Source organism: Protopterus annectens, chromosome 8.part1 (genome assembly GCF_019279795.1).
Source record: "Protopterus annectens isolate FY-2018-M chromosome 8.part1, PAN1.0, whole genome shotgun sequence".
NCBI classification, from domain to species: Eukaryota; Metazoa; Chordata; order Ceratodontiformes; family Protopteridae; genus Protopterus; species Protopterus annectens.
In genome coordinates this window covers 331635733-331707821 of record NC_056742.1, presented here as the reverse complement: position 1 = coordinate 331707821, position 72089 = coordinate 331635733, and positions in this window count along the sequence as shown.

Sequence of the window (72089 nt, the reverse complement as noted above, 5' to 3'; positions counted from 1 at the left end):
GTAGTGTAATAAAGTAGTTAGGTCGGTGTTCTAGTCCCACAATTGCCGTGTGTGTGTGTTTGTGTGTGTCACCTCGTTTGCCTGAGGAGTGAGTAATACCTTTATACTCCTCACACTCCATACATTTCTTATACCCACCGTTAGCAAGGCTGATGATGTCACCCATCTACAAATACACCTCTGGGAGTGCTGTGTCCCAGTAATCTTGGTAGCGCATTCTGTAACTGCATAATGCTGTAGTGTAATAAAGTAGTTAGGTCGGTGTTCTAGTCCCACAATTGCCGTGTGTGTGTGTCTCCCTGAGGACTGAGTAATACCTTTATACTGCTCACACTCCATACATTTTTTATACCCACTGTTAGCAAGGCCGATGATGTCACCCATCTACAAATACACCTCTGGGAGTGCTGTGTTCCAGTAATCTCAGTAGTGCATTCTGTAACTGTGTAATGCTGCAGTGTAATAAAATAGTTAGGTCGGTGTTCTAGTCCCATACTTGCTCTGTGTGTGTGTGTGTGTGTGTGTGTGTGTGTGTGTGTGTGTGTCTCCCCATTTGCCTGAGGACTGAGTAATATCTTTATACTGCTCACACTCCATACATTTCTTATACTCACCGTTAGCAAGGCCAATGATGTCACCCATCTACAAATACACCTCTGGGAGTGCTGTGTTCCAGTAATCTCAGTAGTGCATTCTGTAACTGTGTAATGCTGCAGTGTAATAAAATAGTTAGGTCGGTGTTCTAGTCCTACACTTGCCGTGTGTGTGTGTCTCCCCGTTTGCCTGAGGACTGAGTAATACCTTTATACTGGTCACACTCCATACATTTCTTATACCCACCATTAGCAAGGCTGATGATGTCACCCATCTACAAATGCATCTCTGGGAGTGCTGTGTTTCAGTAATCTTGGTAGTGCATTCTGTAACTGTGTAATGCTGTAGTGTAATAAAGTAGTTAGGTCGGTGTTCTAGTCCCATACTTGCTCTGTGTGTGTGTGTGTGTGTGTGTGTGTGTGTGTGTGTGTGTGTGTGTGTGTGTGTGTGTATATGTCTCCCCATTTGCCTGAGGAGTGAGTAATACCTTTATACTGCTCACACTCCATTAATTTCTTATACCCACCGTTAGCAAGGCCGATGATGTCACCCATCTACAAATACACCTCTGGGAGTGCTGTGTCCCAGTAATCTCGGTAGCGTGTTCTGTAACTGAGTAATGCTGTAGTGTAGTAAAGTAGTTAGGTCTGTGTTCTAATCCCAGACATGCCAAGTGTGTGTGTTTCTGTGTGTCTGCCTGCATTAGGCAAGTACAGTGCTTTGTAGTATTCGCTGTAGCACGTGCCCTAAACGCATGTTGCTGCAGTGTGATACGGTAGGGGTTTGTATACAGGACATGGCAAGTGTGTGTTTGTCTGTCAGAGCCTGTGTAGAGGTGGCCATGATTGTCTTACCACTGGACATGTTTGGGACCGGTTTTGTAGTTTTCCTATATAGTATCCGTCTTATGACACATTGGCCACCTCACAAGGAGTACAGCTGTCAGTCAGCCATGGCACTGTGTTGGCAAGCCATACCCATACATCTGGCAAAAGGGCTGGTGAACTAAGTATGCAGCCCTGCTAGTACCCGGTATATGTCCCGCACCCATGTGCCATGCACATAAAACCTTGCCTAGGATATCCCTCTATGTTGCTAGTAACATGCACATTGAGGACACATAGTAGGCATGGTGTGACCGCAGTGGTCTGCAGAGGACGTGACACCCTGTACAACGGTACAATAGGCACATATATGTGGACATTGTGCCTTCACTATGTTCCACACTGAATGGCTGCAACATATGTGGTGCCATCACATGTGATCCACTAAGGCCAGACAATGCTGTACACATGTGCCCTGTATGGACCCATGCCACTGACACCACGGAATACCTGTCCATTCTATACATGCAGGAGCAGGGCCAACCTGCTCACTGTAAGCAGGTTTTGCCACACCAGGCCAGTATTGGCATATCGGGGTATAACAGGCTGTGTACACTACATGTGTCTGCCAAACCAGGTACACCCTTACATGTCACTGTACAGTATTGTGGGACATGCACATCCCAGGCAATGTCCATGTGAAGGACTATCAAACACAGACATGGCATGCATTGCAAAGCTATGGCCCTACACATTGGTAACCAGGATGTCAGGCCAGATATTGCAGTACCCATCTGTGTGGGACATTGCAGACACTACACCCCTGCACTGCACACCATTGTCGGGTGACGCAATGGCAAGGATTACCCCTCACCCGGCCTTGTACAGCCATCTTGCACAGCCAAACACTACACACCCATGGAGCAATGCATACCTGCATGACAGTACTGGCAACCTGTGTCTGCATGTGGGTTGTGATGCTCCCAACCACAGTCACTCCCAGTATAAACCTCATTGGCATACCAACAGTTGTCAAGCACTTTCACATAGCCTAGCCCATTGAACCTCCAGATATCTCCTGTGGTGCATGTGGTCCTGTGCATTACTGCGGTGTGGCAAACTAAGTAGTTACATTGTGTATTTGCCGCTCTAGCAAAGGTGTCAATGCGTGTCCATTAGAGTGTGGTTGTGGTGACAATGGCATCCATTCACATGGACTGACCTGTGTGCCACACCTAATATATGTCTACTATATCTGTTGCAGATGGCACTCACTCACCTACCCACATGTTCTTACAGCACTGCTACATGCCGCCTTTGTGGCACATGTAGTAACGTCATGTACATGTAATATTAATGAGTTATTCAGCGTGTGGCAGATTATGGTGAAGTCTCCAAGCCCTTCCCTGGTGTACATTGCCTGTCCAGCACACACATTCTCTGGTGGATGTGAAGGTGTACACCTGCACAGCAGCAGCATGTGTATTGCCGTCCTCCTCTAGCTGATTGCATGTGGTACAGCTGTGATGGTGTTCCCATAGCCATCCGCATGATAAACACAGTACACTATCTTATCTGGCCATGACAGTCACTGTGAGTGGTACCTGGATGTGGTGTTCTGACACGGCATTGCAGATGATATCTGGATGTACCTCAATCATTTTCAACAGTGGGAAATAGCCTAATGACAGGTGGGTGATTTGCCACACAACTACAGCATGTAAATGTAGCTATGCTGCATTGAGACTACTGCCTGTTTAACATGTGTGTGGTAATGGCTATTCTGCATGTTAAAATACGGACATGACAGTACTCTATTCATGAGGGAACCCCATCTGTAGGGCCATATGTGAACAGGTCAGTGTGTACAACCATTTGTTTCCTGTGTTACACACTGAAACACTTCTGTGCACAGCAGAAGCATGGTGTGGGGATTGCAGACAGTACATGATGATAGTGATGTGTTACTGCCATTGCATCCCTGACTGGACATGTGTCACATGAGACAGTGGAATGACTGACACTGTGTGGGATTCCCAGTGACAAGCCAATGATGGGCAACTGTTCATAGCTTCGGTCACATATCTACTACACATTGTACAGTTGCCATGCGGTATATATGCATGTGTTGTGCTCCCTCTGCAAATGTATGCCATCTGTTGGGTTGCTGGTGATATCTATGCATACTGTCATAGGTAATCCTGTATGCTGTTGTCTATCACTAAGCCATATGTGGGTTTAAAATGCAACACCATAGGCTGAATGGGTTGGTAGGTCCCAGCAGATCCTCCTGTCCCACTTCAGCTTACCATGGCACCGGGCACTAGCACATCTGGGGCCCAGACATTAACATCAACCTCTGTTGGCTCTGCACCACCTTATGGTGGTACCACCACTGAGGATGGAGCATGTCCCCCTTGGGAGTGGAACCAGACAGGTACATATGTGCTGTTGTGCGGTCTAGGGCATGTTTCGTAGTTGGCTCCCTAAGGGGTTACGAAGCCAGATAAGCCATTTCAAGGGCAGAGTGTCACATTTACAGGGTGATGCTGCCTCTCCTGGACAGCCCCCAGCACTGCTTCCTTTGCAGCTGTGTAGGTGCAGTGGCAGTTGCTCATGGCTGGAGACCTCCATCCCACTGTTCCCATGGGCTTTTGAATGCCAAAGACTCATCCCCATCAAGGGTGTATCCCCCCCATATGTGTCATATACCAACCCTGTATGCTGCCATTTCTGTGCTCCTACCTATCCCTCCATGGCCATACCTGCACTCCTTCCCCAGCATCTGATCCTCACCTATGGACACATAAGGCCATTCGGCTCCTAGGACACCATCTGCCCTATACATAGCTGTCCATTACACACACATGCCCACTGGACACATGAAACCCTTGTAATATGCATCATAACATACTAGTGTTATCCTCACCACTATCCCTCAGGCACGCGGTCCTGGTATGCACATCACTCCTACATGGTTCAGGTACAAGTGAGGAGGACGACCTCATTGTACACAAAACACTACCGGTCCCACTATGGTTACCCCATTTACCTTTATCATGATGATGATGTTGCACACAGCACATTGCAGGAGTACTGTTCACACATAATGATTGGACAGGTACTGTTGTGTTAATGTACATTACATGCACAGAGTGATGTATACGGCCAATGTACAACTATTGTCTGTCTGAGGGAGTCTTGTGATCACATAGAGCAACACCACTACATAATACAGGCATCGCTGGTGTTTCCAGTTTCATTCATTTGTAATGCTTTGTTGCCACATGACATGTCCCTGATATATCTCTATATATGTATGTACCTATATGCTGGACATAAGCACTCACATGTACTTCTACATGATGGGATACATTCCTATACTGTTGAATGACCGCTCTGTATGATATCCTCTGGTTACAGCCTCTTACACTCGATTAGCCTCTACAGTGCTTAACCAATGCAATACTCGCATACTGGTAGCCAAACACGCTTACACCCGCTCGTTCCCACACTTGCTAATGCACCGGCATTGGTGCTTGCATTTGTCACTCACACCCCTGGGTGTGAGCGAGGACCACAATATTACCTTGTGATGCCTATTACACCGTACTACATGACTCCAGTATCGGGATTGGCCACCCATTAGGCGACGGCATCGCGTTCGACTGTACGGAATCTGCGGCCTGTCCAGTGATGCAATCATATTTGTGTGTACCTCATACAATGTGCTCCCACCTTGTGATGCCTATTACATCGGACTATATGAATACAGTATTGGAAACGGCTGCCTATTAGGCGACAGCATGGCATTCGTCTGTATGGAATCAGCGGCCTGTCCGCAGAATCATTCATATTTGTGTGTTCCTCTTAGGCATACCTTGTGATGCCTATCACATTGGACTACATGACTTCAGTCATAGCTGGCCTTAGGCATAGGCCAACTAAGCGGCTGCCTAGTGCACTGCTTTAGTGGGTGCACTTTACCAGTATTTATTTGGTGTAGGTAGACCAGGATGGGGGCACTGGGTGGTGTGGTGGGGGGGTGCCATTGTGCCCTCTGCCTAGGGCACCAGTTGACCTAAGGCCACTCCTGACTACAGTATCAGAAATGGCTGCCCATTAGGTGAACACATGGCATTCGAATGTATGGAATCAGCGGCCTGTCCGGTGAATCATTCATAATTGTCTGCTCCTCTTACAATCTGCTCCCACCTTGTAATGCCTATCACGTCTGACTACATGACTACAGTATCGGGAATAGCTGCCCATTAGGCGACGGCATGGCATTCGACTGTATGGAATCAGTGGCCTGTCCAGTGAATTAATCATATTTGTGTGTTCCGCATACACTCTGCTCCCATCTGGCTGATACATGGGAACCGAGACCCTGCATTACAAACGTGTAGTTGGGTTGTGGTAGCCACATCCGTCGGACGGGTCATGCTACCGCATACCTATTATAGGTTTGCCACCTTCTCAATTGGCCAAGGTAGGACGTTAGGGTTACCACCTGTCCCACTTTGGGAGGGACAGTGTGAAAATAATCAAGACATAGCACATGTCCAGATTACAGGACATTATTATATTCTACGTTTCATTGATAATTGCATACAACAGTTATTTTATATATGACACTTCTATATGTTATGTGAAGTAGCATAAGCAATTCAAATGCAACTAGATTAAGCTTTTATTTGTGCAAATAAGTGTAGTCCTGTACTATGCACAGTTGTAGGTGTGTTTAGTCCTGAAATGTCTGACATTTCTACAGAATATGTCCCACTCTGGCCATTTGGAAAGGTGGCATCCCTATAGGACCTGTATGTACAGACGTCAGACTTTTGCAGGGGAACACACCCGCAGTCAGTAGAAAGGGGTGTACTTCACTGTTTCGCCTAAATAAAAGGTTACTCTTGTAGCATTATAGTTGCTTATACTGTTACCTATAACATTAGGTGTTTCAGAGGAACATAATTGTTTTATGCTACTACTACAGACAATATAGGTAGTCTTTGCCATAAATCACAGGACATTTACCTTAATTAGTTATTATGCAGGACACAACTGCCCACAGGGGAGTTTCCATCGCAAAGGTGGACAGGTGGTAACCCCAAACCTTTTATTCTATCAATCTTCTAAGGTAGTTGGCGGAACATGCACTTTCTCTCACTATTAGACCTCTCATACGAATGGGGAAGAATAAACACTGAATCAGGGACACTGCATAACGACCTCAGGGACACATTTAGAAGGTTGGTGCTATTAACCTGACACATTGACAGACACAGAGCACATATGTATTCATACACATTGTCTGAGGTGCATGCAGTTTATGACTCTTACATGTTGCCATTATTCATTACATGTATTCCGCCACCTTTCCTCCTAATATCACTAGTTCTAGGATGGTTTAGTTGAGACTGTGTTAAGATTCTGATTCGTAATCACGGACGTCCCCGGTAATCGGGGACAGTTCAATGATATGGTACCTATGTATTCCCCATTTACGGACTGTCCAGTAGATGTGCTCTAATAGTTTGGGAGGTATGGGTGTCCTGGTCATAATGGTGTTCCTCCATTGGTTGAAGGTACCAAATTATTGGTATCCCACAAGGGACGTCACTATACATGTTTAAAGTGTAGACCTTGTAGATCTCTCCCACTGGTAGTTTCCTGCCGGTGGTCTGGGAAGCAGTGTTGTATTTACCTTTATTGCATGTCTGTATGTCTCACTGGCCTAGCTGGGGTGGGTGATATGTAGATGTTTGTTGAGTGGACCTCCCACCAACATATGCCCGGTCGAAACATGTTACCCGTAACTGCTGTAACATAACCTAGGTATATACATGTGTATATGTACTGTAACATATATATATATATATATATATATATATATATATATATATATATATATATATATAATATTTACATTAATATATACAGACATATCTGCATATGTATTCATACATGTATATTCATATCTTGCTGTCATATATATATATATATATATATATATATATATATATATATATATATATATGTGTGTGTGTGTATATGTATATATATATATATATATATATATATATATATATATATATATATATATATATATATATATATATATATATATATATGCGTGTGTGTTCAATGTTTAACACTGGAAGTATACCCCTCACTGGTGAGATCAGATCATAAACTAATCTCGCTGGAGGTCCTCATCCCGCCCCCACCTGAAACAAAAAGACCACAGTGAAAAACTTCTCAAAAGCCGATTTCACACTTCTAAAAACTAGTGTGGTCTCCTTTAAGGCCCCTGAGCCAGTGGTAAACATTACTCAAACCGCTGAATCACTTACAAATGCCTTCTACCAGCACCTACAGGACTGCATGGATCAGGCAATCCCAAACAAAACTAAGACTCTCTGTACCAAAGGCAAGCGTCCAGTCTGGTGGACCCCAGCCATAAACAAGCTCTACAACAAAAGGAGGAAGCTACTACAAGATAGAGCAAAATCCTTGAAAGGCAAGACACCTTTGATCATTATAAGTAAAAACTAAGAGCTCATAAAATCATCCAAGGCAAATTTTGAGAGAAAAATCGCCAAGGACTCTAAAGAGAATCATAAGGCCTTCTTTAGCTATGTTAGAAACCTAGGAGGAAACTCCCAGATATGCTCAGAATTAGTTCAAAATGATGTGAAAATTACTGAACCTACACACATTGCCAACATACTGGCTGACAGGTTCAGTGCAAACTTCTCACCCTCCCCAAAAGGAGAGATATCTATTCCAGAGGATTGTAGCCCCCAAACATCTCAAACGCCCAGGTGAGAACTGCCCTCACTAAGGCAAAAACACAGCATCCATGGGACGGATGGTGTCCCCGGCTGTGTGCTTCACGAACTCAACGAGGAATTAAACCCACAGTTAGGACAGCTGTTTAATCTTAGCCTCACCTCAGGATACATCAAGGAGTGGCGCCGGCGACTGTGGTCCCACTTCATAAGGCGGTGCCTCCACAGACCCTGGAAATTACCACCCCATTAGCTTCACAAGCCTTATCTGCAAAGCCATGGAGAGGATCATAATGGAACTCATAAATAAAGACATAGGGAACTTGCAGACTTTGGATCCAACCCAGTTTGGCTTTGTCAAAGGCAGATCCTGCCTCTTAAACTTGGTTGACTTTTCGAGACAGTCACCAAGGCCATTGATGAGGGAAAGGCAGTCCATACAGCCTACCTCGACCTGGCAAAGGCCTTCGACACAATACCCCACTCAGGTATCATCGAAAAACTCATCAGCTTGAATGTAAACCCATACATCACAAGATGGGTTGCAAACTGGCTAAGTGACAGAACCCACAGGGTCAGAGTTGCTGGAGCCATGTCAGACTCAAAGCCTGTCACAAGTGGTGTCCCACAGGGCTCAGTCCTGGGTCCACTCTTGTTCGGCATCTACTTTTATGAAGTACAAGCAAACACAGGAGGGTTATGGCTGACAAAGTTTGCAGATGACTGCAAACTGGCCATAGTCGAAAACACATCTGACACAGATATCCTCCAGAAGGGCCTCACAGAAACGGATAAATGGTGCCAGAGCCATGGCCTGAAGTTAAACACCAAAAATGCATAGTCATACCCTTGGAAAAACAAGGTTACCCTAGCTGCCATATAGGTGGCAATCCACTGAACACAGAAAAGTCATCAGGGATCTGGGGACCCAGGTTGACAGTAGCCTTCGTTTGACACTCATGTTGCTAAAGTAGTTAGGAAAACCTTCTATATCGCCCACCTGATCATGAAGGGATTCACATCTAGATCAAGGGAGGTCATCGTCCCCCTGTACTCATCACTCATTAGACCTATGATTGAGTACAATGCCCCGTTCGGAATGTATCTGACCAGACACCTGCTGCAGCTTGAAAGGCCCCAAAGTTCCTCACCAAAAGGATAAAGGGTCTCAAAAATTTGTCTTATGCTGCCCGACTGAAAGAACTCCAGCTCTATTCAGTCTCATACCACTTGCTCAGAGGTGACCTGTGCCTGACATATAAGGCCAAGTCAAACCCAGATTTGATTAATATGCTTCACCTCAAAAAAATCTAGATCCTCAGAACCACAAGGCGGGAGACTTAAACCTTGACACGGTTATAAATAGAACGTGCTGGAGGGACAGATTCATCACCCAGAGACTCCCTATGCTGTGGAACAAAATCCCGGTACATGTGAGGCAGAGCACCTCTCTGGCCTTGTTCAAGAGGAATCTTGACCAATGGATGGGAGATTGCAGATATACCCCAGGGATTACTTCAGTGTCACTGCTTGACAGAGGCACAGCAAAATGATAGGCATAGTTTTTATTCAAACTAAAGGGGTGGCAAAAGCCACATAACTATGGGCTAGGCTTATAAATGCCCTTGGGCAGATAGCCTAGTATGAACCTATGAACCTATGTGTGTATATGTATATATATATATATATATATATATATATATATATATATATATATATATATATATATATATGGGTCTACCTGAGATGGTCGACAGGTTATATGATCGAAACTCATTTGGTCGACAGGCAGATGTGCCCCCTCCCCAATATTGTGTGACCCTGGAGTTGATATATATACTTAGGGGGTGTGCTAAGCCCCCACATAACATGCTTGTCGACCAAATGAACTGTCGACCAAATGAGTTTCAGTCATATGGCCTGTCGACCATCTCAGGTAGATCCATATATATATATATATATATATATATATATATATATATATATATATATATATATATATATATGTACATCAGTGTATCAATACATTCCCCACTCATATGCACTTACACATGCGTAATGGTGTTTATAAGCTTCACCAGCATACTAGTGCCTTATTCATTATAACGCCGACATACTCCACTTATCTTGTAATCGGTATGTAGCACATTATACAGCGGGCAGATATCGCTATATGTTCATGTAGGGATTACCGATGGTAATTGGAATGTGATAGTGTGATTCCACCCGTCCCTCTTCTGCACAGCCTATTATTCCATGTACTGTCGATGTTTGTATGGGCACATTCCTATTATTTATGTCAACAAATGGAATGCATGTGTTACAGAATTTGTACTTCAACATATATTGTTGTCTGCATGTGAGTATGCATATATACCTATTATGACCTAGCTGACATCCACAGGGCGGTCCATTAGAACTGGCCCATCCAACCCTGGCACGCCTGGATCCATAATTGCATACCTATAGTTCCCCCACCTGCCACTACTCTACAGCACTCATCCTTACTGTGGATGCAGGTGGGATATGAACACACCCCTGCACACTGGCCACTCTCCCCGTGTCGGGACACATGTCGTACGTTGTGTCAATCCATGTGTTATCAGGCTTGCACAACCTACTGTTCCGTGTACAGCTACATCCTGGTCGTAATTGTGTTGCCCCATTGGCTGGAAGTACCAAATTTTTGGTGTCCCGCACAGGACGTCGCTGTCCATGTTTAAAGTGTAGACCTTATAGATCTCTCCCACTGATAGTTTCCTGCCGGTGGTCTGGGAACTGTATTTACCTTTATTGCTTGTCTGTATGTGTCACCAGCCTAGCTGGGGGGTGGTAAGTAGATGTTTGTTAAGACCTCCCACCAACATATGCCTGGTCTAAACATGTTACCCATAACTGCTTCAAGATAACCTAGGTATGTACATGTGTATGTCACTGTAACATATACATATCTATTTACATTAATATATACAGACATCTGCATATGTATTCATACATATATATTCATATCTTGCTGATATATATATATATATATATATATATATATATATACGTACATCAGTGTGTCAATACATTCCCCGCTCATACACACTTACACATGCGTAATGCTATTTATAAGCTTCAACATCATACTAGTGCCTTATTCATTATATCACTGACGCACTCCAGTCATCTTGTAATCGGTATGTTGCACGTTATACAGTGGACAGATGTTGCTACATGTTCATGTACAGATTTCCTATGGTAACTGGAATGTGATAGTGTGATTTGTCCTGTCCCTCTTCTGCACAGACTATTATTCCATGTACTCTCGATGTTTGTATGGGCACATTCCTATTATATATGTCAATAAATGGAATGCATGTGTTACAGAATTTGTACGTCAACATATATTGTTTGCATGTGAGTATGCATATATACCTATTACGACCTAGCTGACCTCCATGGGGCAGTCCATTAGAACCGGCCCATCCAACCCTGGTACGCCTGGATCCATAATTGCATGCCCATACTTCCCCCACCTGCCACTACTCTACAGCATTCATCCTTACTGTAGATGCAGGTGGGATATGAACACACCCCTACACACTGCCCACTTTCTCCGTGTCAGGACACATGTCATACGTTGTGTCAGTCCATGTGTTACCAGGCTTGCACAACCTACTGTTCTGTGTACAGCTACATCCTGGTCCTAACTGTGTTACTCCCATCAACTGAAGGCACCGTATTTTTGGTGTCCCGCAAGGGATGTCGCTGTCCATGTTTAAAGTGTAGACCTTGTAGATCTCTCCCACTGGTAGTTTCCTGCCAGTGGTCTGGGAACCAGTGTTGTATTTACCTTTATTGCATGTCTGTATGTCTCACCAGCCTAGCTGGGGGGGTGGTAAGTAGACGTTTGTTGAGTGGACCTCCCACCAACATATGCCTGGTCTAAACATGTTACCCGTAACTGCTGTAACATAACCTAGGTATATACATGTGTATTTCACTGTAACATATATATATATATATATATATATATATATATATATATATATATATATCTTTACATTAATATATACAGACATATCTGCATATGTATTTATACATGTATATTCATATCTTGTCATATATATATATATATATATATATATATATATATATATATATATATATATATATATATATATATATATATATATATATATATATATATATATATATATCTACATCAGTATGTCAATACATTCCACGCTCATACGCACTTACACATGCGTAATAATATTTATAAGATTCACCAGCATACTAGTGCCTTATTCATTATAACACCGACACACTCCAGTCATCTTGTAATCGGTATGTAGCACATTATACAGCAGACAGATGTCGCTATAAATTCATGTAGGGATTACCGATGGTAGTTTGAATGTGATAGTGTGATTCGACCCGTCCCTCTTCTGCACAGCCCATTATTCCATGTACTGTCGATGTTTGTATGCGCACATTCCTATTATTTATGTCAACAAATGGAATGCATGTGTTACAGAATTTGTATGTCAACATATATTGTTGTCTGCATGTGAGTATGCATATATACTTATTACGACCTAGCTGACCTCCACGGGGCTGTCCCTTACAACCGGTCCATCCAACCCTGGCACGCCTGGATCAATAATTGCATACCCATAGTTACTCCACCCCACCCGTGTTAAATTTACATGTGTAACATCCATTATCCACTTGTTATTGCAGCCATGACACACCTTTACACATTTCCCTCTCCAGAGTTTTTGGGGCACTACACACATTCTGTCCTGCCTCGTGTATTCACAGGGTCTCCTGCCATGTATATTTGCACATATGTGCCTTTCCTGGTGTTACTGAATACGGAGATTTGCGCTTTCCAATTTTTGGAGGTCCCAGCATGGGACTACATTCTGCCTGTGTGTAAAGTAGACCTAGCATTTCAACAATGTTACTCCCACTGGTAATACCCTGCCTGTGGTGTGAGTAGCGGTGCTCTGCTCACTCCTGGGCAGCTTTTTATGACATATATATATATATATATATATATTTCTCATGTATGTAGATATATATCTATACACACATATATGTGTGTGTGTATATATATATATATATATATATATATATATATATATATGTGTGTGTGTGTGTATATATATTACATCTGTACATACAAACATACATTTCCTATGCTGGGAGCTGCTTACACCCGTGCAGGTGCACTCGCCTATGCTTACTGTGCATTACATATGTTTACTGTTGCTTATTTATGCTTATTTGTGCCTTATACATTATGACAATACCAGTTTGATTGAAAGGAACTGGTTAATAGTCTCGTGGAATACACACGTTCACCTTTACATGTTTAAATGTCGGCTTTACAGCAGAGCAACGTTAATTCCACAAGAAAAATGATATGTGCTATTGTCGACCTTGAACAGTGAATGCCGTTTCGTTAGGCAGATGCTCTAACCACTACAGTATTGGTGTTCTGCCTCATTTATATGTATACCCATGGTGCATAATTACCCGAACACACGCATCACTTCACTTACACAGCAGGCATCCATTTACCTGTTGGGATAAATGCACTACTACACATGTGTCATTCCCTATTCCCTACTGCTCTGGACTCGTGCCACATGTTGACTCACTCTGAGGATATTCAGACCTCTACAGCCTATAGTCCTGGCACATACATGTGTTCGATTGTCAGAGTGTTCATATGGTCTTCCGGGTTTAGGCTTGTCTGACTGGGGACCAGGACTGCCCTGTACCTAGATGAAAGTCAGACTTAGCAAGGGGAGATTGGTGCTTCCACTTTTAGCATTCTACCTGTGGTTGGGGATGCAGAGGTGTGCTCACCGATGGCCATCCTGATATATAACAGCACTAATTATTATGGGGATTTCCTACATTGTGACCATGTTCATTCTTCATATCTACATATATTTATATACATATATATATATATATACATATATATATATATATATATATATATATATATATACATATATATATATATATATATATATATATATATATATTTATATATATATATATATATATATATATATATATATATATATAGGTCTGTACATACACATGCATATACACCTACATTCTCATTTACATTTCCCATGTCGTTGAATCACCGCCACCTACTGTCACACATACACGCTTGCATACCCGCTTACGTCTCGGGTTGCCATCTTTTCATATGGCAAAAGCAGAGCATTTTTTTGACATACATCAGACTTTACAGGCTGACACATACCCACGGTCAGTACAAAGGTTAGAACTTTACTTATTTCCCTAAATGAATGCTTATTCTTGTAGCAGTTTGTTTGCTTCACCTGTTTCTTGTAACTTTGAGTATTTTACATAAATAACTGTTTTATGCAACTGTTACATGATATATGGGACATATTTCCTACTTTCACAGGACATTTGCCATTGCATTATATTTGGTCTGGACACAACTACCAAAAAAGGGACTGTTCCTCACAAGGTAGGGCAGGTGGTAACCCTACTTATGTCTGCTTTGCAGCACCTTAAGCACCCTATATCCGACTGCCACTATGCAAATGTGTAAGGTATATATTCCCGATAATGCACGTGGGGAGTCGTGCATCACGGTCAGGTGTTTAATCCCGGGTCATAGGTTCTGCAGGACTGGCTGGAGGCTGAGCAGTCTTGTGGACAGCTACTGCTCATACAACTTGTGTTCAGATGTATACAGGACTGGACATTGTGTCATGACACCAAGTCTAATGTTTAGAACAGATACATATCCCATGAGGGATATCCAGAAATTGTGGGGAACGATGACCATCTTTGGCTTTACGGCTGTAAGGTAGGGTTATACATGCAAGGGATACATAGTTTGCAATCCTGAGAATGCCTAGGGTGGGACTGCCTACTAGATATGAGTAGGGGTCACTATGTGCAGATATGGCGCGCCTATCTAGCAGCCCAAGTATGTCTGGTTTTGGTGGACGTTCAGGAAGGCGAGGGGTGGTGTGCTGTGAAGGGGATGATGGGTATTCAATTATGTATTCAGGTGTGTTGGGGTTGGATGGCTCAGTTCAGGCCAGACCTTTATGTGGGTATGTGCCGGTAACGTTTCTGTACATGTGTATTGCACATTTTAATGTTCACATGTTTGTGGGATTGTATTGCGGATGTGTATATTTGTTCTTTGGTTATCTTCTTGATTCACACACCGCTCCCTCGTAGACCTCCAGTTCACCTATTGTGCATCTAACCCAGTCTCCCATTGGCAATATATTACATTACCCGTCACCCCCCACCCCCATATTCCACAATCAACATTCATCCCTTCTCTAGGTGATGGCCCATGGCACAGTCAACAGAACACATTGTGTACACTGCATATCTCTGGTGCCAATATGGTTGTAAGGTCTACACTAACATTTCAGATCAACCACATGCTGTACGTCACGCACATAGGTACTCGCAAATACTTATCTTTCATGACATGGTAGGTAGACCTGGGTAATACCCGTTCATCTATGGGCCATCCTGGCAAGGACGTCTTGGACCGCGAATGGGCAGATATTGGGCCAATGCTCTGACCATTGGTAGGGTAGCCACCTTTTCATATGACCTGGATGGGACATTTTCATGGCACACATCTGAGTTTACAGGCCAACACATACCCACTGTCATTACAAAGGATAGTACTTTAGTTTCATGCCTACACATAAGCTTTTATTGTTGTAGCAGTGTAGTTGCTTATTCGGTTTTGTTTACTCGCTTATTCTGTTTCTTGTAACATATAGGTAGTTTATATATGGACATACATATTGTATGGGACTATTTCATAACATATGGGACATAATTATGTCCTACTATCGCAGGACATTTCACATTTATTATGAATTTGGTATGGACACACCTGCCTAGAGGGGGACTGTCCCTCTCAATGTGGGACAGGTGGCAACCCAAACCATTGGGCTAGGCATGGCAATTGGCGGCATGCTAACATGATGCATTTCGCTTCCACTTAGTATAACTAGTGACACTACAATGGAATACGGGCATGGGGTTTTAAAAATCTTTGTTCGAGGGACGGAGACTCAATATTCAGCTATGTGTCTTTGTGTTTACTTCTTATTGTGGTGTTCGCAAGATGTCTTGTATGCTTTGCATACATTTCAGTATCCACGGTCACTGACAGGAGTGATTACTATTGGAGGCAGGCTGTTCTAGTCAGCATTTTAGGTTGCGCATATGCAGCCGACATGATCACGCCTCCGTGCAGTGCTTGGACACGCCCCCTGCACTCGTACACATTTCCTATGCATGTGCACGTTACAGCAGCGCGCCTTCATTAATATGCATGTGGTGCTGCTGCGCCATCTCTACGCTGCACGGTCGGCGCAAGGCTAAAAGGCTAATGCCATCCTTGTGCCGAGCTTCATGAATCCCGGGGACAGTCTTTCTGAGTTTAAGTACCTAAAAGCAACCAATTAATTATTACATGTTCTGAGCTTATTAAAGTGCCCAAATAAAAATATATATATGCTTAGCTAAAATGCATCTTATTTGTAAATAAAATGTGCTTCTCATATAAAATACAAGGCATAAGTACATAAAACATAAAAACAATTATTTGCCACATTATTTATCTATAAATATTTTTAAATGTTATTATGCCTATCTTTTAATATGGGTTTTAAGCTCACAGTACTATTCAGACCTGGGGGATGGTCAGCCCTAAAGTAATTTATCCATCTATACTCATTCAGTTCTGTTTTATTCACCGTATCCCCACCATTTTTGTTCCTAGATATTACTTGTAAAATTCGAAATTTAAATTTATGCTCTGCACCCATGTTCTCTACGTGTTTTGTGAAAGCATTAGTTAAAATTATATCTGACATATGTGTACTGATTCTATCCTTAAGTCTCTTATTAGTTTTACCAATATAATTTGTGGGTGATATTAAAATAGGAATCTTCTATAAATGAAAATATGTTATTTTCTAGAACATATCTATTAATGAACAGAATAGTTCTACCTTTCATTCATCAATCTATAATGTTATAAATATATTGTCTTACACAACATTTAATTTCCATTGTTAAAAATTTACAAAAAAAGTGATTTAATGTCACATTTTCATTGTAACATTTCAATTCAACAAAAACATAATAAAATAGGCAAAGAATTCTACTGCTGCAAACTTTAATGTTTATTGGCAAACTGGCATTGTTGAGAGTAAAGAGCCAAAGCTTTAATATTAAGACCACATGAAGACCATCTATTAAAATGGCAAGAGTTAAACTTGTGGTTAAGTGTGGTTATAAAAATAATTAGTTTTCAATAAGTTTGAGTTTGGAAATGAGAACTGATTGATGAGAAAACAAACTTGAAAAGTACTTGTCTCTGTTCCCATGTATTGCTGCTGGGATGATCTGCTATAGGCATAAAATAAATCTCTTCAAAAGAAATTAAATAAATAAAAAAAAAAAAAAAAAAAAAAAAAAAAAAAACAAAAGACTTTTAAAACTAGTATTATTTTTTCATGGTCAAAAAAGCAGCCAATGGTGTTACATTATTCAAATAATGTTAACCAACTGTCAAGTCTGGACTTACCTAGGGGAAGTGCTGACCGAAATAATAAAAACAAAATAAACAAAAATAAACAAATGAATGAACTGGAGCACGCTTCTCGGTCAAACAACCTAAAACTAACATCAGCCAAAAGGGAGAAGGAGTAGAGAAGAAGCAGCAGAGAGAAGAGAGGAGTGAGGAGAGGAGGACAAACAGAATATTAGAGGTAACAAATGTAACAAATATAGAGGAAAAGGATAAAAAAGAAAAATTTTTTCAATTTTTTCAGCAGTATGAATTTATCTAGCTTTAGCTAACTAAATAATATACTAAGGTATTGGCAAGTAAAAGGTTTTTTAACCTTTGCAAGGCAGGCAGCAGGACATTCTGAAGCATTAACTGAAACTAGTTTGTTTACTAGAAATTTAGATTTAAAGTAATTGAATAAAGATGAACATTGTAATATCTTTCAGATCTCTGCAGACAGGGGGGCATGATTGTAATAATGGATGTTGCAAATGGATGAATGATTTGGTATGAATTACTAATGGATGCCAGTATAGATGACTATAACTATTTATATACAGTTTTGTCTCTGGAAAATGATGGATAACAACACAAGATTTTCTGACAGCTCTGCAACAATGGAATGACATTAATATGTCTGAAAATGTTAATGAAGAATGCTATCATCAGAAACAAGGGTAGCATCCCCACATAATACTATCACAAACTTTATTTTAGTAAGTTGTTGGGAGGAAATATATTTATAATGGAACCACACAGAAATTTAGGCATAAAAATGCATAAAAATATTGCCAGCAACTAAATTTTGAGATTTGATGTTAATAGTTATATAATTTTTTTTGATGCAACTATTTCTTGCACCCACATCATATGTTTGAGGGTGTTGTTAAGAGCCAGTTTATACAAGCTAGCAGGCTGAGTACAAAAGATGATACATTTGTTAATCAGATGGAAATAATGAAATCAGATTTCTTTGATAAAGGTTATGATGTAAAGTTAATTGATAGGTCTAAGAATATAACTAGTGTATTGAAGAAAGAAACTTTAATACTATAATAGAAGAAGTTTTAGGAAAAGAAGCATCAATCAACTATATACATACAACAATAATATATACTGGTTGATAAAGATATAGTTAGAAGAAGAAATGAATAGTAAAAAGGAAGACTGGGACAACTCCATGTATAAATTGGGTATATTGTATAGATATAAGTACAGAAGCATTTTAAGTACCCAATTTATTTATAGACAAATAATGTGGAAAATAATTTTATGTTTTATGTATTTATGCCTTGTATTTTACATGAGAAGCACATTTTATTTATAAATAAGATGCATTTTAGCTAAGCATATATATATATTTTTATTTGGGCACTTTAATAGCTTTAATAAGCTCAGAACACGTGATAATTAATTGGTTGCTTTTAGGTACTTAAACTCAGAAAGACTGTATGGTTTTAGATACTGATGAAGAGTTTCACTCGAAAGCTTTGTCGTGTAGTAAAGACAATTGTGGTGGACTTTCAGCTGTTTTTGCTTTTTTACATTGGAATCATTTATAAACTGAACTACTTAAAATTAAACCCTATTTAACCTGTTCTATTAGGGTAGGTGCCATGCTTTCTTAAAAAATTCTTGCCATCAGTGGTCTTCATTAAGGGTCTGTTCTGGGATCACTAGTCTTTGGCTTATATTTTGATAACATCAATGCTGACATCGAAGATCTCTAGTTGATCAAGTTTGCCAACGACTACAAGCTTGGAGCTTTCCTTAGCACCCCAAATGAAACTGAAATCATCCAAGATTGCATAAACCATACAGATTCATGGTTTTATTATGATAAGTGGGGGAGTTCATTGAGAAATTAATCTGTGTGCCTTTATTAGCCAGATGGCCACTGTAGTAATCTTGCAGTTTTCCCTATTTATAAAATGATACAGATTTTTGATGAAGATCCACTCTAAAGTGTTGGCTGCTAAGTAATTGTTCATAGTTAACTGGCACAGCAATCACTTATTGATAATCAATAGCCATTCTTTCATTCAGTGGTTGCTTCATTTAGGAGTATGGCTTGGCCACAGTGCATTTAAGTCTCTAATCATTATTAATTTCTGTATTTATAATGATATTCATAATAAGACGGGGGTGCTGTTAAAATTGTTATAGACTTATTCAACTCCAGGCATGCTAGTTGTGCATTTTTTCATCATGTTTGAAATGTTACAGAAAATTCTCATGCATCTACTCCAGGAGTTGAGTTTTGCTGGTAGAAGATGGTATGATATCTTTTGCTGGTATTCCTCAGGCTCATTTGGTTGTCCTGTTTTTTCTATACAAGTTGTACTCCAAAAGCTTCAGTTCACTCTTGTTTATATATGTCTTTATTTAGCATATACATAACATAAATGAAATTAGATTTTGCAACTGTGCCTGGAATATAACAGTTTTACTGCATACACTGGTGATTTATTTATTTTACGTTTGTTTACTGGGAATGTCCGACTGGGCAAGAGGTCCATTTCAAAGGAGGCCCAGGGAGAAAAGCTCTATTATAATTTAAGAGAAGAAGTCACACCCAGAAATAGTAATACATAACATGTCAGATATACAAGATTGCCTATGCTAATTCATTTGTTATACAAAATTCAAATGAAAAATACATACAGAGACAAAATTGTTAAACAACATATTAGCTGTAGATGTAAGTGAAAACAGATACACTGAGGTAAATTGAGCAGCATAGGAGACAACAAACAGTAACTGCATTGGCTAACTACCTGTCTATGTATAAAGGAAATGTTGTGAAGAGAGTAGCTAGGCTTGGGTTGTACTGATGGGGGAAAATGAATAGCTTAGTACCAAGTTGAGTGTGGTGCTATTCAAAACAAGGACAGGTCATTCTAGTGTAGTGCAGGAGCAGAGCCATGTATTGGTTCGGTGTTCCTTGTGGATTAGTTTGAAATGGGAAGAGTTAGCAGTGTTAAGTATGTGCTGGGCTATGGAGTTCCAGGATTTTGCCATTTGGTTAAAGAATAGGGAATCACTGACACTATTGTTGGCTTTACTGACTTTTAATAGAAACTTATTAGATAACCGAAGGGTTTGAACGGTAGAGTAAAGCTGAACTAAGTTTTTAAGAGCAGGGCAGTTGTCTGGTTGATGTATAATGGTGTGGGCAATTGTAAGTTGATTGAGGGATAGGAGATTTAGTAGTGTGATTCATTTTAGTTGGTAGACAGCTAAGCAGTGTGTGATCTGTTAGGGAAGTTAGCAACAAATCTACCTATTTTATTTTGCAGACCTCTAGTTTGCTTAGGTTAGATTTTCTAAGGTTTGTGAAAATAGGAGAGGTGTACAACAGAGTGGACAGTAGATGTGTTCTGGCTATAGTTTGGCTCTGTACAGTGAGCTAAGTTTGACATGAACTTTTTTGAAGAATCCTGCTGTGTGTTTGTTGTATTTTAGTAAGTTGTCAGTTTTGACTCCTAGTAGCTTGGTATGGTCAACAGGTTCAATTTTGGGATTGTTGGAGGAGTGGATGATTAAAGAGAACAGGAGCTCAGATGTTTTGCTATTTGAGAATAGCATTAGTTTTGCCTTGTTTGGGTTAAGTATGAGTTGGTTGTCAGTAAGCTTCTGTTCAAGGTCTGTGAAGGCTTTTTGGGTTTTATATAGGAGCAGGAAGCAACGTGGTGCACATACGGCAACTGCACGGCTGTGAAGTCAGCACATCAGAGTACAAAAATAGCAGAAAAGGTGGAATTCAAAAGATTTAATATAAATATAAAAAACACATAGCTAGGCAGAGGGTAGTAAGCCCAGCTCCCTATCTCAAACCGGTTTCGGCTGTGATAGCCTTCTTCAGTGAGTTAACAAAAACACATAGTAACCATTCATATAGGTATATTTATATATATAGTAACATAAAAGCAGTTCATTAGTGCATTAGAATTGGTCATTAAGCCCAGGTGGGAATAAAGCCCCTAATTTAATGATCCATTTTCGTTCCTTGAAATTAAGTAAATCATGCCATCCTGATTTATCCCTACATTTACCTACAATGCAATCAATAACAGTAAAATAAAAAGAAGCAGAGTTATGTTTACAGACATGTGAAAACTGGTGCAGGGCTGGATGAACTTCAGCACAGCTCGAAGAGTAAAAATAACTTTAATTCTATATTACAAAGAATAAAACATCCACGAGTTAAGCGCTTTCATCTGTCAGCATGCATACTTCCTCAGAACTAGTAACTTATGAATTTACAAAGGTTTAAATAGCAGAAAATGGTGCCAAAAAATATAAATACACATATTTAAAGGAACATCATCCTATTATGTTGGAAAAACATTGCGTTGGAAAAACATTGCACTTCAGTCCCTTAAAAACATAAATGTTCTAATAAGTTATGTATAAAATGTTAAATACAAGAATTTAAAAAACTTGTTAAAATATAGTATGATACATTAATTATTTAATGTACATATAAATAAACTCATACAGGTATGAAATACATAATAAATAATGTATATAAATACTATACTATATATGGGAACTACAAAGAAGTCGATTACTAGTGACTAACCTAATATCAAAAAAGGTTTAATACTAATACTATCATTAATACCAGGGAATCTTGTTGCATCTGTAAGTATTTGCCAATTACTTTCTTTTAATGCCAGTGACATCTTCCAATTACCTCCATAAGGTTGGCAAAGTACCTGGTCAATAATGGCAAATTTAAATATATGTTGTTCCCCTTTATCACATATATGTCTATATAATGCATTATTCCTATCTTTCACTTGTATCTTATAATAATGTTCATAAATACGTTTTTTTAACTGTCTTTCAGTTTTACCTATATAAAATGCAGGGCAGGCTGTACAGGTGGCAAGGTATACCACCTGCTTTGTGTTGCAATTGCCTGCCCTACACCAGACATATGTATGATTCATATCTCCAAGCTTAATATGTAATACTTCATTAATACGCCCACATTGTGTACAACTTCCACATTTCTTAGTCCCTTTGTAGGCAGCCTTAATACTTACATGATTACTGGCTTTTTCTAATAACCTTTTAATATTCGGTGCTGTCTTATACACAAAACTTGGATAACTCCCTAACTTCATAACTATGTTGTCTGATACAGTTATCAAGTCCCAATGTCGTTGAATTATTTCTTTAATAAAACTTACATACGGGGTGTACATCAAAACACACACTCTATTATTAACCACTTTATTAGATTTCGTACCCATATTTAACACTTGTTTGTCCCCCCCTATCAACACCTAATCTACCTAATAATGGTAAATATTTATTGCCCCATTGTTGTTTAACATATTTAACAGTATCTTTAAGCATATATCTAGGGTATCCTCTATTTCTAAACATATTGTGAATGAGTTCCATTTCCTTCTCCATGATTACTTTGGTAGAGGACATTCGCGCTGCTCTTATACATTGTCCCTTAACAACATTTTTAAACATATATGGTGGATAGTTGCTGTTAAATTCAATATAATCATTAGAAAATGTTCTTTTTCTATATATCCTGGATGCAAACCCATCGTTCACATGACTAATGTAAGTATCCAAGTACGCAATTCCTTTTAAGTTTATATTGTGTGTAAATCTTATGAATTGTGTCGTCCCATTAATATACTCTATAAATTCAGTAATAGCTTCTTTTTGACCCTTCCATAGAATGAATAAATCATCCAAATATCTGGCATAGAATGCTATGTCCGAATAAAATCTGCTTTTAAACAAATATCCGGACTCCCATTCTAACATCACCAGATTTGCAAATATGGGGGCACACGACGCCCCCATAGCTACCCCTTTGCACTGTCTGAAGTATTCACCTTGGAATATGATGTAATTTTATTTTCAAGTATACCTAAACAAATTGGACTGGAATTTTTTAGTAATAGCTTGAGAAAATACTCCAACTTGAGTTGGGATCGGATTTGTCTTATTTTAGATATGATGGCGCTAGTCCTAGACCATAATTACATCATATTCCAAGGTGAATACTTCAGACAGTGGGGTAGCTATGGGGCGTCGTGGTATATTTGCAAATCTGGTGATGTTAGAATGGGAGTCCGGATATTTGTTTAAAAGTAGATTTTATTCGGACATAGCATTCTATGCCAGATATTTGGATGATTTATTCATTCTATGGAAGGGTCAAAAAGAAGCTATTACTGAATTTATCGAGTATATTAACGGGACGACACACTTCTTAAGATTTACACACAATATAAACTTAAAAGAATTGCGACTTACATTAGTCATGTGAACATGGGTTTGCATCCAGGATATATAGAAAACAACATTTTCTAATGATTATATTGAATTTAACAGCAACTATCCACCATATATGTTTAAAATGTTGTTAAGGGACAATGTATAAGAGCAGCGCGAATGTCCTCTACCAAAGTAATCATGGAGAAGGAAATGGAACTCATTCACAATATGTTTAGAAATAGAGGATACCCTAGATATATGCTTAAAGATACTGTTAAATATGTTAAACAACAATGGGGCAATAAATAGACAGATGCAATGCAAATAGAGGCAATAAATAGACAGATTAGCTTGACAAGCCTTATCTGCAAAGCCATGGAGAGGATCATAATAGAGTGTGTGTTTTGATGTACACCCCGTATGTAAGTTTTATTAAAGAAATAATTCAAAGACATTGGGACTTGATAACTGTATCAGGCAACATGCATCGGAGACCATCCAGGTGCAATTAACCATAGGCAAGACTGCTCTGCAAATTGTAGCATGTTACAGGCCACCCTCACAAACTCAGGAACCTCACATGGCTTTCCTGAAAACACTGGAGGGGATAAATGTATCTCCAAACACCATCATACTAGGTGACTTCAACTACCCTAATATAGACTGGGAACACTACTCAAGCCCAAATACCCTAGCCCAAAAGTTCCTGGAATTCATAAACTCAAACGCCATGGAACAACTGGTCACCATCCCCACAAGAGGAGAAAACATACTTGATCTCATCATCACGAACATGGGAGCACAATGTTCAACACCGGAAGTATACCCCTCACTGGTGAGATCAGATCACAAACTAATCTCGCTGGAGGCCCTCATCCCACCCCCACCTGAAATAAAAAAGACCACAGTAAAGAACTACTCGAAAGCCGACTTCACACTTCTAAAGACTAGTGTGGTCTCCTTTAAGGCCCCCGAGCCGGCGGAAAACAGTACCCAAGCAGCTGAATCACTTACAAATGCCTTCTACCAGCACCTACAGGACTGCATGGATAAGGCAATCCCAAGCAAAACAAAGACTCTTTGTACCAAAGGTAAGCGTCCAGTCTGGTGGACCCCAGCCATAAACAAACTCTACAACAAAAGGAGGAAGCTACTACAAGATAGAGCAAAATCCTTAAAAGGTAAGACACCTTTGATCACTACAAGTAAAAACTAAGAGCTCTCATAAAATCATCCAGAGCAAACTTTGAGAAAAATAGCTAAAGACTCAAAAGACAATCATAAGGCCTTCTTCAGCTATATTAGAAACCTGGGAGGAAACTCCCAGATATGCTCAGAACTAGTTCAAAATGATGTGAAGATTACTGATCCTACAGACATTGCCAACATACTGGCTGACAGGTTCAGTGCAAACTTCTCCCCTCCCCAAAGGTGAGATATCTATACCAAATGATTGTAGCCCCCAAACATCTCTAACGCCCAAGTGAGAACTGCTCTCCAAAGCAAAACACAGCATCCATGGGACCTGATGGCATCCCCGGCTGTGTGCTCCACGAACTCAACGAGGAATTAAACCCACAGCTAGGACAGCTGTTTAATCATAGTCTCACCTCTGGATACGTACCCAGGAGTGGCGCACTGCGACAGTGGTCCCACTTCATAAAGGCGGTGCCTCCACCGACCCAGGAAATTACCGCCCATTAGCTTGACAAGCCTTATCTGCAAAGCCATGGAGAGGATCATAATGGATCTCATAAACAACGACATAGGGAATTTGCAGACTTTGGATCCAACCCAGTTTGGCTTTGTCAAAGGCAGATCATGCCTTTTAAACTTGGTTGACTTTTTCGAAACAGTCACCAAAGCCATTGATGAGGAAAAGCAGTCCATACAGCATACCTCGATCTGGCTTAAAGCTTCGATACAATACCCCACTGGGTATCATTGAAAAACTCATCAGCTTAAATGTTAACCCATACATCACAAGATGGGTTGCAAACTGGCTGACGACAGAACCCACAGGGTCAGAGTTGCTGGCGCCATGTCAGACTCTAAGCCTGTCACAAGTGGTGTCCCACAGGGCTCAGTCCTGGGCCCACTCTTGTTTGGCATCTACTTCTCTGAAGTACAAGCAAACACAGGAGGGTTATGGCTGACAAAGTTTGCAGATGACTGCAAATTGGGCGCCGTAGTCGAAAACACATCTGACACAGATATCCTTCAGAAAGGTCTCACAGAAATGGATAACTGGTGCCAGAGCCATGGCCTAAAGTTAAATGCCAAAAAATGCATAGTCATACCCTTCGGGAAAAACAAGGTTACCCCAAGCTACCTCATAGGTGGCAATCCACTGAGCACAGAAGAAGTTATTAGGGACCTGGGGACCCAGGTTGACAGTAGCCTGTCATTCGACACCCATGTAGCTAAAGTAGTTAGGAAGACCTTCTACATTGCCCACCTTATCATGAAAGGATTCACATCTAGATCAAGGGAGGTTCCAACAGAAATTAATATTGGATATAAAAGAATAGATTTGGCTTTAGAAGAATATCTATTAGATAACAGAATCACCAAGGAAATATATACGTTTTTGAAGGTTGATTACCCCATTTTGGCTCATATAATAGGTATACCCAAAGTCCACAAATCTATTAGTAACCCCCCATTCAGACCTATTATTTCTGGTTCTAAATCAAAAACATATAATTTAGGGGTAGCAATTGATAGATGGCCCAAACATGTATATGAGAATATCCCACATCTAATGAAAGATTCATGGTATTTTCTGGGTAAACTGACTCCAGAATTGTGGAAAGAAGATTTGATCTATGTAACCATTGATGTTACAGATTTATTTTCAAGTATACCTAAAGAAATTGGACTGGAATTTTTTAGTAATAGCTTGAGAAAATACTCCAACTTGAGTTGGGATCGGATTTGTCTTATTTTAGATATGATGGCGCTAGTCCTAGACCATAATTCCATCATATTCCAAGGTGAATACTTCAGACAGTGCAAAGGGGTAGCTATGGGGGAATCGTGTGCCCCCATATTTGCAAATCTGGTGATGTTAGAATGGGAGTCCGAATATTTGTTTAAAAGTAGATTTTATTCGGACATAGCATTCTATGCCAGATATTTGGATGATTTATTCATTCTATGGAAGGGTCAAAAAGAAGCTATTACTGAATTTATAGAGTATATTAATGGGACGACACAATTCTTAAGATTTACACACAATATAAACTTAAAAGGAATCGCGTACTTGGATACTTACATTAGTCATGTGAACGATGGGTTTGCATCCAGGATATATAGAAAAACAACATTTTCTAATGATTATATTGAATTTAACAGCAACTATCCACCATATATGTTTAAAAATGTTGTTAAGGGACAATGTATAAGAGCAGCGCGAATGTCCTCTACCAAAGTAATCATGGAGAAGGAAATGGAACTCATTCACAATATGTTTAGAAATAGAGGATACCCTAGATATATGCTTAAAGATACTGTTAAATATGTTAAACAACAATGAGGCAATAAATAGACAGATGCAATGCAAATAGAGGCAATAAATAGACAGATTAGCTTGACAAGCCTTATCTGCAAAGCCATGGAGAGGATCATAATAGAGTGTGTGTTTTGATGTACACCCCGTATGTAAGTTTTATTAAAGAAATAATTCAAAGACATTGGGACTTGATAACTGTATCAGGCAACATGCATCGGAGACCATCCAGGTGCAATTAACCATAGGCAAGACTGCTCTGCAAATTGTAGCATGTTACAGGCCACCCTCACAAACTCAGGAACCTCACATGGCTTTCCTGAAAACACTGGAGGATAAATGTATCTCCAAACACCATCATACTAGGTGACTTCAACTACCCTAATATAGACTGGGAACACTACTCAAGCCCAAATACCCTAGCCCAAAAGTTCCTGGAATTCATAAACTCAAACGCCATGGAACAACTGGTCACCATCCCCACAAGAGGAGAAAACATACTTGATCTCATCATCACGAACATGGGAGCACAATGTTCAACACCGGAAGTATACCCCTCACTGGTGAGATCAGATCACAAACTAATCTCGCTGGAGGCCCTCATCCCACCCCCACCTGAAATAAAAAAGACCACAGTAAAGAACTACTCGAAAGCCGACTTCACACTTCTAAAGACTAGTGTGGTCTCCTTTAAGGCCCCCGAGCTGGCGGAAAACAGTACCCAAGCCGCTGAATCACTTACAAATGCCTTCTACCAGCACCTACAGGACTGCATGGATAAGGCAATCCCAAGCAAAACAAAGACTCTTTGTACCAAAGGTAAGCGTCCAGTCTGGTGGACCCCAGCCATAAACAAACTCTACAACAAAAGGAGGAAGCTACTACAAGATAGAGCAAAATCCTTAAAAGGTAAGACACCTTTGATCACTACAAGTAAAAACTAAGAGCTCTCATAAAATCATCCAGAGCAAACTTTGAGAGAAAAATAGCTAAAGACTCAAAAGACAATCATAAGGCCTTCTTCAGCTATGTTAGAAACCTGGGAGGAAACTCCCAGATATGCTCAGAACTAGTTCAAAATGATGTGAAGATTACTGATCCTACAGACATTGCCAACATACTGGCTGACAGGTTCAGTGCAAACTTCTCCCCCCCCCAAAAGGTGAGATATCTATACCAAATGATTGTAGCCCCCCAAACATCTCTAACGCCCAAGTGAGAACTGCTCTCTCCAAAGCAAAAAACACAGCATCCATGGGACCTGATGGCATCCCCGGCTGTGTGCTCCACGAACTCAACGAGGAATTAAACCCACAGCTAGGACAGCTGTTTAATCATAGTCTCACCTCTGGATGCATTACCCAGGGAGTGGCGCACTGCGACAGTGGTCCCACTTCATAAAGGCGGTGCCTCCACCGACCCAGGAAATTACCGGCCCATTAGCTTGACAAGCCTTATCTGCAAAGCCATGGAGAGGATCATAATGGATCTCATAAACAACGACATAGGGAATTTGCAGACTTTGGATCCAACCCAGTTTGGCTTTGTCAAAGGCAGATCATGCCTTTTAAACTTGGTTGACTTTTCGAAACAGTCACCAAAGCCATTGATGAGGGAAAAGCAGTCCATACAGCATACCTCGATCTGGCGAAAGCTTTCGATACAATACCCCACTCGGGTATCATTGAAAAACTCATCAGCTTAAATGTTAACCCATACATCACAAGATGGGTTGCAAACTGGCTGAGCGACAGAACCCACAGGGTCAGAGTTGCTGGCGCCATGTCAGACTCTAAGCCTGTCACAAGTGGTGTCCCACAGGGCTCAGTCCTGGGCCCACTCTTGTTTGGCATCTACTTCTCTGAAGTACAAGCAAACACAGGAGGGTTATGGCTGACAAAGTTTGCAGATGACTGCAAATTGGCGTGGTCGAAAACACATCTGACACAGATATCCTTCAGAAAGGTCTCACAGAAATGGATAACTGGTGCCAGAGCCATGGCCTAAAGTTAAATGCCAAAAAATGCATAGTCATACCCTTCGGGAAAAACAAGGTTACCCCTAGCTACCTCATAGGTGGCAATCCACTGAGCACAGAAGAAGTTATTAGGGACCTGGGGACCCAGGTTGACAGTAGCCTGTCATTCGACACCCATGTAGCTAAAGTAGTTAGGAAGACCTTCTACATTGCCCACCTTATCATGAAAGGATTCACATCTAGATCAAGGGAGGTCATAGTTTCCCTGTACTCATCACTCATCAGACCAATGATTGAGTACAATGCCCCATTCGGAATGTATCTGACCCGACACTTGCAGCAGCTGGAGAGGCCACAAAAGTTCCTCACCAAAAGGATAAAGGGTCTCAAAAATCTGTCCTATGCTGCCCGACTGAAAGAACTTCAGCTCTATTCAGTCACTTACCGCTTGCTCAGAGGTGACCTGTGCCTGACATACAAGGCCATGTCAAGCCCAGATTTGATGAATATGCTTCACCTCAATAAATCTAGATCCATCAGAGCCACAAGGGCGGGAGACTTAAACCTCGACACGGCTATTAATAGGACGTGCTGGAGGGATAGATTCATCACCCAAAGACTCCCTATGCTGTGGAACAAAATCCCGGTATATGTGAGGCAGAGCACCTCGCTGGCCTTGTTCAAGAGAAATCTTGACCAATGGATGGGAGATCGCAGATATATCCCAGGGATTACCTCAGTGTCACTGCTCGACAGAGGCACAGCAAAATAATGGGTATAGTTCCCCATACTAAAGGGGTGGCGTAAGCCACAAAACTATGGGCTAGGCTTGTAAATGCCCTCGGGCAGATAGCCTAGTATAAACCTATGAACCTATGAACCTATGAAATATTTACCATTATTAGGTAGATTAGGTGTTGATAGGGGGGACAAACAAGTGTTAAATATGGGTACGAAATCTAATAAAGTGGTTAATAATAGAGTGTGTGTTTTGATGTATGTAAGTTTTATTAAAGAAATAATTCAACGACATTGGGACTTGATAACTGTATCAGACAACATAGTTATGAAGTTAGGGAGTTATCCAAGTTTTGTGTATAAGACAGCACCTAATATTAAAAGGTTATTAGAAAAAGCCAGTAATCATGTAAGTATTAAGGCTGCCTACAAAGGGACTAAGAAATGTGGAAGTTGTACACAATGTGGGCGTATTAATGAAGTATTACATATTAAGCTTGGAGATATGAATCATACATATGTCTGGTGTAGGGCAGGCAATTGCAACACAAAGCAGGTGGTATACCTTGCCACCTGTACAGCCTGCCCTGCATTTTATATAGGTAAAACTGAAAGACAGTTAAAAAAATGTATTTATGATCATTATTATAAGATACAAGTGAAAGATAGGAATAATGCATTATATAGACATATATGTGATAAAGGGGAACAACATATATTTAAATTTGCCATTATTGACCAGGTACTTTGCCAACCTTATGGAGGTAATTGGAAGATGTCACTGGCATTAAAAGAAAGTAATTGGCAAATACTTACAGATGCAACAAGATTCCCTGGTATTAATGATAGTATTAGTATTAAACCTTTTTTGATATTAGGTTAGTCACTAGTAATCGACTTCTTTGTAGTTCCCATATATAGTATAGTATTTATATACATTATTTATTATGTATTTCATACCTGTATGAGTTTATTTATATGTACATTAAATAATTAATGTATCATACTATATTTTAACAAGTTTTTTAAATTCTTGTATTTAACATTTTATACATAACTTATTAGAACATTTATGTTTTTAAGGGACTGAAGTGCAATGTTTTTCCAACATAATAGGATGATGTTCCTTTAAATATGTGTATTTATATTTTTTGGCACCATTTTCTGCTATTTAAACCTTTGTAAATTCATAAGTTACTAGTTCTGAGGAAGTCTGTATGCTGACAGATGGAAAGTGCTTAACTCGTGGATGTTTTATTCTTTGTAATATAGAATTAAAGTTATTTTTACTCTTCGAGCTGTGCTGAAGTTCATCCAGCCCTGCACCAGTTTTCATATTTTTGGTTCTTTTCTGTGGTTCTACAGTTGTTCTTGATGTTTACAGACATGTTTAAACAGAGCATTGTTAGGACGCTTGTTTGTAATGTCACTAAGATGCTCCCCAATCCTGAGGCGAAAAGGCCTGGAAGTTTGTCCCACATAGAATAAGGAGCATGAACATGTGACTAGATAGATGACCCACTCTGTACTACAGTTAGCCCAGAAGTTGATGTTGAAAACTTCCGATGTATTGCGACTACTGAATTCCCTCGTATGTTGGACTTTGTTGCAATAAGTAAAGTGGCCACAAGATATGCAACCGAACACTGGGCCACCTCTCAACGTATGTTGAGTGGGGACAATGGAACTAGGACCCACCCTCTTATAGTGGCTAAACAGGGATCCCAATGTCCATCCTCTTCTGAAAGAGAAAGAGCATCTGTCCCTCAAAAAAGAGTGTAATCTCTCTTCAGCCATCAGAATGTTCCAGTGTCTATTAATGATATTCACAAACCCACATGTATTGCATCCATATGTGGTCACCAGACGAACCAGAGAATTAGATAAATCTTTATGTTTGTCCTTGTATTGTAACAAGTCAGTTCTATTCTGAGTGGAAGCCCAAGGACAAGCAGTATTGACAGTACCAGAGGGGTAACCCCTCTCACGAAACCTGTGTATTAAATCATCTCTGGTTTTCTCAAATGTTTGATGGCTAGAGCAGATCCTTTTGTCTCTGAGGAATTGTGATTTGGGGATATTCTGGTTGATATGTCAGGGGTCGAAGCTTGTAGCATGTAAAAGTGAGTTATATTCAGGAAATTTCCTGAAAACCCGAGTGGCTAGGGTGTCATCAGGATTCCTGCTAACCTCAACATCAAGAAAAACAATTGTCAATTTATGGAAATTTACTTTAAACTCAATTCCCCATACATTATCATTGAGATAGCCAATAAATTCCTGTAGACAGGTTTCATCCGACTTCCACACCACCCAACAATCATCCAGATATCGTGTCCAAATATCTAATTCATCAATATATAAATTATGACTGGAGTCATAAATAATAACCTCCTCAATATAAGCCATGAAAAGGTCCACATAAATGGGTGCGAAAGAAGCACCCATTGCTGTGCCTTTGACCTGCCAAAAACATTGGTCCTGGAAGTAGAATACATTACTAGTAAGAACATATTCAGCCAGGCATACTAAAAAAGTATTAAAGCCTGGTTGGTATAAACCAGATCTTCCCAACCAAAAATCCAAAGCCTGCAAACCTGCCCAATGTGGAATATTTGTGTAGAGAGAGGTTACATCCAAGGTACATAACAGCCAATGGGGCTCCAATTGCATGTCACGAATAATATCCAAGAATTGGGTAGTGTCCTGAATTCTGGCCCATAACAAGGGTAGTAGTGGTTTCAGATAGTGTGTCAAATATTCAGATAAAGGTTCAGTAATAGACCCCCACCCTGATACAATTGGTCTTCCAGGGGGACATCTAGCATCCTTATGTATTTTGGGTAAAAGTATTGTTTACACGAAGATGAAACCAGCAACTGATGATGCCCTCTTCCTGTGCCTGTAACAGAAATGAATCAATTTTGGTCTTAAAATGACAACTTGGGTCCAATGGCATAGCCATATAATATTTGTTATCCCCAAATTGTCTCGCTGCTTCTTCATTATAGTTGACACAATCCTGAATCACTACCGCCCCACCTTTATCTGCTTGTACAATAACAATTTCTTTGTTGTTCTTGAGTTCCTCTATACATTGTACCTCCTCCTTAGAAGGATACCTGAAAATCCCTGAGGTTACAATGTAGATCCTTCAGGACATTAGCTTGAAAAGTGGATACTAAGTGTGACATAGGTGGAGTAAAAGATTTTTTGAATCTAAACTCTGGAACTTCCTGAATAGTGTCATTTTCAAAAAACAATTTCAAATTGAGTAAATGACAGAAATTGACCACATCCTGTGCTAAAGTGTATTCTGGAACAAAAAAGCCGGGGACAAAATGAAGCCCTTTGTTAAGACCTTTAATTTGTAAATCAGTAAGGTGTACAGATGAAATATTATGTACATTCATACTATTTGTTAATATTCTATCATCAGTTGTAACAGACCTTCCAAACCCTCCACAGGTTTGGCGTTTTTTTGCTTCCTCCCCCCTCGTCTGTACCTGAACCCAAAGGGTGTGACAAACTCCTTCTTTTGGGATCAGGTGAGGAGAGCATGAAGACAAATTGGAGAGCCTTATTAGATGATGACCTGAAAAACAAATTAGGGTTAGAGCCTAAGATTGTTTTCAGTAGAGGCAAAAATATTAAAGAAATTTTGGAGAGGGTCATGGACACCAAAAAGGACAATTATGTCTCCAGGATGCTTAAATATGGCTTCTCTTCAAGCTGTAGATTTATTAATGATGGGCCCTATGTCCAGATAGGAACTTACAGTGTCCAGGGCACTGCAATTGTAACACTAAAAATGTTGTCTATATTGCCACCTGTATTTCCTGCCCTGCATTCTATATAGGCAAGCCCACCAGGAAATTGTATGACAGGATTATAGAACAAAACAGGGACATTAGAAATGCAAAGTGTATCAGCACCCTTTACACACACAGTTCAGAGTGTACAAATTTCAAAAAGTTCCTATTTTTTGTTATTGATAGAGTTTTGGCCAGTACAAGAGGGGGCGACGTTGACCTTGATCTGCAGATCAAGGAAACTGAATGGCAACTAAGACTCAATGCCAGGGTGAAACCTGGAATTAATGACACAATTTTCATCTCGAGTACCTTGAAAAAAGAGCAAAACAGGTATAAATACAGGCTCTTACAAGCCTGAGTGAATGCAAACAGTTTTTAAATATGTTTTAACAATATTTAACAACATATACATGGTTTTATTACTTAGCATTTTATTCTGTTATTGCAGCAATTGTAATAATACTGATGTCATTCACAGACTAGTACATTATTCATGACTGTATGATGTTACAGGAAATTATGTCGGTCTGTATTTTCTATTAATGTGACTGCTGTGACTTTTTATTTGATTCTGATGATGCCTGGATTGTAAAAGGTGAAAGTGCTAAGTCTGTGGTGATTTTATCTTATTAAAGTCATCGTTTCTTGTGCAAGAACATGTTGGTTTGTCTGTTTACTTTTATACTTTTTGCTTTTTAACCAATGTGTACTTCTCTGTCAAGATTTTTTTCCAGATTGATTCCACTGTAATCTACATATTTGTGGTTGATGTGGCAAGTTACTGTGTTTTCCTGACAGGTTTGATATACTAGGACCAGTGCATTTATCTGTTGACCCGTGTCATTACAGAATAGTACTGGCTTATGAAACCATTATCTCATTATGATTGTTAGAATTATCCTGGCCTAAATCAAGCTGAACACCACTATCATATGCATTCTTAAGAGAATTTGATCACCACAATACTTGGAACATTTATAGGTTCATATAGGTTTATACCTCTTAGTTAGGCTAACAGTCACCAGGGCCCTTATAAGCCTAGCTGTGAAACCGAAATGTGACCCACAAATTTGATTTATTTAAATTAATCCTCCAGTGATGATATGGCCCCATCTTCTCTCACACATACACACACACACACACACACACACACACACACACACACACACACACACACACACACACACACACACACATTAACTGTTGTGGGATTAAAACCCCTTACCTATCTAGTTACAAAATCTAGAGGACACAGTACTTAACACAAGTGTCATCATACAAGGATCTGTTGAAATTCATCTAGTGCGTGAGTGAAAGTGCTTCAACTTTCAGGGTTAGTTAACCACTTCTACTTTCTGAGAATGTTCTGACACAGGATTAAAAAAGAACAATTAAAGCCCCATAAAAGTGGGTTCTGCTATTTTCACAGTCCTAGCCAGCCAATGATTTTGAATTTTTTTAGTTTTTGTGTTTTTTTAACCACAGGAAGCCCTGTAAAACCAGGCTCTGTCCAACTATTGATGGAAGATTGGAATATAGTTGGTAACTTCATTAGCATGTGAGAGTGAGCTCTAATGAAACAAGAGAATAAAATGCAAACAGGGTGACACACAAAGGATAGGAGTCTACCACTCAACTCTCAACCCATAAAATAATTTTATATATGTGCAACAGTTTCAGTAATGACAGCAAACTCAAATATACAAGCATTTTAAAAAGTAAGCCTTTTTAGTACGGGAATAGTACATACAACAAAACTATTATTGTTTATAGATTAAAACAGGAAAAAAACAGGATTATTTTTTGTACTCACTTGAAAACCAAGTACAAAGTTAGATATAGACAAATGTAAGGCAATGGAGCTGGGAACACAGTTGTGTTGAGGAAAGACCCACTAAATTAGAAGGATTCTGAAAACCTTATGCAAATTAGCAGTAAGGAAGCACAACCAGTCTGGGAACTTCAATTGCAGCCAATAGAAAGACTAATTCTAAAACCACATATAAATTAGTAGCAAGGAAGCACATCCAATTGAGAAACTACAATTACAGCCACTTAAAAGGCTAATATGAAAACCAGTCACAAGAACTGCTCCTCCCATGCCCTGTTGTTGAAAGAACAATGCCTTAGCCAATATTACTATAAGTTTTACTTGATCTGATGAAGTCTACAAGATGAAAATGCTAATCCAAAATAAGGATACTTTAAAGGTGACTTATTTCAAATATTTGAAGGGATTTAATATGAGAACATTGGAATTTCTGGATAGAAGCTAAGGTTCACTGTCCTTATGGAATCACACCCTGCTTTTGACTCCTTTATCATTTGAATAGGTGTTTATGATGCCACTGGACATACAAATGTATATTAGGTCTTATGGAATAGGGTCTGTTGAAGATCTATACAAAAGGCACAGGTCATCTATCAGAAGCATGTGTTGTACTGAGAAGAGGGACAAGGTTTTGATATAGTCTGCATAGTTTTTACAATTCACAGAAATTGCTTATTTTTTATTAAGAGGGCATTGCGGTTATGCAAATTATAACAAGTGTTTGGACAGGTACATATTGAAAGAGGCATTATTCTCAGTGTTTGGCCTTATCACTGCTGAGCACAGTGAAGTAATTACAGCTCTGGATCTGGATCAGTACCTCTAAATATAAGCTGTGCCATGAAGAATAGCAGATATGTGGTGATGAAGGGGCAGTTAATTGTTGACATAGGTTCCCAGTTTCTTAACTATGAGATCAATTTTCAGCGGTGTATTGTCAACGTGATAATTACAAAAGCAGACATGGTTGGTGAAAGATGCATTTATTCACTTGTAGGCATTTTAGTTTTAGTCCATGGTTTTGTCATCAGATGTTTGTTCCGAACAGGACCTCTTGGAAGATTTTGATGTCCTCTGGGGAGTTTATGATAGAACCGTGTTTGCAGTCATCTTAACTTTAAACTTTTAACATTAGCTTTGAACTCCAAGAAGAGTAGCTCATACCTCTCAACCTGCAGACATTGAAAATGGGAACAAATGCCTTTGTAAAGTAGGAACATCCTGCTAAAAATCTAGACAGATAATTAGCATAAAATTTGAATGCCAGATAGCACACAAGTCTTTCCACTTTTAGTAGAAATGTGAGGTAATACTTGGAAACACGTTTAAAACATTGAGTGACAACAATGATGGGAAAATACGAGCAATTTATGAAAGAGACTGTAACATTTTTAGACGTAATGACTGCATTGTAAATTTTACCAAACAAGGTCATTTATTTTTGCTTCAGAAAGTGGAAGATATAAGATGTGTGGCCTCTTTCTTTAAATTATTGTTGCCACTATATTTGTGGTCATGCAGTAAGATTTTGTGTGTTCTAGACAGCTTCAAAAATAACATGTGATGAGTGTGATTCAGAAAATTATGTGCAGGGGTAAATCAAGCCTGAGAATATGGACATACCTCTAAAAACAGGAACATCCTGTGCAGTGGAAATCCAGCCTAAAATAAGAACATTCCTCCAAAACAGGGACAATGAGAGGTCTGGAATAGCCCAAAGTCTGAACCCTGGGGTACACTACTAGTGACAGGTGGAAACGTGTGTGCTCGTGTTGACTGCCTTATGGTGAGAACTGGTACTGAGTGCAACTAGAAAGACAGTTGTGGGAAGTGGCAATGGGGATGGAAGGTAATAGGACCCAGTCCAGTATCTAAGTGGATACTACAGTGACCCTTTAGTTCTAGTAAAGTAAGCATTAAGATCATGGAATTGGAATTACAGCTAAGCAACACCAGGCTGAAGGGATGTTTAACCATGAAAGCCTTGTACAGACACTGCAGTGTGCCCCTATTATGCTAAAATTCTACAAAATAAAAGTGATCAACGGAATTGCAATTTCTCTGCAAAGTTATAAAACAACACTTTGGGGCATCAGGTTAAAAGCACATTTGAACTTTGATGTACAAAACAGCACTGCTCATCCTTTGCTTAGAGAATGAAAAGTTCTCAAAAAGCAGAAGAGACAAACAGTCAGATTTCTCAAGGCTCCTCCAGCAACTTCAGTACTGTTATATGTAGATAATGCAGTATTAATTCAGCTAATTAGTTCAGAGCGGATGTAGATACTGCATGCATATATAAAGACAAAGTCCTATTTTGACTAAGCCGGCAATCAATGATGCAAGTTCCACCCTGGGAACCAATGTTCAATATCTTGTTTAAAGCTCTTACAATACCTTTTGAAGGTCCTCACTGTTAGAAGATTCATTTTTTTTTTCCATAATAAATCTTTATTATTTTACCAATTTTCCATACAACAAAGAAAACAACAAAGAAAAGAAAATACAAATAATGCCCAAATTAAACTAGTAATACCTATACTACAAACTATATACATTATTTACATGAATGCTTCCATCCGTTAAACAAAAAAAAAATCTACTATCATTAGAATGAATTGTTCTTACCAACTTTCACATCAAGTATGCTTGTCCTGGGATTGAGCTGAGTTCGGTACATTAAGCTAATATAATGTTGAAAATTTGTTCCCACACCTTCGGGTTATTAATATTCCTTTTATTATCCTTAATTAAAAGTTTATGTGCTAGAATATGTTTCATGGCTAAACCTTTAAAGTTTTCCCACGAAGTTTGAAATGGAGTCAACCAATTTGTAGCTATATAAAGTTTCATTAATAAAAAAATATTCATAAGTGTAATCATTTGAGTTCTATTCAAATTATTAGGAGGAATATGTAGTATCATAAACTCCCAAGAAAGTGTAGAATGTTGATATCCCATCTTTTGTAGTTGGATTTTTAAGGAATTTCAAAGTTTGTAAATACATTTACAGCTCCAGAACATGTGCAAGAGGTCCGCCGTTTGATCTTTACAGTATGGACATTTGGGCGAGTTTTTCGAATTGAATTTATGCAAGCTAAGGCGTGTATAGTAGGCATTATTAAATATCATCAATTGTGTAAATATTAATTTTTGAAGAGAAACTGATTTTATTGTTAAGTTAATTGCCTTTAGTATTTTGTTATCTTCTATCAATGGTATTTTATCCTTCCAATATTTTGACAAAAGTATTTGGTTTTGATATTTCAGCTCTTTTATCAGTTCACTTGTAGAGGTAATAAATTTGATATCTTGTCTAAGAGTTAACCATAAGTTTGAACAAATAGTTAACATTTCCTCATCAATTTTAAAGTCTTTGAAGTAATTTACAGAGAGATCCTTCAATTGTCTCAATATTATTAAATAAGATTTAGGAAGATTCATCCCCTGCAACATATCATGAACTGAATAGTTAAGATATGGATGTATTTCAAGTAAAGTTAGATTAATTATAAGTGGATATTTTTTAAGATCTATTACTTGGTTATTAATTTTCAAATTCGGGTTCTTATGAAAGGGTTGAAAAGTCATCATATGCTGTAAGAGATTTAATGATTGGAAAATATTTTGTATTAGACTTATATATACTGTAATATGCTCCATTAAAGAAAATAATTTAAAAGAATCTTTACTTAAAAAAGGTAAAGCTTTCAGGTTAATATTCAAACTTACAACGTGTTTATGATTCATAACTACCCATTTGGGTGACCATTTATTACTAGATATCTCATAGTAAGCTATTCTTAAAATTCTATTAGAATTTATTATTAAGTAATACAATTCAAAATTAGGTAGATCTAGGCCTCCTTTATTTTTCAGAGTCATCAATTTATCATATGATATTCTAGTCTTCTTAGGTTCCCATATAAATTTAGCCGATTCCATGTGAATTTGTTTGAAAAATTTCCTGGGGATCAAAACTTGAGTAGCTCTAAAAATGTACAAAATTCTGCATAACACATTCATTTTAATTATTGAAACTTTTGCCATTGTTGGTAATTTCAAATTATTCCATCTTCTTAAATCGGACAATATCTGATCCCAAAGCAACTTGACATTATTCACATAGAAATCTCTGTTATCCGTAGAAAAGATAACACCCAAGTACTTTATCTTATTCTCCTATTTAATTTGTCCTACCAATGGTAAAAGAGAAAAAGGTTTTGGTGTTTTCAAAGGAAATAAGTTTTTTTTTTTAAGATTTATCTTGTAGTTGGATACATCAGCAAAATCTTCCACTGCTTTTAGTATTTTTTTAGTATCTGAAATTGGATTCATACAATAAATATTGAGGTCATCAGCAAAGGCAGCCATAGATATCTTAGTGCCATAAACTATTGGGGCGTTATGGTATATATTTTGCTTAATATGTAAAAACAGTGGTTCTAAATATAGATTAAATAATATAGGGGATAAAGGACAGCCCTGACAAGTTCCATTCTTAATTTGTATTCTTTTAGAAAAATTTTTATTAATGTATAAAGTTGTATATGGGTTATTATATAATATTTGTAACGTTAAAATAAATTCTTGAGGTATATTAAAGTATGGTAAAAGATCAAACAGAAATTTCAAATTAACTCTATCAAATGCTTTTTGTGCATCAATAATGAGAGCATAAACATTAATATTTTTTTGACAAGCATATGAAATTAATGTATGTAATGATAAGGTATTGTCAGTAGTTTGTCTGGCATTCATAAATCTGGCCTGTTCATTGGATATTATTAAGTCTATTACTTTCTTCAATCTATTAGCTAAAATAGATGTCAAAATTTTCATGTCAATATTTAAAAGAGAGATAGGTCTATAATTGTCCGGGTTATGTAAGTCAGTATTTTCTTTGGGAATAAGAATTGTTCTGGATGCATTAAAGTGAGGATCACTAATTCCATTATTAATTATATAATTAAATATATGTGGAAGTATCTTGCCAAAGGAGTCCCAAAAAGTTTTATAAAATTCTGCGGTCAATCCATCTGGACCTGGTGCTTTATGAGATTTCAACTTTTTAATTATTTCTATTATTTCCCCAGGGGAAATTGGCTTAATTAAATCTTTTTGAGAGTTATCGTTAATTTTTGGAAAATTAATTTTTTGCAAAAAGTCATTATTAATCCTATTCTTAGAAGATTCCTGTCTATCACTGTAAAGCTGACAGTAAATCATTTCAAAAATACTCATAATATCTTCAGATTTTGTATATCTATTGTTTTTAAACTGTATTTCAGTGATCTGCAAAGGGACTTTCGATTGATTAATAATTCTAGCTAATGCCCTTGAAGGCGTTTGAATATGATTAGCATATTTTGCCAACAATCTATGCTCATAAAAGGACAACCTACTATTCTGGATCAAAAAGAGCTTCTTTTGACATTTTAATAGTTCTTTTTCTGTTTGCTGGTTAAATTTCCTAAATAAATCCTGTTCTAATGACTTGATTTTGGTTTCCAGTCTTTGCATATCACTATTTTGAATTCTTTTATAATAGGTAGCTTTTTGCAAAAAAATCCCTCTTACTTGTTCTTTGGTTGTTGCCCATTCAATATCGGGTAAATGTTGTTGTTTAGATAGACTAACTAATAGAAGATCAAGAATAGCCTGAGTTTCCTGAATTATATCCTCTTTATTTAATAAATTTGGATTTAGGGTCCAATTGTACCCTCTATGTGATAAGCTATTTTTGGGGTCTTTATTAAAATTCAAAGTAATTTTAGAATGATCTGATAAGTACCGAACTTGTACAGTAACACTGGGGTCTAGAATAATTAAACTTTCTGAAATCAAGAAAAAATCTATTCTAGACCACATTTTGTGGAATGTTGAATAGAATGTAAAATTATTTGTATTAAACTGATTGCTTACGTATTTAAAAGGATCATACAGTCTAAAATCAGCTTTAAGTTCACTCAAAGCTATTACTGCTTGAGTATTAAATGACCTATAGACACTTGATTTATCCAATTTAGGATCCTGATATGAATTCCAGTCTCCTCCTATAATTATGTAGTAATTATTATATTGATTCAAAATGGAATAAAGTGATAGCATAAAAAGGTGTTGATTGTTACATGGTGCATATATATTAAGAAGTAAAATAGGTTTATCATAGTGATTGGATGACAGAATCATGTAACACCATCTTCCCTCCTTATCTACTTTAAAGTCTAGAATTTTTTCTTGGTATTGGCTCTTTATAACTATCGCGACCCCTGCACTATTAGTTTTACCTTCCGAAGCTATGACCTCTCTGATCCATTTTTTCCTTTCCCTAATAACTGCCCATTGATCATTAGTCAAATGAGTTTCTTGGAGTAAAATAAAACATGCCCTAGCCTGCAAAAATAAATGAAGAAACAGTTTCCTCTTTTTCAAGTTCTGGAGCCCTTTCGTATTCCATGAGTTTATTTCCCACATAGTATGACCTTTAATTGATTCAAATATGGTTTACATTGGAAAAAAACGAATAGATTCAAATATTTTTTCAAATGATATACTTTCTGGAAGCATTGTTGAAATCCCGTCCCACACCAGTGCCTACCCACTAAACCCCTGACCAGGACATACATAGATTTTCCACATTGTTAAACATTATAAGAATTAATAACATTACTAAATAAATGTTCTTTAGATTAAAATATATTACCACTATATCATGCAAAAAACCTATGACTACTACCACTAAATCTACAAAGCCTAACCTAAACATTCCCTATTAAACACTGCTAAACATCTACATCTATTGTTTTATCAATTTCGGAAATAATGTCAAGGAAAAAAATATTAACAACATAAATTATTCTTATCATTCCTCTCCAAACACTTCAAATATCTAATGATAATAATAATAAGTTGTGTCCCATTAAGAACATTCCGTGAATAGAAAAACTAATACTTTCCTGTAATATAAACATCATACATCTTAAGAATAACTAAAAGACAATTTCCAAAACCCCATAAAGTCAAAACATGAGACACTAAACCATAATATAAATTACAGTAATTATTTGTAGACAATATATACTGTATAAACTATTGTAAACAAATACACATCAGCATCTGTTATGCAGAGATCTTACATGCACAGTTTGTTTTAATTTTCAGTGAATGACTGGACACACATTTCCTAAGAAATTCCTTAATAATAATACTGTCCTGTTTAAAAATGCATAAACAAACACAAGGGATCCCAGAGTAGTCAGCAGTTATCAAAACAGCAATAACCACAGCAATTAAAACAAAATCACAGTCCTTTGTGTTATGTCATCAAACTTAACCACTCACTAACTGCATATAAACTTTATATTAGGACTAGAATTAAAGCTATATATGCTCTCACCACACTATTAAATAAGCACTACAGTTTCAAAAATACCTGGATACCTATATAAGACAGTTCAGTGTTTCCTATGTGTTTAAAATATAAGCACTTGTGCTGTAATAGTCATTTTACATTCTTTCACAGAGTTTTTTCAGTTTCCCAAACCTGAGAAACTGCCATCGAGTTCGCGACGAGGGACCCTTTAAACGAGCAGACTTCCGGATGCGCCACTTCAAAACCGGCCCTAGGACAACAAAAGAAGCATTTCCTGTTACTTCGTGATGAGGAAGAGTTCGTGAGAGCCATAAAAACCCGTGAATGGCTCGTAAACGATCCAGCGATGAAAAACAAGTCCTTATCAGATTAGAAAGAGGCCTGCAGAACCAAAACTTTACACAAAGGATTCAGAAGCCTCGGATTAACGCAAAACATGAATCCAACCTCTATTGTTGTAACAGTCCCAACGGAAGGCCATATTAGCTCTCTGAAACAGGCAAGATTTTAAATAACTTCAAAAAGGTAGATTTTGCTTCTTTTTTTGTGGAAACTGCATATTTATATCCCTCGACTGTAAACATTAATGTATTGGGATACTTCATTTGAAATTTAATCTGTTTTTCAATAAGAAATTTACAGTAAGCAGATAAAGCTTGCCTAGCTTGTCTTATTTGAAGGGGTAAATCATGAGCCACAGAAACTTTATTGCTATTCCACATAATATAACCTCCGTTCTTTTTAACAGCCATTATTATTTTATTAGCATCTTGGTAATTAAGAATTTTGACATAGACTGGTCTTGATATATTGGATGCTTGCATTTCTCTCAAAGCTCTATGAGCTCTTTCTATTATTATTTGTTTAGCTATGTCAGAATCATTAAACAATATTGTAAAAATGTGTATAATGGAAGGAATTAAATCATTGTATTGGATATTTTCAGGTATCCCTCTGATAATTATATTATTTCTCCTGGATCTCGCCTCGAGGTCCAGGATATTTGCTTGCATAGATTGTATGTCCAGGTCATGAGTATCAGATTTTTTAGTCAGCAGTGTTATTTTATCTTCATTATCAGATATTCTGGCTTCAGTTCTGTCCATTCTTTCTAGCATTTGACTACATGTAATGCCAAAAGATTGTACCTGCTTAGATAATTCTTCCAAAGCTCCCTGAATAGGTAACAAAGCAGATTTGATATCCTCCATGTCCGCTAGCTGGTCTGGTTTATTGTTATTCCCTGGTTTGGAAAGCTCCTGTTGTTTAATGATTTTCTGCCTTTTCGAAGTTAAATCCTTTTCTGGTGATTGCAGTTCAGACAGTTTAGTTTTTGTTGTTGTTGTCTCCATATTTTTATCTTGTTTTGACATTGTAGATCAGTACACTCTTTCACTATAGCTTGATAGTAAAGTTTGTTATTCAGACAGATCCTTTGTTTGGCACTCTCTTCAGAGTCAGTTAATCAGGTCTAATCCTGTTGAATTCTTTGATTTTCCCAGATATAATCACCTCTCCTCAGATACCTGAATGGAGCAGATTCAGTTTTTCAAAAGATTGTTGTTAAATGACTCATAGTGTAACTTCAGAATTAGATTTTCCTCAGGATATTTGCAATGGCAGCCATCTTTGAATCTCAGAAGATTCATTTTTGACAGGCTGTAGGTCAGACTCTAGTGAGAGATCTCATTTTATATCTCTGAAGACCTTAACTAACCAGAGGAAGGCACAGGGATCTAATTCAAAAAGTATGGTTTAGAGATCTTGGAAGATGAAGGGGAAAATAGCAGTTTATATCTGGCAAAAGAAGCAGGTTAGCAGAAAATATTATACATTTTTGTTACTCTCAGTTGGGATTTTTCATTTGGGTAGTGATCATTTTCAACAGAGAAACAGCAGGAAAAATTAATGAATTAGGTCACATAAAAATAGAACACCATGGTTTAAATAAATGCATTTTACATAAATATCAAAGAATATGAGCTCTCAGTTTTTAACTGAGAAGCCAGACATATTTATCACACAATGGTAGTATATACAATAAAACATATCCAGTTATAAAAAAGGAAGATAAGGTGGACAAGTGATAGTAGATGCAGAAGACATTGTGAGGGAGCAGCAAGTAAAACAGGAAGACTGATGAGAGATAATAAAAGGACCAGATGTCTTAAATGAACATTGAATAATGAGTTGGGGAGGCAGGAGGAAAGAACAGAGTAAAATGAAGAAAGGCGCCAAAGGAAGTATGGAGAAAGTTAAAATAATGGGGCAACGACACAGGCTGACTAACTGAATACGACTGAAAAGTAATAGCAATCTGCTGGAAAGAAGATACATAAAACTAAAAGCCAAGAATTGGAAGGAAAAGGGAGAGAAGGTGAAGAGAGATAAATATAGAAATGAATAAGTCCATGGGAAGGAGAAAAATGTTTGTGGATGTAAGTATGCCAAAGAGTTTTTATGATGCATCATATTTTGCCTCAGCTGCAGGTCCACAGACTCCTAAGGTGATTAATATGGCTTTCGTATACTGGAACATAAGAGGTATTTATTAAAGAATTGTGAGAATATTGTCAGCTTTTGTCATGATGTAGGTGAAAGGAAGCATCACCAAATTGATGATTAGATGGGAATACATGGATGTGGTGCTGCACAAGACATCTGGATAAGTACACCAGTGGCAGGTACTGGACAGTCAGACAAGGATGGACTTGTGGCTGAGTAGAGTAGTGCCTGTCATATTGTAGTTTGCATTGTTTGTGGCTGATATTATTTCTATCAGTTGTGAGCTTTTAGGGATTAACAATGGCAAGGTTTTTGTGCTATCGCAGTAGCAAGCCTGGGCACTTTGCTGCAGGCCTGCTGTTACTCACATAAGGCAAAGCCTGCACACATAAGGGCAAGGAAAATCTAAACCTTTGCTTTACACACTTTACAGAGACTATTCATAAAGGATAGACAAAGCATTCCCAGTATTGATTAGTTCCTGGCAGTCAGTAATCTGTCTTGTAGATTAAAGCTGACCACTGCAGAGTTATAGGGCTGAGTGGTGTAATGGAGAAACAAATTGTGCAATTTGCTCTGAAAATTAGCTGTACTTGAATAGTTAAAAGTTTTACATTGGAGCTACACTCGTGCTATTACATACTACAACGGTTACTGTTATAATATCACACCTAACACTACTGTGAAGCAAAGAGGGTATGGTAATGACATCAGACAAGGGTTAGAACACTAAACATGCCTCTCCAAATATGCTGTCCTGTCAAAACGAAATAAAGTAACAGTGATTTTACATGATATCTACAATGTAATTCAACTGGCTTCATTATTCTTTTTGTTTGGTTGAGATGCTTAATTAAATGGAAGCAAAAGGCTATATTATTCTCATTTATGGTTTCAGCAGTAATTCTATCACAGTAGGTAATGTTCTACTTGCAATATGCAGCAGAATCGACTACATCATGCAATTTTATTACCCAAACTGGGTAAATTGTGGTCTGAACTGATATTTTTATCTCTTAAGAATGCATAAGCCTGTATTTTTATCCCCCATTTTGGTACTGAATTGTTGATGGTGTAAATAGAACTTTTGTTTACACTATAAGCATGTCAAGCTTTTCTCCCGGCATCTGTACTGAAAATGGGCTTTAGCTCAGTTGGACCAACCCAGTTAACAAATGTCAAATAAGTAAATAAATATGCTTTAAGGCTAATTCAGTTTAATAAGACAAAAAAGTAATTTAGCATTGGACCTACATGGGAATGAAATAATCTGCCAAACTCTGTGAATTTTTTGCTCAGAATTTTGACAATTTTAAGATGCTACTGGACAACTTCACGTGTAAAATTAATGGCATTTTTAAGACAGGTGAGAGTTAAACCTTGACTTCTTATCCGGAATCATATATTTTGTTATTGTGTAATTATATATGTTGTGTTATGTTATGTTACCTTGTGTTCTGTTATGTGATATTATGTTATGTAACATTATGTGACATTACGTTATATAAAATTATGTGACACTAACATTATGTTATATAACATGTTATGTTATCTAATGTCAACATTATGTGATGTTATGTTACATTATATGACATTATGTTATGCTATGTTGTTATGTAACATTATGTGTCATTATATTATGTTATGTTATGTTACATTATGTGAGTCTATGTTATCTTATGTTATGTTATTTAGCATTATGTGACATAATGGTGTGTTATATGTTATTTTTCAACTCTCCCCCAGATTGTCTATGCCTTGTACGGCATGCAAGATCAGTGCAGGAGCTCTAGCAGGCAATATGTCTGCCGTGCGATCCAGGAAGAGCCTGCAGGGGGCATGCACGAGTGCTCCTGCACTCATCCTGCATGGACTAAGCCCCTGTATGCAAATCACCCCATTTGCAGGAGAAATCCATGCAAATGAGGTGAACCTGTGATCCAGGAAGCTTGCAACTGGCCATGCAGGACTAGTGCAATCTGCAGAAATTTACTTGGTTACTGCAAAATCCAAAATGGAGCTGTGACAGCTCCAAATAAAGGCTACATATCGGTTAGGAAGCATGCCAATGGCCAAGTATAATGCCATTGGCATTGCAAACAGCACAAAAAAAAATCAACTTCTATTTTTTTAGCCGATCTCAGCTGTTTAAGTGTAGGGCAGTGGCGTGCAAACGGGATCGGAGAAAAATAACAAAATAAACCTAAATTAAGCATTCTAACTAAAATCACTATTCTGCCATGCAAGGCAATGGCAGACAGAAGACAACATGGCCAGTGAGTAGTGGTTGCTAAGGGGGGAGGCTCAGTGTGAGACATGTAACAATGCATTAGCAGGCAATCCTATGCAAATGAGGGGAATGATAGTGAATCCCAGTTTTCCCCAGCATACTAGTCAGGTCCCAACAGTGTAAGAGTAGGAATAGCTTGGTGCAAGCCTAGGAGTTAGCTGACATCATGTGCGTCAGGCATACTGTAAGCAGATTGGAGCCATGTGGCTTGGGTCTACTCCTAGCTTAGCACAGCTAAGCTAGGGGGTGTGTCTGAATCTGCCTAGCACTCTTTACATTGCCTAAGCGGGTGTGCGTGCCGCGCACTGGGTTTAAAAGGTTTTGAAAAAAAGGTAAACCAGGAAATAGCAGCACTGTGCACCTTTGATCACTCTGTTTGAGCGGCGCACCCCCAGGCTTAAACAGGAAGGCAAAACAGCAGTAGGAAGGTAACCAAGGAGAACTAGCATAGCTGGCAGGTGAAATGTACCAGAATCAGCCAATTACACAGGCAGCAGACCAGCCCAGCCCAGAACACTACTATAAACTATGCAAACACCTTCCCCTCTGGTTTTTCCCACACTCTACACCAACAGTGTAAACAAGTGGGGAACTTTTAACACTCACAACAGCAAAATGATAGGGGCTGCAATAGCTATCATACAACAACTTGTGGAAGAGGCTGAGGGTGGTGAGGATGTGAATGCTGTCCATCAACCCATAGTGAGGAGACAGAGAAGAGTGTACAGACCCAGGATAACCTACCAGGGGCTACATGAGCTGGAGATAGTGGATCGCTATAGGGTGGAAAGGGACTTCCTACAGCAAATTGTTGAGCTGTGCTGGCCATGCCTGACACACAGAACTAACAGAGGGGAGCCCGTCCCAATGGATACCAAGGTATGTGTAGGCATAAGAGTACTAGCTACAGGTACCTTCCAAAGGCCAACTGGGGATATGATGGGGATCTCACAGGCATCAGCATCCAGGGTACTCCACCAGTTCCTGGATGCCATGTAAGCACATGCTGGTGAGCAAGCATATTTCCACAACACCTGTGAGGCGTTGGCCAGCAATATGTAACTGTTCCACCAAATAGCAGAATACCCTAAGGTAGTGGATGCTATAGACTTCATGAGCATACACATCAAAGCACCACTCAGTGAGCGGGGTAGGGTTTACATCAAGGGCTTCCCCTCCATCAACTGCCAGGTCGCGTGCAATGCTCAGGGCATAATAATGAATGCGTGTGCTGGCTGCCCTAGAAGCTATCATGATTCCCACATCTGGCATCTGATGCAGCTGTACCACAGATTTGCCAATGGGGACATTCCTCATGGTCACCTAGTGAGAGATTCTGGATACACACTGGAGCCGTGGCTGATGACACCCATCAGAAATGCACACACACCTGAACAAGAACTCCATAATGAGGCACATGCACAGACCAGAATTATAGTAGAGCATGTGTTTGGGATGCTGAAGTCACGGTTCTGGTGTGTGGACACATCCGGTGGAGCCTTACAGTACTCACCAGCTACATGAACCCAAATTGTGCTCGTATGTGCCATACTACACAATATGAAACTGTGGAAACAGCTGCAGCAGGAACAGCATGGGGCAGGGCCACACAGCCCTCCCACCATTGCCAAGGCCTGCACAGGCACAGAGTGACTCGGAGAAGGAACAACCTGAGCCTGCCCCAGTAGGCAGAAGGAGGTGTGCCAGTATGCCCTGGCCTTGGCAAAGAATGCATAGCACATACACTGACACAGCAGGGACCCAGGGAATAACACCTCTATCTGACTCTCACATACAGTAAAAGAGATGCAAAACATTATACTACCTGTGGTCAACCATGTGTAGGGAGTGTACTATTTGCATCCGAAATAGGCAGCCCTGCAGCACCACCCTCAATACTGGGACACCCACAAGGTAAGTGACTCACACATGCCAGTTAGGGGTGTTCTCATACCCAACAACAGTCACAGCCAGCAGGACAGGTGTAGACAAAAACAAACAAAGGCTGTGCTATGGCCTCTGAATGAGGCCTCTGGGTAACCTCCCCATAGGTGCTATAGACTGCATGTGCATACGCATCAAAGCACCACCCTGTGAGTGGGGTAGGGTCTACATCAACCGCAAGGGCTTCCCCTCCATCAACTGCCCGTTCGCGTGTGATGCCCAGGGCATAATAATGTGTGTGCGTGCTGGCTGCCCTGGAAGCTATCATGATTCCCACATCTGGCGTCTGATGCAGCTGTACCAGAGATTTGCCAATGGGGACATCCCTCACAGTCACCTAGTGGGGGGATGCTGGATATGCACTGGAGCTGTGGCTGATGACACCCATCAGAAATGCACACACACCCGAACAAGAACTCCATAATGAGGCACATGCACAGACCAGAATTATAGTAGTGTGTGTGTTTGGTATGATCAAGTCACGGTTCCAGTGCCTGGACACATCCAGTGGAGCTTTGCAGTACTCACCAGCTACATGTACCCAAATTGTCCTCATCTGTGCCATGCTACACAATATGATCCTGCAGAAACAGCTGCAGCAGAAACAGCATGGGGCAGGGCCACACAGCCCCCCACCATTGCCAAGACCTGCACAGACAGAGAGTGACTCAAAGGCAAAACAACCTGAGCCTGCCCCAGTAGGCAGAAGGAGGCGTGCCCAGTATACCCTGGCCTTGGCAAAGAGGCAACGCATAGCACATACACTGACACAGGAGGGTCCCAGGTAATAACACCTCTCTCTCTGACTCTCACGTACAGTAAAAGGGATGCCAAACATTGTATTACCTGTGCTCAACCATGTGTATGGAGTGTACTATGTGCATCTGACATAGGCAGCCCTGCAGCAAAACCCTCAATACTGGGACACCCACAAGGTAAGTGACTCACACATGCCAGTCAGGGGGGGGGGGTTCACAGACCCAACAACTGTCACAGCCAGCAGGACAGGTGTAGACAAACACAAACAATGGCTGTGCTATGGCCCCTGAATGAGGCCTATGGGTAACCCCCCCAGGCCTACACAGACAGACAGACTACAGCAGGTCAGGCAGTGGGACATCAGTTCTGAAGGGTAGGAAGTCAGAAACTAATATCATCATCTTCTTTCAGCTGTTCCCATTAGGGGACGCCACAGTAGATCATCTGTTTCCATTTCTTCCTGTCTTCTGTATCTTGCTCTGTCACACCAACAACCTGCATGTCCTCTCTCACCACATCCATAAGCCTTATCTTAGGCCTTCCTCTTTTCCTGTTACCTGGTAGCTTCATCCTTAGCATCTTTTTCCCAATATACTCAGCATCCCTCCTCAGCACATGTCCAAACCAACTTAATCTTGCCTCTCTGGCTTTGTCTCCAAACCTTCCAACCTGGACTGACCCTCTAATATACTTATTCCTGATCCTGCCCACCCTCGTCACACCCAGTGCAAATCTTAACATTTGTAACTCTGCCACATGCAGCTCTAACTCCTGTCTTTTTGTCAATGCCACTGTCTCCAACCTATATAACATAGCTGGTCTCACTACCCTCTTGTAGGCCTTTCCTTTCACTCTTGCTGGTACTCGTCTGTCACAAATCACTCCTGACACTGTTCTCCACCCACTCCATCCTGCCTGTGTTCTCTTCTTCACCTCTCTTCCACACTCACCATTACTCTGAACTATTAAACCCAAGTATTTAAACTCATCCACCTTCGCCACCTCTACTCCTTACATCCTCTCCATTCCTCTATCCTCCCTCTCATTCACACACATATATTCTGTCTTAGTCCTACTGACCCTCATTACTCTACTCTCTAGAGCATATCCCCATCTCTCCAGGGTCTCCTCCACCTGTTTCCTACTCTCACTACAGATCACAATGTCATCTGCAAACATCATAGTCCATGGGGACTCCTGTCTGATCTCATCTGTATGTAGGTAAATAAAAGCTAAGATCTGTAGTACACTGGTATGCCTCTAGTCAGCATGATAGGTAAGACTACAGAATGAAATGGAGTATGTGACATACCAGTACAGTCATAGTAAATGTGTACAAGTGTCAGGTGTGCCCCCCCATCTTATGTAGTAGAAATAGTCAGGTATGCCCCTCATCCCACAGAAAAATGTAGTAACAGTCAGGTGTGCCCCCCAAATCCAGTGTAGAAATGTAGAAATAGTCAGGTGTGCCCTCCACCACCCTCCGAAGAAATGTAGTAACAGTCAAGTGTGCCCCCCCCCAATCCTGTGTAGAAATGTAGAAATAGTCAGGTGTTCCCCCCATCCAATGTAGAATGTAGTAAGAGTCAATACCAAATGATCGACGGATACCCTGCAGAAACAGTATGCCACCTGTAGGTGTACAACACATAGGTCAGCACTGCAGTACAGACTACCTGGACTTGATCCAAACATTCAATACTGATGGGCATACTGGGCATGCTCACACACAAACACATGAAGGCCATGTCTGCAAACACCAGTGGACCAGACATATCTGGCAGTTGCAGATGTTAGTGCAGACACTCCTCAGTATGCAGCACACATGCTCTGCACACACAGTGGACAGGAATACAGACATATATCTAAGGACAACACATTATAATAAGCCAAAGGTAGATTTACATAGATGTGTAGAAGAGGGTGACTGTGACAAGGAGCCATCCAGGCCTGTCCCACCCAGCACACAACCAAAGGCCACAACCACATGAGGTTCAGATGTCACTCACTGTAGGTACTAGGCAACAGTATCTGTCAGCATTACAGACTATGTGGTGCACATGCTAGCTGTGCAATATGACTGTACAAGGAAGTAGTCATTTAGCAGATGTATACATGTACCTGTGGAATATGACCCTGTGTGAGCCTGCATGTGGTGTGTCAACCTCTAGATGAAAGGGTTATGGCCCATGCACACAAACTGCCCTCCCCATAGCCCTACAATGACAAGCCTGCTGAGGTCATCCACTGTGAAATACAAGTTTGGGAGAGTTATAGCCCAGTAATCTCTGTGGTGCATCCCATAAATGTGTACTGCTGTAGTGTGATAAACTAGTTAGGTGGGAGTTCCATTCCCAGACATGGCAACTATGTGTGTGTGTGTGTGTGTGTGTGTGTGTGTGTGTGTGTGTGTGTGTGTGTCTGTCTCTGTGTAGACAGCAATGCTTTTTAGGGTAGTCACACTCCCTACAATTCAAATGCTCTACTTTGGCAAGTCTGCTGATGTCATCCATCTAGAAATACACCTCTGGCAAGGTTGTAACCCAGTAAGAGCTAAGATCTGTAGTGTGTCCTATAACTGCATGCTGCTGTAGTGTGATAAACTAGTTAAGTAGGAGTTCTAATCCCAAACGTGGTAAGTGTGTGTGTGTTTGCATATGTGTCTGTTTGTGTAGAGAGCAATGCTTTTTAGGGTAGTCACACTCCATACAATTCAAATGCTCTACTTTGGCAAGGCTGCTGATGTCATCCACCTAGAAATACACTCTGGGAAGATTGTAGCCCACTAATCTCTGTAGCACATCCTATAACTGCATACTGCTGTAGTGTAATAAACTAGTTAGGTAGGAATTCTAATCCCAACCTTGGCAAGTGTGTGTGTGTCTGTCTGTGTAGAGAGCAATGCTTTTTAGGGTAGTCACACTCCCTACAATCCAAATGCTCTACTTTGGCAAGGCTGCTGATGTCGTCCACCTAGAAATACACCTCTAGGAAGGTTGTAGTCCTGTAATCTCCGTAGCCTTTACTATAACTGCATACTGCTGTAGTGTGACAGAATAGTTAAGTAGGAGTTATTATCCCAGACCTGGCAATTGTGTGTGTGTGTGTAGAGAGCAATGCATTTTAGGCTAGTCACACTCACTAAAATTAGAATGCCCTACTTTGGCAATCCTGCTGATGTTATTCACTGTGAAATACTCCTTTGGGGAAGGAGTTCTCCAATAATCCCCATGGTACATCCTATAACAGTTTCATGCTGTACTGTGATATAGGGGTCTATATTAGAAGACCGATTGTTTAGGTGATCGAACACCTAAACATCGATCTTTTAATATCGAACCGCACAATGTCGAACGTCCCAGGGAAACACATCCCTCGGCCACAACACAAAAAACATTACTTTACATCTAAATTAAGTGGAGAGCTTCACACCCCCCGACATGGAGGGCTGTGCCCCCACACCCCCTCCAACTAAATATACCAACTCTGAGACTGATCAACAGTAGGAAAATAGCAAACTCCGGTGAATGGCCAAGGGAAATCTTTCCCTGCGTTAAATCGGCCATTCGCTGTTTTTTGCTTTCAATATTTATTTATTTTATTTTACATTTCTTTGCTGGGTTGGTCCAACTGGATACATGTCCATTTTCAGTAGAGGCCTGGGGAGATAAGCTCCACATTAAGCTCATAAAACAGGACAGCAAAAACTCAAAAAAATATTTAAATACATTGTTGATGGAGATTTTCATCAAATAATTTAATTTTACAGAAATTGACTACAGAGTTTAACAAAACAATACAATATTATTTACATAATAAAGGGTTGCACAGAAGTTCACAGGGTTTCTATTAGAAGATCGATGTTTAGGTGTTCGATCACCTAAACATTCGGTCTTCTAATATAGACCCCGATATAGACCTCTGTTAGGGGTTCTATACCCACACATGGTTGTGGATGTTTTGTATGTATTTCAATGTCTGTGTAGGGAGCAATGCATTTTAGCCTAGCCACACTCACTACAATTCAAATGCCCTACTTTGGCAATCCTGCTGATGTCATCCAATGAGAAATACACCTTTGGGGAAGAAGTTCTCCAGTAATCACAGTGGTGCATCCTATAACAGCTTCATGCTGTAGTGTGATATAGATCTCTGTCAGGGGTGCTATACTCACACATGTCAGTTGTGGATGTTTTGTGTGTGTTTCAATGTCTATGTAGGGAGCAATGCATTTTAGCCTAGCCACACTCACTACAATTTGAATGCCCTACTTTGACAATCCCGCTGATGTCATCCAATGTAAAATACACCTTTGAGGAAGAAGTTTTCCAGTGATCCCTGTAACATGCATCCTATAACAGCTTCATGCTGTAGTGTGATATAGATCTCTGTTTGGGGTTTTATTCCCACACATGTCGGTTGTGGATGTTTTGTGTGTGTTTCAATGTCTGTGTAGGGGGCAATGCATTTTAGCCTAACCACACTCACTACAATTTGAATGTCTGTCTTTGGCAATCCTGATGATGTCATCCAATGTGAAATACACCTTTGGGGAAGGAGTTCTCCAGTAATCCCCATGGTGCATCCTATAACAGCTTCATGCTGTAGTGCGATATTGACCTTGGTTAGGGGTTCTATACCCACGCATGTCGGTTGTGGATGTTTTGTGTGTGTTTCAATGTCTGTGTAGGGAGCAGTGCATTTTAGCCTAGCCACACAAACTACAATTTGAATGCCCTACTTTGGCAATCCTGCTGAAGTCATCCAATGTGAAATATACCTTTGGGAAAGAGTTCTCCAGTAATCCCCGTGGTGCATCCTATAACAGCTTCATGCTATAGTGTGATATAGAGGGGCTCTATAACCACAAATGTCAGCTGTGGATGTTTTGTGTGTGTTTCAATGTCTATGTAGGGAGCAATACATTTTAGCCTAGCCACACTCACTATAATTTAAATGTCCTACTTTGGCAATCTTGCTGATGTCATCCAATGTGATATACACCTTTGGGGAAGGAGTACTCCAGTAATCTCCATTGGGCATACTATAACTGTGTACTGCTGTAGTGTAATAAACTACTTAGGTAGGAGTTCTAATCCTAGACATGACGTGTGTGTGTGTGTGTGTGTGTGTGTGTGTGTGTGTGTGTGCATGTGCGTGTTTGTAACTTGTATCCTGTGTGGATGTGGTTGTGAGTGTGTAACAACTGGGCCCAATGTGAATTGGGTTTTGCAAATTTCTTATATGATGGCCCTAGTATATATCACAATGTCCGCTGTACAGGGATAACAGATGTGAAATAGCCAAGAGGCTATGGTGCAAATTCATACCCATACATGTGACATGAAGGCCAGGCAAACAAAGTTAGCAACCCTAGTATTAGCCAGAGAACACACTCAACCCATGTCTCATACATACACACTTGCCTAGGCAACAGCAGCTATGTTGGTAGTACACTGCATATTGTCCACTGATAGTAACTATCAAGTGATTGTAGTGGCCTACAGAAGGCATGGCACCCTGTCCATCTGTCCAATAGGCATGTACATGCAGACAGTGCACTGCCCCCAAGTTCCCTGCTGGACAACTGCAACACCTGTGGTGCCATCAAATATGACCCACAAAGGACATACCATTCCTGAAAACATGCCCCATATGGACAGATGCCACTGACACCAGGGAATGCCATTAGCATGCTATCAATGTAGGTGCAGGGTAAACCTGCTGTCCATTACCAGTTCCTGCCACATGAGTCCAGAACTGGCACATCTGATGATAATCTGTGTACACAACATGGGCCAGACACCCCAGGTACAGTTCCACATGTCACTGTATATGCATGTGGGAGGTGTGCACATCACAGACACCATCCATGTCATGGACTAAGGAACACATACATGGCAAGCAATGCACAGCATTGGCCACACGCAATAGTCACTCAGGTGACTGGATGGTGAATACAATACCCCCATGTGTGTGCAAATCCAGAGACTACAGCCCTGGGCCACAATGCAGACCATTGTCATGTGGCCTGATGTCAAGGTATGCCCATCACCTAGCCTTGTATAGCCATCTGGTACAGTTGACCACTACACACCCTTGAAGCAATGCACCCATGCATGTCAGTACTGGCACTGTGTATGTGTGTGTGTTGTATGATGTGTATGTTCACATTCACACTCACTACAACCCCATTGGCATACTGAAGCATGATGTCTGATGTCAGACACCTCCCCATATCCTTTGCCCATATAACCTCACTATGATCTCTGTGGTGCATGTGATACCTGCAGAGTAATGTGTTGTGGCAATCTCACTAGTGATGAGTTGTATGCCTGACCCTGCCAAGTGTGTCAATGTATGTGCATCCCTGTGAGAATGTGGCTGTGTTGACGCCGGCACCTGTTCATGCAGACAGGCACGTGTACTACAATTACCGTATAGCTACCATATCCCTGTTGCAGATATCACTCACCATCACATATACGTTCTGTGGGGGTCCACAACATGTAACCTATGTGGTGCATCCAATAACTGCATAGAAATGTGATAGCACTACATAGTTGTCAGGGGTTTGATACCTTGTGCTGGTAGGTGTGTGACACAAACATGCATAAGATCTACTCTCCCACCCCTCTCTGACTTGTCTTTGCCTCTGTCTGCCTCTCTTACTCCCTCGCTGGTGGATGTGGAGACCTACACCTGCTTTGTATTTTAAGTGAGGCTCATGATCAGCTGATGGCCTCTGCAGAAATTGCAGCCCTCCCCAAGCTGATTGCATATGGAACAGCTGTGGTAACATTCCCATACCAATTGCATAGAAACACACTCTGATATTTAGGAACATCATGTTGGTGTTGGGCCTTTTCATTCACTGTGAGCAGGAACTCCATCTGTTGTTTGGCAAACAGCATCTCAGATGGATTGATGATTTACCTCTAACAACATACACTGTGGAAACAAGACAACACACAGGAGGGGGATGTGCCTGACCTGACTACAGACTGTAAGTGCTGCTATAATGCATTTGGAGTAATGTTGTTTTAACAGGGTGTGTGTGGATATGGCTGTTCTACATGTTTTAATACCTGCCATGTCAGTTCTATGTTTATGAGGAATCCCCATCTGTAGGGTCATCTGCAGATTGAGCAGTGTGTGGTGCCTTTGGTTTCATGTGTTACCCACAGAACATCTATCTGTGAACTGCAAAAGGTAGTGTGAGGATTGCAGTCTGTAGATGGTGAAAGCCATGACAGTTACTGACTTCATATCCCTCATAGGACATATGTTGCAACAAACCCTGTTACAACAGTAAATGTATGAGGTTATCACAGCAACATGTCGATGTTGGCCCTGTGTATGTGCTTCTAGCAACAACTCTGTCAACCTTTGTACATATGTCATGCATTAAGAGGTGCATATGTGCTGTACACCATAATTTGTGTCATCATATCGATAACAAGCCAGTGAGATATCAGACTGCTACACGTTATGTACAGTAGGGTTTACATTTGATGACATAACCTGGGCATTCTGTGGTTGTTTGTACAGTACTGAGGTCTGTGTACTTATGGTGAATGTCGACAGTATGTGTATTGTTAATATGTACTTTGGCCTGTGTACATACTGTGGTAGATGTAATTGTTCTTGGTCCCATTCTATCTGTTGCTACATGCTGCTCCACTGTATGTTACCGTATTAGCTTACGTTTGTAGGTATGGGTGCCGGAACCATAAAGCGAGGGTGGAGGGGAGCCCCTCACTTTTGCAGACCACCTCCCAACTGTCCCGTTCTTTATTTTTGAATTATTTGCGCTTTAGCAGCTGACATCATTGCACATGTGATGATGTCAGCTCGGCCATAGAGCGAGGCGGGAAGGGAGCCCCCACACTTTTGCAGATCACCTCCCAACTGTCCTGTTCTTTATTTTTGAATTATTCGCACTTTAGCAGCTGACATCAGCATGCACGTGATGATGTCAGCTCAGCGCACGTATTTCCAGGTTTCCGGCTGGTTTTGAATGCAAGCGGGAACGGATTAATGCTGAATGTTTTATTTAGCTTGGACTGGCAGTTGGGATTTACTAGGAGACTTACTATTTACAGAGTGAGTAGTGTGTGTGTGTGTGTGTGTGTGTGTGTGTGTGTGTGTGTGTGTGTGAATGCCCCCAACAGAATACATCCGGTGGCTAGAGGTACTCAGGCTCAAACCATGTACCTTGGGTACAGGTAAAAATAGCCTAAAGTCTCTATTCACCATCACTTGTGAATTTATGCCTCAGTGGTAAAACAAAACCTTTTATTCTACCAATTGTCTAAGGTTATAAAATCAGTATTTGAAATGTGTCCCTATTTTAGGGCTGTATTCCCCCATTACTGGCTTTATTCTGTATTTTTCTGCAAAGAGGTTGAGAGCTATGGTGTGAAGTGAGAACTGAATTCACTAAATGATATGATAGCCATTTAAGTTTGTCTTCCTGTCTTTCAAGAAACTGCTGGTTTAGCTTAGTGGTAAGTTGCTCTGACTGTAGTGCTCTGGGTTCAAGACTGGGCAGGGAAATGCATGGTGGTAACACAGCATTTTATGCAAGCAACTTTCCAAAATTATACAAGCAATGTTTAACATGTGTCCCTGTTTTTTGCCCCCCCCCAATTGAAAATAAGTTCACGAAGCTGAGCAACATGCCTATGGCTTACAATAGTGTGATTCTGTATTTATATATTGTGTGTAGAAGTAGACTGTTATCATGGAAATGTTATTAATAGGACAGTTTTGTCATTATTGGTGCATGCATTTTGCTTCATTGTCTACTGGAAAATGTTCAAATAATAAATTTAAAATGCAATTGTGTGTGGAAGTAGACCTTTATGATGGAAATGTTCTGACTAGGGAAGTTTTGTCATTATTGGTTAATGCATTTTTGTTTTATTGCCTATTGGAAAAATGTTTAAACAATACATTTAAAATGTGCTCTAACTTAAGTCTAATAAGTGTGCTGTATTATACAAGGAATATAATTTAATACAATCAGGAATGTGAATCAAGGAATGCATACATGTATGCATGGCCCTAAAAATGTGTTTGAAAACAGCCCAGAGGAAAGTGTGAAAGGCTCAAAATCATGGGCAAATTTTAAGCTTTACTCTTGTTACCAAAGCAATGGATAAAGGTAAAACAGTTCACACCACACTACCTTGACCTGGCCAAGCCTTTTGACACAAACCCCTACTCAGGTGTAGCACAAAATATGAATAATGTAGGAGAAAACACTTACATCACCAGCTACATTGCCAATTTGGCTCACAGGATGCAGGAGATCAAAACATGGGGAAGAGACCAGCCACCAATGGAGTCCCCCAGGGTTTGGTGCTGAGACTTTTTCTGTTTGGCATATACATCTCAAAAGTAAAAGAAAATACCAAAGAGCTTTGGCCAGCTAAGTCTGAGATGACTGCAAGCTAGGAGAGGTTATTGAATCCCCAAATGACTTAACCATCATGCAGGAAGGTTTGCCCCAAATAATAACTGGTGTCAAAATCATGACAATGCCCTCTGAGAACTGGTCCAATTATTTGGCATTTGGGAACTTGTGTGTACAGTGACCTAACATTTGACCAACATGTGCCCAGAGTCATAAGAAAGCCTTTCTATATTGCAGAGCTTATAAACAAATTGATTGTGACTAGATCTAGAGACGTTGTCCCCCTTTACAAAGCTCTCATGTCAATCATTTTGTATAATGCCCACTTTGGCATGTATCTGTCCAGCCCCATGCAACAACTGGAATACCTTCAGAGATACCTTACTAAAAGGATACAAGTCCTAAACAATAGGTCTTGCATGGACCACCTCAAAGAATTATTACTATACTCAGTATCCTGCAGAGTGCTTAGAGGTAACATGTCTGGCATACAAAGCATCCTCTGACATAATACAGATGGAACAACTGAACATCAGCAAGTCAAATGGCATCAAAATACTCAGTCCAGGTATCTAAACTGAATGTTGTGGAGAGATGGATATATATCACAGAGGCTACCACTGTTCCGGAACAGACTATCCATAAAAATAAAGCGAGGCTCAATCATCCATATTCAAATGCAACTTGGATCTAAGGATGGGTAATAGAAAATGTACTCCAGGATTTCCCCTCATGCCACTAATGGATAGAGACAGTTCCTAAATGCTGCATCCCTTACATGCCTCCCTCAAATTATCTATGGTATGATCACAGTTGTTCTCATTAGGGCTAATATACAATTATCAGCCATTAGGATAGCTAAGACCAACCAGAAAATGTTAATTCAAGCACCAAAAGGGAATTAGCCAAGTTTAAAATGTCCTCCAAGTGAGCCTATGTTGTGGTAGCAAATAGTTATAAAAAAATTACCCTTTTTAATTCACTAAGTGCCCCTGTCACCCTCCACACCCCCGGTCTTTAACAGCTTCCAGTTCCTATGTTTGTAGGGCCATACACACACTTGTCCCATACCACAGACAGGCATCAGACCACACTGTGTATTGATTGGCCCAGTATATGTTGGTGGCACATATGAGGTGTTGAACAGATAGTCCATATACTGTAATATTATGACAGCTTACCATATGTGGCTGTTTGCACATTGGTTGTGGTTTTGCACTTTCACACAGGTGTATCTTACCCTGTGCTGTGACATGCCTGTAGAGCCTGCTATATATGCAGGTACATGTGCATTCCCCCATAGGAGATGTAGGCCAGTGTTGAGCCAGTCTGCCTGTAGCCTGCACATTGCTTTGTTACATGCCTAGCAGCTTAGTGTACTTACCCTGTGAGATGTCATGTCCAGATACTTGCCAGATGTACTGCTGCCGGGCCTCCCTTAACAGTCATGTATGTCAGACAGAACAGTGAGATGCTGTTCAGATGTATGTCAGTATCTAGTGGGTAGTATGTGGCCATGGCACCTTTGTACCAGCAGTTATTATGTGTCAGGACAGACAGGGGTGTGTGAATGCATAACCTATGGGGGCAAATGTATACCAGTCGTTATGTGTTATACCCATCTACATGGCTGTTAACATCCAGTCAGGCTTGGTCAACATGTTTTGCACTAAGGGGTTCTGTGTATACCTCTGGACTGTACAGAGTGTGTCAGAATGTCCACATATATTGGACAATATCTCTGCTGTAGTCCACATGAGCATTACGTGCTAGCAGCGGTACTGCACTATAATGTCCTTAGGATGTCTGTCAGTAGCCAATGGCGCACATGTGAAAAGCAGATGTGACCTCCCAAACTCACCATGTTTGTGAAGACAATCATTATTACAGTAGTAATAGTCTACTAATATACCTGCTATACATACCTGACATCCCCTTGCACTATGAACTTGGGACTTTAGGGGGTGAGGTAGGGCTACACTCCATGTTTAGGACATATGGTGAAAATATATGTACATATAACTATTCAGATAGCTGTATAGATAATTACACATATACATATCGACAGATATAGATGGGTATGTATATGTACATAGATATACATATACGCAACCAGACAGATACATATGCAGAGCAATATATGTCTACACATATACAGATAGTAATACATATGCACATATACATATGGCTATCTACATATATATATTGACAGTAGTAGGTATATCGGAATAGATATGTATGCACATATAGTTCTAGATATCTACATATATACCAACAGAACTAGGCATATCTGTACACATAGGGTGTGCATACATATTTAGCTATATACACATATATCTATATATACATATACGTATATCTATATATACACATATATATATATATATATATATATATATATATATATATATATATGCACATATGTACATACCAAGAGATGTACACATGACCATATATATGTAGCACTATACAGATGTGTATACAGACATATGTAAGAGTATACATGTGTATGTACATGTAGACATGTATAGACCTATTATATGTATACAACCATATTCCCATCATGAGTAAACGTCACGGTTGGTTATACCCTCCCACATGTATCTCACCATATGTATCTGCTACGTGCACATTATGATAAAACAACATATGTGATGCAACAGTCATATTAATAACAAGGACTACACAATTTAGGAACTACAGGCAAATGTTCAATACTACTCAATATGTGTATTGACAGCTATATTGGTAAAATAAAAACACTCTTCACAGTGGTCATGGCATAGTGGTTTGGTGTTGTGACTTCAGTGTAAAGGGTCCTGGGTTCAAGTCCTGCAAGGGCTGTTCATTTTGTTGCTGGGCAGGATAAGGGCTGTCTGATACAGAGTGGTTAAGGCAGTTTTGAGCAGCTTTAAGCGGGTCTGTGTGAAGCTAAGTGGTGCTAAGCTATGAGTAAACGTACGGGCACTTACAGTATAGGCAGTGCTTACCAGTGCACAAATCAGCTTAGCTGTTATATTACAGCAATGTTGATACTTGCTAAGCATAGCTTAGCCCTGGTAACCAGGACACACAACCCAGTCTGATAACCTCTAATAAATGTATGTAATGCCATGTGCAATACATGTGCTGTCATTACAGTAGCAAGGGGTGTGAGTACCATGTGTGGAACTAAGACATATATGAGGCCTGTACAGCACTGTTATCCATGCAAATGTGTTACATACAGGTGTAGTAGCCCAGGGTATGTGCAGTCACACTGGCATGTAATGTATCATCTCAGTACTACTGTTGACAGTGCTAACCCAGGCAAGAGCAGAGTGCTTAATGTAGTACTGACAACAGGCACACCTGCGAGCATGGCAGAACACCAAAGCCTCCCTGTTGTATCCCTGGTGTGTGAGCTGTGTCACAGTATATACCCCTTACTGGTCTGTCATCGCACTCATGCTACTGCATAGCTACCTGCCAAACTGATGACTGTCAGTCCCTGTACAGATGTTCAGATGGCAGGTATCCAGCTGGGATATGTACAGGCAACCTACTCTTGTTTGATGCCCTACTATGCATGTGGCATGTGCATGAAATGCATATCCCTGTAGTACCGATGTTGGGGTATACTATGGGTTGTATCGCAGTCACGCCCAATGTGTGATGGTGGGTATGGCAGTGTCATCATGGGTTTCAGGGAGTACAATATCCAGTGGAGGATGTGGGTGCTGTCTACACTGTTATTACATCGAGGCACACCAGGTATATGTCAAATGTGCCACTTTATGGTTACCACTGTCACCAATCATACAGGTAACTGTTACCACAATCCAAGCCAGTAATGCATGTGATGTGTGCAGCCTACCTGTAACACATTGGAGACATTGTCATGTTAGTTAGCAGTGATAGGCCCTGGCATCTCAGATGTGTGTCTGGCTGTTATGTGTCTGCAAATGTGTATATGACAGTATGTCACACTACATATCATCCAACTACATCATTACATCAGATGTGTGTCTGGCTGTTATGTGTCTGCAAATGTGTATATGACAGTATGTCACACTACATATCATCCAACTACATCATTACATCCACCATTCGCATACTGTACATGTCGGGGGATGTTCTGCATGTACCATGTAACCTGGGACACACCTCATCCTAAACGCTGTGCAGTGTGTGCAATGTAAGCCACACACATCAGTATCATGACATAGCTAGGTAGGGGTCCAGTCCCAATGTTGCCATGTAACGGTGAGCTTGTATGTGGATGGGTCTACATCAGGTTGTAGGGTATACACGCCTCAGCAGGACACCTGTCCATGTGGCACAGGCAATAACCAGTTTAGTAGCCTGTGAAATGTGTTCGACTGTACCCCAGATATGTCACAGCCATGGTGTCAGCACAGTGACATACCCAATTGTGGAATATGACTGCAGACCATCCTCGTGCTGACACATGTACAACTACAACACAAATGGATAACATTATAGGGAGTGCAATCAACCAGTGTTACTAACAGCTATAATGCATCATTGCTGGACAGCTACACTACCTGCCAAATATGCATCACACTCTACTCCCTACAACATGTTACATGGCAGTACTGTGGTACACTATTGTACAGTTACTGTGTGCATCAGAACCATATCAGCCTGTCCCTGCATTGATGGTATGGATGACAGGGATGTGGCACAGGTATCATCATACACACAGGGCATCCTATTGCTGACACATGTACGCCTACACCAAAAATGGATAACATTATAGAGACCAGAACCAACCAGTGTTACTAACAGCTATAAGACATCATTGCTGGATGGCTACACTACCTGCCAAATATGCCTCACACTCTACTCCCTACATGTTACACTGCAGTACTGTGGTACACTGTTGTACAGTCACCGCATGCACCATATCAGCCTGTCCCTGCATCGATGGTATGGATGACAGGGATGGGGCACAGGTATCATCATATGCACAGGGTGTGGTGTTGGTTTGCCAGAGGCCAAGGGTGGGTCATACATTTGACTCCATGTGTGTGGGTGTGGGGTGTACTGTGGGGAGCTGGGCAAGGTGATGTGGTGTGTGTAGGTATGGGGTTGCCCTAGGTGTGTTTGCATAGTGTGTGGGTATGCATGCACACAGTTCTGCCATGTGGCTGCCCTACACAGGTGTTTATGGACAGCTGCAGACCATACCTGTCAAGGTGTGCAGTTCACTGCCTCCGGCCATGGACATGTGGACTGTGCCTGCCAGGGGTTCCGCAGGCATGTCCAGGTACAGGCCTTGATGTGCTACTCTCACCTGCTGATGACATTTGTCTGCTGGTACCAGGTTCCTCCTGGGACTGGCCAGGACCACTTGCATGTGGCCTGCTGTGGTGTGGTATGGACAGCACACCCCCACACTGCCAGGGCTGCTACTGCCACTATGGGAGCCCCTTGGTGTCCTGGCACATCCACGTTGACTACTAGCTTTTGGCATTGCTGGCCTACGTCTATGCGGCCGTCATCGCACTCCCACCACACGTACAAGCACGGACAGACCACGGTCGATGAGGGCCATCATCTCACCAGACCATCTATCCATGAACTCAGTTAATCCACAGATGGCACCAGTCAGTTCACGGGCGTTGTCATTTGAAGATGTGAGAGCAGCCCTCTGCAGCCACAGGCCCTGTCTGTGGTAGCCTTCTATACGTGCCTGTGCCGCCATGACAGCCTGAAACATGCTTCTGCTGGTTCCAGCTATGTCGCCTCTGCCAGGGGCATGATGTCCAGTAGCCCTACCACAAGCACCCTGGGACATCTGCCTATTTGGTGGCCTGCTGCACATCCAGCTATGCCTGCTGTGACCGGACACAGTAGGCATGGTTACCACACTTTCCTGTGCACTGCCACTGAATGCCAGCTGTCCCTTCGCTTTGGCCACTGGTGATGGGGTGTGTATAGGCACTGAAACTGTGTGCGGGAGTGGGGTGGATAAAAGGAGGATGTCACAGTGTTGGTCCCTGACAACCCCACCTGTGCCTCAACATTATCTTCATCATCTTCGGTGTCTGTATGGACACCAACATCAGATTGCATGCAGGAGAGACCCTGACCCGCCTCGCCACCTGTGGGGGAAAACAATAAATGCACTTTAAAACCTGTACAGCGTTGTCTAACAGTACACACACACAACCTCCATAGTACCTGCCTGTCCATAGCTTTACAGACAGTCCCACGTATATATCCATGTTTTACCCCATCCTGCATCACACTTGTTAACATACACACATTGATACCACTCATTAACATCACAGTCTTCTAAATGGCCACACAAGCAGCCACAACACAAGGCCTGTTGCTACTTTACCTGCCTGACCTGTGTGTAGTGGATTTACATGGCCTCTCTGCTGTCATTCGGTATGCACCCTCTGTATGCCCGGAAATTATGTGCATGGCCCCTATATGTGTGGGCTACTGTGTTGTATCCATAATATAGTGCAATGGTGTGTAATGTATATGTAATGCTCACTACATGCCAGATATGCTGTTCCTTCAGCCTATCATGTGACAACAGTAATATTTGGATATACTCCCTGGTGTTGACTAGTACTTCTCCAATGCATCTGTAGAGCTGCATACATGGGTTGTAGGTGACCTCTCTGCTGACTGCGATATTAAGTGTGTACCTGATGTCTACCTTCCCTCTGGATGCCTGTTCCATGCTATAGACCATATTATACTATTTGCTGTCCTGTGATTACACACATGACAGGTATTCCTGGTATGTAATGTGGCATTCCATGTCCATGTACTGCATGGTCCCAAAGGTTGGTACAGCCGTATGAACACCCAACAATCACACATGTGCATACATGGCCACACACACAAACACATGCACACACGCATCCTATATGCATCTACCTCCCTCCACTTCACCAGAATGAACCTGCAGGCAAACTAACTAACCACCAGGATGCACACATACACACACACACACACACACACACACACACACACACACACACACACACACACACAACACACACACGAGGTTGCACAATGATAGTACACACATTCCTCCTATTATTCATCTGCCAACATGCAGAACATATGGTACAGAACAGCATGCAGTTCAGCTATAGTCAATCCATGATAGCAACAATATACATGTGTGTGATGCATGTGCTGTGTCACTAGGTGATGCCCCTTCCCCTGGATACCACTGCACCCATGTACACAGTATTGGTGTGCACCTGTTCTTCACCCTGCCATGTAGTGTGCACCACAACTCACAGGTGTACAACCCATTGCGAAATGTGTAGTACTGTGTCAGTTATGTCAGCTTTACTTCCCACAGCCCCTATGTTTTTCAGCAGCACATACCTGGGATGATATGTGGACAGTTGTCATTGTTGAATGCCTGATGCCTGATTTACAGCTGTCAACATCAACAGACCATGTATGACCACTGCAATACTCTTACACTGACAACCATCTGAACATACCGTGGCTATGGGGTGGGGTGGGGTGCACAGCTTTATTGATTTTACTCACACATCCTTGATCTGCCATGGGACCACATATCTTAGCAATACACGAGCCCGATATGTGACATATGTCCTGTACTTTCACATGCAGTGTCTACAGATTGTATTAGGTGTGCGGCTGCTGACTGCAGGGCATACACACCATGTGGGCATATGCATGCACACCCTTATCATGATGGTTTATTGCACCTCTTGTTGTGTGTACTACAGCAGTGACTGCTCCTGGCAGGAGTATACCAGCATGGGCTATCTGCATTTGCCAGTGTATGTTCAGTCTCCCTACACATGTCCCCCTATTCTGCATGATTGCAAGGTCTACTCATGTGCACATCCCATGGTGTTCACACACTGCCGTCACTATTGCTGGGTGCGTAGGGTTACGGCTGCCATAGGTTTTGAACCTGACTATGTACAGATAGAGCCATTTCTACAATCCTTAGGATCCCTGCTCCAGGGCATGGGTGTGTCATGCTGAGACCCCCCCTTCAGCCTTTATGCAGACGCATGACAAGTAAGCCCTACACATGTGTGTCACTTTGCAGTGTCCCAAACACTGAACACCACATGTTGCAGCCTGGACCCAGCTGATAATGTGGACTACTGTAATGCCTTATGCCATAGTGTATATCTGCAGCAGTTGCCATTGTCCTACAGGTATATACACTGGTGTTGCACTGTATATGACTCTTGTTCCGTACATGTCACTACTGTAGGCCATGTCTACCACCAGTATGTTACTCCCTGTGGACACATTCCACAGTGACAGGATGTTAGTTATCATGCAGGTGTCTGACATACCCTTCCAATACCCCATCATGGTCACCCCTGTGAGACCATGCATTTCACAGCAACAATACATGCACGTGTACAGCATGCATTCAGGGTAGGTGTGTTAGATGTGTGCATGGAATATACCATCACCATTACATGCCCGGTGTGTGGACAAGCATCTACATAAAACTTACTCACCAGCTATAGGCTGCTGCCTTGTTGGTATCCCAGAAAGACCTACCTAAGAGAGTGAGAGATGCAATGTCAGTGGCCACACCTTTGGCAGTGTCACAGGGTGGGTGCAGTATCACCATACATCAATGGTACATTCCCATGATACAACCACATCTGGACATCTGTTTATCACTACAATGCAGCAACACAATATATCTATGACATTGGGTTGGGAGGGTGGCTTAATGGCTAAGGTGTTTGCCTTACAAACACAAGGTGCAGGGTTTGAGTCTCACAAGGGATAATTGGCTAAGCTTAAAATGTCTCACAAGGGCAGTTAGCTTAGTACTAAACGATGAACGATAAACGATGAACGATGACATGTCAGTTATTCATGATCTACCTGTACTAATGTGGATGTTTACACAACAGTGGTCTAGTGATGTGCCCTGTGTCCTTACCTGCACAATCCTTGGCCAGTGTGTGGGTGACACCCACCTCCATGAAAGAGTCAAGTGGTTGTTGGCTGTCCGGATGGGCAGGTGACACGAGGCTGGCCAGGAGCTCCTACATACATGTCACAGGATGATGGATGGCATGGCCCCCCCCTGTGGCGAGTTGATCCCCCAGGGCTGCAGCATGTTGACGGGCATTGTGAAGGAGGTCAGTACAATTATGCAGGACCTGCTCATAACTGCGGTTGTGCAGTCTGACATCATTGACCCTGTGGACTAGGTCATTCCACAGGGTGGTCCGCTCCTGCTGCTCATGTGCATGCCTGCCAAACAGTACTGGATAGTGCTGGATCATGTGTGCTATCAACATTTCATTCTCCGCCTGGGAATAGGTGGGTAACCATGCATGTGCCATCTTGGCTGAGAGACAAAGATGGAAACAGGTATGTGCAACTCATACGGCAAGGTTACCACAGTTTGTAATACACATTTCTGTCAACCCCCCATCATATTAGCCTGAACAAACTGTACACACAACTCATTAGGTATGGCTATAGCTTAACTACCAGTTGGACAGATATTGTACTGTACCACACCTTCTGCTATGTGATTGTAGCCATGTCCCTTGTGTGGACACTATCATTGCTGGCCTGTTGCAGACTATTCACCTGCATGCCATTATCAGGGCCACTATGGTTACATATATGCCAGTGATATGGCTGCTCAGAGATTGCTGCATATCTGACCGTCTGTGTTATTGTGCATATCTATGCATGCTGTTGGACATGTAACGGGATTGTGTAGACTATTACTACCAACATATGTTCTATAACAGTGACACAATAACATGTATATGTTCAACTGGCCAGCAGATCCACATCTCCAAACCCATCTCTCCATGATACCTGGCCACATCACATATGTGTCCCAACCTGTGGCCTCCTCATGTACTGTTCCAGCAATACCATCAGGTGGAACCACCCAGGGGATGTTGTCCCCCCTGTCAGGGCACACACGGATATGTTCCTGTCCCCTGAGCTCAGATCTAGTGTCTGTTCCACACCGGGCTCCACAGACACATGAGGGATGTGCTACATCAGTCTGAGGCATCCAGTACACATTCACAGGGCCAACATGCTCCTCCTGCTCAGCCTCCATACCAGGCACCTTCAGGACGTGGACTGCTGTTGTGAGTAGCAGTGGGTGGGAGGCTTGTTCCCATTGTGCCCATATTGGGGCCCATGGGGTGTCCACATCACAGACCACACACACCATCCATGGTGTTTACCCACCACATGTCACATACCACCCCTGTAGACTGTCCTGTATATCTACCAATCCTGACCACCTCCACATGTGTACCTGCCATACGCCCCATATTCCCATTGCATACTTCACAGACGGGGGCAATGTGGTCCCAACAATGGACCATCATGTGACATACCCGTCCATGTTGCACACACTGCCAGCTGTAGATATCTGTGTGTATTGCTATGTATGGTGGTGCCTCGTAAATGGCAATCTTCACTGTGGTAGTAATATAGGGGACATGTCTTTACATACATATATGTTTGTGTGTGTGTTTGTATATACGTAGTCATGTGGATATAGGTATATATATATATATATATATATATATATATATATATGTGTGTGTGTGTAGATATATGTGATGTTGTATATATGTGCACATATATATGGCTACACATGGGTATATGTATATTTCTGGACATACATGCTGATATACATATATATCTTTATATATTATATATGTGACATATGTACACATATGCACACCTATATGTGAGGTACATTCAGACATCAGCTCCTCAATCTCACAACACCTTCCTGCACAGCTGCACTGTTCTGCCTTGCTACAACACAATCAGTTGCCACATATGGACATGTCCTGACATTAGGGGGGTATATGTAGGACTTGATTGCAGATAACCCTATTACACACCTATGGCATTCTGGCATGGTACATTACAGATTCACCTGAGTATCCTGCCAGTGGTGGGCTGTGGCTCCCACATATCCATCATAATGGCATTACTTCCACCACAAGCTATTGGCCAAGTAATATACATACTTCCCATTACACAACACACACTATGATGGCTTACATCCTGTCTGTTAGTACTGACCTGCACAGTTGGCTATGGCCCACTACCCACAGGGACAGACACTATTGTCCATAGCAGATGTGCAGTTGAACATTATCACAACAACACTTGATGGCACATATAAATCATTCCACATCATCTATCCCATTATGATGGACCAGGTAATACATTCTATTACATGTATATATACTTCACATTCCTGTTGTGGGAATGATATCTTGTTGAATGACAGCTGGCGGAATGCCTTTGATGTAGGCTTGAATTTTGCAGAGAATTGTCTCTCTTTCTTTTCCGTCTCTCTCTCACTCTCTTCCTCTCTCTCCAGTAAATGGATTGAGCTGCCTTGCATAGATTGCAGCCTGGCTTTAGTAGGTGATGCATATGATCAGGTGATGGCCTCTGCACCAATCAGTGTCCTCCACTTGCTAACTGCATGCAGCTTGCTGTGCAGTACTTCCAATTATCACTGTCATGGCAACCGCCTACTATAAATCCCTACATCATGAGAGCATGGTCCCTTTACCTTTCCTGTGTGATGGACATCCTTTCTGTGCGTGGGCATCAGTGTTACAGACAGCAGGTAGCAATACCTCTTACAGGAGAACCGGCACACTCAGGCCGGCTACATATTTGTAGGAGGTTCAAGAACTACAGACAGAGTGTGAGTAGAGTTGTGTTATGCTTTGTATAGTACTGGTGTTACAGGGTGTATGTGTACATACTAGTTTACCTTGGAATGCAGTCTGTCTGCATAGCTCTCAACTGTGGGCCTATC